This window comes from Glossina fuscipes, unplaced genomic scaffold, assembly GCF_014805625.2.
Source record: "Glossina fuscipes isolate IAEA_lab_2018 unplaced genomic scaffold, Yale_Gfus_2 28, whole genome shotgun sequence".
NCBI classification, from domain to species: Eukaryota; Metazoa; Arthropoda; class Insecta; order Diptera; family Glossinidae; genus Glossina; species Glossina fuscipes.
In genome coordinates, this window is record NW_023998423.1 from 2,830,187 (window position 1) to 2,902,275 (window position 72,089).

The window sequence follows — 72,089 nt, forward strand, 5'->3', positions numbered from 1 at the left end:
CCGATGGCATATTAAAAATTGTATTTATTTTAATTATTTCTTTAGTTTCTACTCTAAAGAGAGGGAAGAATAAATTTAGTCTGATGTACACACACATACATGCACATCTATATACATCTTGGCTTTTATCGTATTCGTTGTGAACCTTTAAAACGAAGAAAGAATATAAATATATAAATAAATAAATAAATAAATAAATAAACCAAAACTTGGAATGAAATGAATTTTCTGAATTTATTCTATTGCTGCCGTGATTGTTTGTGTGCTTTGTAGCATATCACTGCCGTTGTGTTTTGGTTTATAAGTTTGTGAATCGTCTGCTTGTTAGAATATTGTCACACCATCCTTGAGGTTCTTGCAACACCTTTTGATGGCTTTGTTATATATGTACGTTATTGTCATTAGTTATTGCACTGAAAGAATATGAACGTTTTCGAATACATGCATGCATGCATTATACGAGTTAAATAAAAACTCACCGCAATAACCAATAAACCATGTAGAAAGAAATAATAATGAATGCATAAAGCCATAGACGTATAAATGGTTTACACTTCTTCACCGTTAGAGTAAATATGAATTTTTATCTAAAGATTTCAAAACATAAGTAAATCAAAGCAAGTCACAGCCTGCCATTCGCCCTGTAGTTATTTAATACGAGACGTTATAGGGAAATTGATCGGAAATGTGGTCCAATAACAACCGTTTTCAATAGGGTTCATCTTTGGCTCGAAACACTTGGGTGCACCAAATTTCGTCCAAACACACGAGGCGGACTGGCGGACGAACAAGCCTTGATCAATTAATAATAATTTCTTTTTCTTAAGGAAGCAGCTAAGTAGTCTTCTAACCAAACTAATAATTAATTTAGTGGACAAAGCCATTAAAGCAAAAGTTAAAATTATGTCTATTGTTTTCCATTTTTGCTGTCTATTCATACCCAAAGAATTTTCATGCTTTTAAGACTGTTTTTCTTATACAATTCAATTTTCTCAGTCATTTATTCATACCTGAACGTTGTCATACCCTGCACCATTTTTACATTGCAAAATTGAAATGAAATATTTACGCCTTTTTGGTCAATTGTATTTTTACACTCTGCCTCATTTGCAGTATATTAAGTTTGCGAGGGTCTATGCAAAACGTAGCAGAATTTGGGATAAGCCCATCGATTATTCACGATCACTTGCTGAAACGATCTAAGTCTGGCTGTCCCTCTGTCCGTTTTGTTTTCTTGTATTCAACTTGCAGATCGCAACGACATATTTCGGCCCAAGGCCGAACTCTATTGAACATGGTTCGGATCGAACCAGCTTTTCGACCTCATCCCAGAAAACATCTTACTCGGAGAAGGCGCCACGTGAATAAATCCGTTAAACGAGGGAGCGCAGGTTAAAAATTGTTTTTCACACTTTTTTTTTCAAGTATTTTAATAAATCCCTTTTTTCGATTATTTCTGCGTGAAAGTCGTGTGCTATTTATGTGTTCATGACTTTATTCTTACCTATGTATAATATGTGCTGTCTTTTGCATATAGGTACTAACATATACTTATCCATTTATTGTCGTATGCATGAATTGCTTTATAAATTAGCTTTGATTTCAAATTAACAATTTTCATTTTGATTTATCAAAGTTTATATATAAACGGATGCGTTAACATCATACATGCAAAGATCTAAAAGTGTATGTTTGCAGGTGTTCAGGTCAAAAGAAATTTTATGTGCATGCAAGCATATTGGTGACAGCCATAACATGGCAATAATAGTGATAACACAAAAGCAACTGGAACCATATACAACGACGATAGCAACGACAACGACACCAACACGAATAATAGTAAATTTAAAATTATATTTTTTTGTATACACTTTCATTACTTTGTATATGGCTGTGTGTTGTTTGTGTGTGTGTATGGATTTATTTGTTGCAGCCATTTAAGATGACTAAATTATTTTTATTTGTATATTTAAAGAGTGAGCGATAGAGACATGCTTTCCGGTCTTTGACGTCATTATTATCTCGAAAGAAGATGAACATTAACACTCGCCAGGAATTTCGCAGCCTGTCATTGAACTAAGCCAGCTGAACCAAATTAGATATTTATTCTTTAGGAATAACTCTCCCAAGTTTTCTTAGCGATGTACTTTAAGACCTTTCCAACTTTGAATTCTTCATTGGGCAAAACTTTTCTAAAATTAAAAAATTGATCAAATATGATGATGATAATGATAATCATGTCCAAAGAAGTAAAGAAAAGAAAATGTAAGAAGCTCGTGAAAAAACGGACTAATGTCAATTTAGCCGCGAAAGCCTACATTGATGGCCGACTTTCCATGTACGAGTGCATGCTAAAGGACAAGTGCACACGCGTGGATCGACTAGGTTTATTTTCCGTAATTTTTTTGGACACAACCCAATGATGGTCGCCCACGTTTATAACTCGTTGCTTCTTCTGCAATCAAAATCAAGACAGTGGTCGTAGTCATAATTTTGTCGAATGCCATTTTGGGAGGAGCGGTTTGCGGCGATGGTCGTACTTCGAGTCGACGGTAAGATCGACTTGCGGCGGCGGCTGTCCAAGAAGTCGCCTTTGTGAATCTACAATAGTTGAACGATTACAACATTCCCTGGGCTGACGATCCAATTAGTTATTGCATTTCACACTCTACTTATGTATATTTTCTTGTTTTTATTTATCGAACAGTAATCGTCATCATCATCTTAATGATCTTTGCAAAGTTCTATACCAAGGTGCAAATGGGCTGACTGTAAGTCCCTTGATTTATGACATAAGAAATTGCTTATTGTGCTTAGGTATACTAAGGTATAAGTTATTGCAGGCTAGATGTTATGATTGCTCATAATTAGGTGAACGGGTCATAATTGCTTGTGACGCGATTTCGAGTAAATATGAGACATTATTCATAAAATTTGGGCGATATCTTCATTTTTGGGACCGGGACACTACAGAGTTGGGCATACGGACAGATGAAAAGTCGAACAAGTTGACATGTTCAGGTACATTTTGAATTTGAAACTGGCCAAGAATTCATAAACTCCGTGGGGTTTTTGAAACTTGTCTCTGCGCTTTGATACGCTATAAAATTGGGTAGGCGTGGCCGATTTTCCCCATTTTTGCACAGGTGCTACAGCATTACCAACATTTATCTGCTTGAGTTTACCAGTAATGAGTAAAAAAGCATTTTTTTTCCTTTTGAAAACAGAGGAGACAGTTTACGTGATGCTGTGAGCGCCTCCTTCGACCGACCCGGCCCATTTGCAATACCAATCTGCGTGCAAGAGCGTGCAATGCTTCTGCCAAATTGAAGGCGATAGCTTCATTTTTAGGGCCAGGAAAATATTTACAACAGACATTACACAGACGGACATGCTTAAATCGATTTAGAATTTGATAATGAATGATCAAGAATATATATACTGCAAACGTTTGCAAACGTTTTGGCAAAATAAGTACACCAAAGGATGATGGGCATGAAAAAAAATGCAAAACTGATAAAAATTCAAAAACGCAGTTAATATAGTTTAGTATAATGGGCAGTGGATTTAAAACGATTTATTACTTTCGCATCATTTTACTTTAAATATAATCTTTTTCGTTACTTTTTCCTTACATATAATTAAAAGTGATTTTATTAAAATTTTTCTTAACGAACGTAAAAACTTTCTGGTTACGATAGTTAAGTAAAATTTTTATATAGAATGTCCACAAAAATAAAACTTGATACTACTTTTAACCATAAGAATAGTAAGTAAAATAAGTTTAATAATAAAAAATCTTTACTAATCGGTAAATTTTTGGATATGTGAAGTAATTCAAAAGTCCTCCCAATAGGGTCAAAACAGTTCCAATACCAGTTTCAATGCGGGAATATAAGACTGCCGAAGATGAACCTTTACCCACATTGCATTTGGATGATTCGCAGCAGGAAGTACAAGCATATAGTTTCGTACGTTCTCCAATAACTATGCAACCGGATTCACAGGTGCCCGTACATCGACGCTCTAAAGACCACATTTTCGGTGCACTTGTCTGATTCTCTGTGCTAGTGGTGTAGGAAAATCGCTTTACCTATTAGAAATTGTTAGAGCAAAATATGTGTAAGTGTCCTTTGGCGATGTAAAAGAAAGTTGGCTAACCATGCATATAAAGTCATCGCCGGTGCACTTCTTCAATAATCCCGACACATTCAATTTTAATATATCCACACATAAATCACCCTGATCCATGGTGTTGCAATCGTAACACCACAAATCGTTGATACGTTCTTGGGCAGCTAGAGTACGGTGTATGGCATTGGTTAGAGATTGGCCAGCAGCTTATCAATCAAACAAATCTGTTAATAATCTTTCACGATTTCTTCATGGTATGTGTCACTTACTGTTTAATTTTATTAAAGCCACAACTATTGCAAGAATACTTAAGATGAACATATTTATCATTTTCTTTAAATTTTTTGTTTTCCCTTCGTAAATGATTTCTCTGCTATATTCTAAAGTTCACTGGCTAAAGTGTTTATTTACATTATGGTTAAAAAAAAAAGAAGGCAAATTGTCAATTTTTCCGCTTTTGCGCACGAGCGTCGTACGAGTTGCCAAATGTGAAATTTATCAAAAAATATATATTTCTTGTAAGCTATAAAAAAAAAAAAATTATCTTCAGCAAAAAAATAGAATCCACCCCCCCGTGTTTTAGTACAGTCGTAGATACTGCAAAGCTTGACGACTTTGCACGGGATAGAGATCGCCGACGTTATACATAAGATCAATAATATGGGTGGGCCTTAGCGTACGCCAGGGCGTAAATTGCATATTTTCTAGACTACAGTGTGGATCATGTTCCATTTCCAAGGGCAATGGCAATTCGTTGAATAGTAGACGTCCATCCACACTGCTTTGCATTGTGCATGGCAAGCCAACTTGATCGGCCAATGCCTTGAAAAGTATTGCCCGTTCAAACTGGCAACCGCTACGAAGACGTCCTAACGGTAAAAAAGTCGTATGCGTTTCTCGAGCCAAATCTTTCAAATGCGCTTTGACAATGTGATCGGAACACTCTTTATCACTGTTTAAATCGAATGTTTTCAAACCATTACCCAAGACTTGTGACACTAATTGCGCAATAAGTTTTGCTCGCTTTGCGACATTTTCGAAATCGATACAACGCTTCATTTTAGCAGGATTCACAGCCAAGCCTTGCTTCTCAAAAATAGCATTAATCTCTTCCAGATATTCCGGTAAAAAGGTGTCCATTGGACGACGACAATATGAACCAGTACCTTTCAATATTTCGGCAGGAGTTAAGGACTGCCGTGGTATCTGAATTAAAAAGCTTGGATCGTCCTCAGGCCGATTAAAATTGACTACTAATATCGGTGCTAAGGGAGAGACTTCATCTTTTAACATATTTTGTAAGTCACGGAAATCGTCAAATTTCCTTTTTGATACAAAAAAATCATGTCCAGCCGTTGTGTCAGTAAATCCTAAATGATGGCGTATACAAAATTTCAGAGTCGGGTCTTTAGATAATATGCTTTCTATGGCCGTGTTCCAAGTCGGTACGCTGTGCGAATGCTTTTGGTGCATAACAAGGCTTTAAAAATGGGAGAAAATCTAATAAGGATATAATCAATCCACGAACCTGACGCGAAAAAACTTACGTTTCCAACACACCATTTTCTATATAATCGGAAACAAATTCCGGAAAACGTGAGGTCTGCATAATAAAATTCGTAACAGAAGTTTTAACCAAAGTGGTCGAGCACTTTAAACCTCGCTTAACGGAAGCCGAAATATAATTATGTAATAAAATCTCACGCGATACATCTTCATCCACCAAGCAACACAAAGTACGAAAGATACTGCTCACCAAGATCAAAGTATTGAACGAATTCTAGAAAGAAACTAAAATTATTGAAAACATATCCAAAGTATCCGATGTTATTAATGACCCGAGCAGAACCCACCATTAGCAGATTGGCGATATTCGTGGTTAAGGACTCGCAAGCACATAATTCTTCACGGTAGTCCGCATTTTGGGCCAGACTTTCAATTATGCATAACAGGGACAAATAGTAATCTATTGATTGCCACTCCGAGGGCTGTCCGAAAATGGTAGCCATTATATCAGGTACTCGTAATTCCATTAGACGCGAAGCGGTTTTGTGATAAGCTATTGTCAAAAGCTGACCCAAGAACTCGGCTGCTTGTTCCCGAGCCTTTATCTTTATTGTAACAGAATCTGTCAAAATTTCTGGAAATATCTAAAAATGAAAGAACCTTGATTTTGTGAGATGTACTCAATATACGCACTCAAAAGTTTTTCTAATAAATTCTCGTCATAAGCTTCCAATATCCTTTTAAGTGCACCAGAAGACTTGATTAAACGGTTTAAACCCAATAAGATGTGAGGCCCAACTAAATCTTCGTATATTAAACAAATCAAGAATTTGTCGGTAGCTTCAGCCTGCACTAAGCGTTCTAGAAATTTCGGATATTTAGCTGCTTCAGCTATTATCATTAATGAGTAACATTTGTATTTCGCTAACATATGTTGGTTCAGATGCACAAGAAAGCTATCAAATAAATTCAGTTCGAAGAACAAAAGAGCCATATTCTCGTTACGTATCGCGGCTGCCAAGACATCAATCAGTTTTTCAAAATGAGTCAGCATTAAGTCTTCACAATACATTTTAGTTAATTGTTGCAATGCGTGAATAATACGATCATTGGAAGCAAAAGGATTCGTCTCACTTGTATCAGTGATCAGTAATTCAATAACATTTAACGCTGCTATACGTATTTCAATGAAGTCATTGGTTAAGTCACAAAGCAACCTATTTATGGGAAATGATGGTTTCGCGAAGAAACCTTTCAAGTCGTTCAGACCTAAAATCCACAATAGTTTCTCCAATATTTGAAACGAATGTAATCCCGTATCTGGATTATTGGTATTGGAAACTACGTCGAAAAATTTATCAATAAATACTTCTGTTAATAGAAGCTTCGCCCCCTGCGGATCATCTATGCAACTGTTGAACATCACGCTAAGGTATTCTAAGCAGATATCGTCATCTTCACAGCCATAAAATTTTAAACACAATTCGATAATTTCCAAATTCTCGGAGCTTTCCAGTTCCTGCAATGTGTTCGAGCTTTCGATAATTGCAGTCGCCACATATAAAGCCAGACGCTTGATTGTGGTGCTCGTCGAATCGCGATAAAACTCCTTAAGCTTCAGTGCATTTAAAACATTCTTTTCTTTCAACGATTCAATATTCGTCTCATTTTTGCGCACGAACTCCGTTAGATGTTTTAAAACCATTGCCAGAACAATGTCCTCGTCCGAATTGAATAGAAGGACAAGAGTTTCAATAGTTCCCAGACTAATGGTAAGGCCGTGAAAACTAGCCTCTCTCGACTTTCGACGATCTTTATAAGTGTGAACGGAGCGTAATATTTGCCCCGACTTTGACATATTTATTTCTCGTTCGAAGATTTTTATTATTTTTTTTGCTTAAGGTGATGAAAATTTATTAAAAATACTATTGCTTTAAGCGTAATGAAATTCGTTTTCATCTCTTTGATTAAAAATGCAAGGCTTCGAAAAAATGTAAATAGAAAGTATTCAACCGAAACAAGAAAGTAGATTCAATCTAGGAACTAAAAATTATGTAAAGGAAAAAGTTTGTGGCGTTTTCCCATTAACCAATTAGTAGTCATTGACGAGTACCCTCGCCAGGCGTATAACGCAGGGACCGTTCGCTACGTAAATTGGCGTTTTAATGAAAGGTAAAGTATTTTGTTAACTTCAAGATGTTGGGAATATTTCGATATATTGGGTAGAGCATGACGGCAAAGCGCAACGAAGCTTCGCACCTACTACTTCGAAAACCAACAGCTTGCTTCTTTTAATTGTTATTTCAACACATTCTACCAAGAAACTGATTCGCGTTAAAAGTTTCGCTCTGGATATATACAATACCCAGAATGGCTTGGGATAGTTCCACCTTTTTATTTCCGTCCATCTTCTTTTTTGTTTTCTTAATTACTTGCCTTACTTACAGGCCACAATTTTTAAGACATCACGATGAAATTTGGTGCACCAGTACCAGGCCCGGCTCCTTGTATTTGCTACTATATTAATTCACGCTATTAGAAAACGGACATTTCCTGGTTAAAGTTGAATGTGACCGACCCAGCATGTGAGAAATTGAAGGTAGAATGCCCCGGGGAAGTGTTTAAAGTTCACTGATCTCTATAATTTTCACATCAGATATCGAAGTAGCTGACAATGTTTTAATTTTTCTATCGTTCAAATTTATCTAAAAAAAGTGTTGCTTTGCGTGAACAAATGAAATGTCCAAATATATGGCGACAAAAGTTTCGCATATTACGTTCAAATAAGAGTGCCTGTGATGAAAGAATTTTTTTTTTTTCGAGTCGCAATAACGTCTTGACTGACAACTATCTATCTTGGCTTGCACATTGGCAAAAGATTAACAAGGAACGATCTTGCGAAAGGTAAGCGCCAATAACTTGACGTGAAAAACCAGAAGACTTTGTTGACTAATGCTCTCACCTTTAATTTAAATAGTAAAGGCATTTTATACAAGAGTATCTTTCAGCACAATTGCAGGGAACAATCAGTTTAAAATTTAAAGAGTTGAAAAGTATCAACCTACAAGTCTTTGCCTTATTGTTAATGCCGTGGTATAAATATTTAATTGTAAATAGATTGCAAATAAAGACATTTCCCAGAAAAAAAAAATTTTATTTAAACATCATACCTGCATATCTCTATTGCTTTTCTCACCTTTTCGTAAGATTTGCTTATTATACTTTTGGATAGATTGTTAATTAAATATATAAATTGAATATGTATTAAAAAAAAAATATTTAAAAAAAACTTTTTCTATTTTGATCGATAATCTTATGCCATTTTTCCGCTAAAATTTTTATTTTCTCTGTTAAAGTCAGTGTTGCAGCTTTAAAGGAATGCTGCCTTGAAAGTGAAGTGAAGTAAGAAGTACAGCGGATAAACTAAAAATTTCAGAGCAAATTTACGGACCTAGATAAAGTTCCGGCGTAGTAATCGTGATTTTAACCGACCATAAAGAGAAAGAAAAAGCAGAAGACAGATGAATAGACAGAGCCCCCGAAGCAAATTAATTCGGAATTATGCGCCTTGATACGTGTACGAAAGACAAATCCAATATGAATCAGTCTTTGGGTGCTTAATACAGGCAAACGTTTTGTTTAAAACAGAAGACATTTTTTCATTAAAACAAAAGATTATTAATATTTATGCATATAAATCCCGTTTTGATAATTTTCCAAAGTCTTAAACATAAATAAAAGTAAAACTACGATAAACACTTGAAAACTTATTTCTCACACGAAATTTATAGGCAACGGAAAGAATTCCAATTTTTTTTATATGAGTCTCAAAAGCTGCTACAAAAATCCCAGTTTTCGTAGCAATTAACTTTCATATACAATTCACACACAACTCGTTAAGATCCCTATGCAACCGTTTGAAATTTAAATGCAGCCACATATTGAAAGCAAAAGCTTAAGCGCAAGAGAAAATAGTTACTCGCATTAGATAGACATTTTATATATATAAGCCTGATTTCTTTTATACATACATATATTATATATGCACGTATATGTATTAAAAGATGACATACACAGCTTTTATCCACTCACAAACAAAAAATTGCTCTTTTTCCGTTTTTGAAGACAAAATTTCTTAACGTATGCCAACTACGAGATGTCAATTTTTTAGCACTTGCGCATACAAGCCTGTCTCGTAGGTTGCCAAATATAAAAATTTTTGATAAACGTGTATTTTTTATAAAATGTGACAATTTAGCAAACAAAAAAAATTATGTCGAATCCACGCGCTCGCCTTCAATATAATTTCAAATACTGCAAAGCTTGACGACTTTGCACGGGATACATATCGCCTACGTTGTACATAAGATCAATAACGTGAGTGGGTCTTAGCATACTCCAGGGCATAAATTGCAAAGTTTCTAGGCTGCACTGATGATCGCCTTCAGTTTCTAAAGGCAACGGCAACTCGTTGAAAAGCATGCGTCCATCCACGCTGCGTTGCAAAGTGCAGGGTAAGCCCAACTGATCGGCTAATACCTTGAAAAGTAAGGCTCTTTCAAATTGACAACCGCTGCGTAAGCGTCCTAATGGTAAAATTGTGGTATGAGCTTCCCGGGCTAAGGCTCTCAAATGACAATTGACTACGTGATGGGAACACTCCTCATGAGTATTTAAATCGAGTATTTTTAAATCATTGCCCAAGTTACGTGCCACTAATTCTGCAATAATTTTTGCTCGCTTCGCTAAGCTGTCAAAATCAATGCAGCGTTTCATCTTAGATGGATTCGCAGCTAAACCGTACAGTTCGAAAGTATCGTTAATTTCTTTTAGATATTGCGGTAAGAAAGGATCCGCTGGACGACGACAATAGCAGATCGAGCCTGTCGCTATCTCCTCAGGAAGTAGCGATTGACGTGGTATCGTAACTACAAAATCCGGATCATCTTCACATCGGTTAAAATTGACGACCAATATCGGCACTAATGGGGAGACCTCATCTTTTAATATTGCTTTTAACTCACGGAAATCATCAAATTTCTTTTTAGACACATAAAAATCATGTCCTACCGTCACATCGGTAAATCCTAAGTGATGGCGTATGCAAAATTTCAGAGTCGGGTCCTTAAATAAAACACTCTCTATGGCTGTATTCCAAGTGGGTACACAGAAAGAGTGCTTCTGATGCATAACAAGACTTGCGGGAGGAAACTTGATGAAAAGAAAATGAATCTGTAAATGTTAGTAATAAACTTACGTCTCCAATACTCCATTTTCTATGTAAGCGCAAATAAATTCGTAGAAACGTGTGGTTTGAATAATAAAATTTGTCACAGAAGTTTTAACCAAATTGGCCAAGGATTTTAGACCTCGGTTAATGGAAGCCGTTATGCCATTAGCTAATAAAGCTTTGCGTGCTGGCGCCTCGTCCACCAAACAACACAAAGTACGAAAGATAGTGCTCACCAATATCGAAGTATTAAAAGAATTCTAAAAAAAAGTGGTTAAATTCCAATAATAAATCCTAGTTTGGGGGCTTACTTTTAAGAGCTTAGCTATGCTTATGGTTAACGGTTCGCAATCGCATAGTTGTTCACGATAGTCCGTATTCCTCGCCAAGCTTTCAATTATCGCTAATAACGACGCATAGAAATCTATCGACTGCCATTCTGACGGCTGACCGAAAATATAAGCCATTATATCCGGTAGACGCAGATCCATGACTTTCGAAGCGGTTTTGTGATATGCTACTGTTAAAAGTTGGCCTAAGAACTCAGCTGCTTGTTCACGAGCTTTTAGCTTTATCGAAACAGAGTCGGGCAAAATTCCTGCAAACACGCACATGTTGAAGAGTATTTGCTTGTTCCCGAAGCCATACTTACTTAAGAGCTTTTCTATTAAACCTTCATCGTATACTTCTAATATCCTTTTGATTGCATCAGCCGATTTTATTAAGCGATTTAAGCCCAATAAGATATGAGTCCCAGCTAAGTCCACATATATCAAGCAAATGAGGAGTTTTTCAGTTGCTTGATATTGCACTAAACGTTCTAGATACCTCGGATATTTGGCTGCTTCAGCTATGACCATTAATGAATAGCATTTGTTTTTCGCGTTTTCGTCCTCATTTAGATGAGCGAGAAAGCGATCAAATAAATTCAATTCGAAAAACAAAATAGCCATGTGCTCGTTACGTATGGCGGCCGCCAAGACATCAATCAGTTTTTCTAACTGATTCGGCATTAGATTTTCACAGTACATTTTAGTTAACTGGCCCAGGGCAAGATTAGTAGGGTTGTCTAAAGAGAAAGGACTTTTCTCGCTTGTATCATTGATTAATAGCTCAATAACGCATAAGGCTGCTATGCGTATCTCGAGGAATTCGCAGGTCAAATCGCAAAGCAATCGATTAATGGGGAACGATGGTTTCGCAAAAAGCTCTTTCAGCTCATTCTGACCTAGAGTGCATAAAAATTTCTCGAGTATCTGGAATGAGTGTAATTCCGTGTCTGGATTATTGGTATTAGAAACTACTTCGAAAAATTTATCAATAAATTCTTCATCTTTTAATAGAACGTTCGCTCCCTGAGTATCATCTACGCAATTATTTATAATCACTGTAAGATATTCTAAGCAGATGTCATCCTTCTCATAATCGTAAAACGTTAAACACATTTCAATTATTTCCAAATTCTCGGCGCTTCCTAATTCTTGCAGTTTACTCGCGCTTTCAATGATGGCGGTAGCCAAACACAATGTCAATCGCTTGATCATCGTGTTTTCCAAATGACGATAAAACTCTTTACGCTTTAATGCATTTAAGACATTTTTTTCCCTCAGTGTATCAACATTACTATCACTTCTACGTACGAATTCTGTTAAATGTCTTAAAACGCTTGTTACCACATTCTCCTCTTCCGAATCGAATAAGAGCAGAAGGCTCTCGATTGTTTCGAGATTAACTGAAAGGCTTTGAAACTTTGAATCTTTCGCCGAAGTTTTTCGGCGATCTTTGGTGCGTGGCACTTTTGCTGTATTTGACGTTGACATATTTGTCCCTTTTTCAAAGTATTTTCAAAGATATTAAATTTTTTTAATATTTAAATTGGAAAAATATATTTAAGGTACTGCAACTTCATTCGTACTGAAATTTTTTATTTTACTTTTTTGTGGTTTTTTTTTTTTTTTTTTGATTGTCGAGGCAAGGATTTAAAAAACTTTAAATTGAAAATATTTCAAGCAAATAGGAAAGTAGATTCCGTTGGGATTTGGGGAATCCACTCATCTTATTAGTTCGTTTATGAGCGAAAAACAGTTCTTTTGTAATTTTCAAGCTTAGCTAACAAAAATTGTAAACAATCTCTTCTGAGACGAATGACTTCGTACTTGTTGTTATACGTGAAGTTTTGCAATTAACGGCGGAGGAGCTCATTTGATTAGTTTAAGCTGTTTATATGGCTTTTGATACGAATTTGTGAATTTTGCTGGTGAATACCGTCCGGCGATGATCGATTATGCCCCACCTTACAAGATACCCTCTATTCGTTTAATTATGTGCGTAAAAACAGGCCTGGGTACTTTAAGACTTCCAATATTCGCCTGATTTACCTTCGTCTGAGTATCTTTCCAAAATACAAACTTTCCTTGAGGGGAACGTTTCATTAGAATATGGAACAGGTCCAAGAAGCAATTACGAGGGCCGTTGACTCTAAAAAGTCCCACAAAATTTACGCTAACGTGGACTATATCGCGTGTATTGTTGCGGAAGAAAAACATTGCGCAACTAATTTTGTAGAGAATAATTGTTTCGATAATCCGGGGGAAAGGGTGTGCTTTTAATACCCTCCACCGTTTGTGATACAGAGTATATAGAGTTAGTACGGACGTACGTAGAAGTAGATGGACTTGCGATAGGCCCACCTTTTGTTTTGCCGATTGATTCAGAATCATATTCTGTATCGATCTAATCCTGTCTGTCCCTCCGATGTCTGTACATATAAATTTGTGTTCAAGCTGTAAGTCGCAATTTTTCAGACATTTTGATCAAATTTGGTACACTGACGTGCTATTACCCTAGGGTAATCGGTATTGAATATCGTTTGGAACGGTTCACTATTTCGATTACTCCCTATATAACGGATGCTAGTGCTTTAAAATTTTGGTCTTAGAATTTATTTCGCAGGCTAAAAGATTAATAAAAATAATTTTTATTATGCAAATATATAATAAGTAGAGAGAGAGAGAGAGAGAGAGAGAGAGAGAGAGAGAGAGATAGAGAAAGAAAGAGAGAGTGTATATGAGATCCTTTACATTTGTCTTCAGGCTAAGAAGACCTATCTAGATAGCGTTTTTATTGTATACGTAAGAGGAATCAAAAATTCGTATTAACCTGATCATTTCCTCTATTTTGTTGATTTCTCTATTTTCTTGAAGCATCTTTTTAACCTCAATTCTTGTTCTGTTAATTTCAACGTTTTGGTATATATACGCGTTTCTTTGTTTGTAAACAAAATCATTTTCTCTAAGTTGATCACCTTCACCTCCAAATGATCTTCTCTTTAAGAAATTTGGAAAAAGAAATATCGGCGCATGCTTTGGAAGAAATTACAAAAAGCAAAAATAAAACAAACTAAAGACAACTTTCTGTTCGAAATTTTTGTCTCAAAAAGCTTTGAAAAGCTGAATGAATAGCCACCGATGTGGTCTCACCTTTTCAAAGATCAGTTGCCAGCGGACCTCTGCACGGAGTAGGACAAAAAAGAACAAAAAAAAACAGACCGAAAATAATAAGTAACGCGAGGCACAAGATAAAAGGAAAGAAGAAAAGTGAACGAAAGAAACGAAATTCAAGCAGTCCGCGGAAATTCATTAATAGAGATTTTCCAAGTTCTATAAATAAAAGAATATATATATATATATATATTTATATATATACATATCTACATACATATATATATATACATACATATATATATATATATATATATATATATACACATACATACAACACCAGTAACAACAGCAAGGAAGCAGCTACACAGTGCTCTAAAGCAAGTGAAAAATCGAAAATTTTATTTTAACATAATTTTAAAAAACATTTAAATTAAAAAAAAAAAGGAATTATAATAAATTCAACCTTAACGAAAAAAGTGAACGATTTAAAAATACATTTAAAAAAAAAAAAAAAAAAATTTAAAAAAAAAAAAAAAAATAAAAAAAATATTATGATATAATTTTTTTTTTTACGGTTGTGCTGGCTACAGCCAAAGACGAAAAACAGAAAAAAATTTCAGTGAAATTCTTTTCTCACATAAAACGATTTTCATACGTTCTTCTCTATCGCTTCGTATCTTTCTTTAATTTTCTTCTTTTTTAATTTGTTTCTTTTTTTTTTTTGTCTCTAATTTTAGTTTCTTTTCTTTCGGATTTTATTTCTAATATTTTATTTTTCGCCACTTTGCGTTCCCACAATATTCGCAAACAGTGTGCGTGTGCGTGTCTGCGGCTCTTTTAAATCGAATAATTTTCATTAAATACATCTGCCTATGTATGTACGCGCGAGCTAAATAGTAAAGAAAATTGAATTGAATGTGTTTTTGTATTCAAAAATGCATTATTCGCGTTTAAAATTTTTAACTTTCCTCGTTTCGACGTTCTTTGTGCTATCGAGTTATCCCGACACAGTCGAGTGCGCTAATAAGAAAGGTTCACAAAATAATGCAGCCAGCGCACCGCCTCCACCGCCACTTGAGCCAGAAGCCGTTATCGAAGAAGTTAATGCTAAGCAATTGGAAAAGCTTTTAAACGATAAGGATTATGTTGCGGTGTTTTGGTGTAAGTTTCAATAGATAAGATAATCTTTCTCAATCTACAACAATCCAAGATCTGAGTGCAGTTAAGAAGATTGCAAAAATGAAAATACAAAAAAAAAAAAAAAGCCTCAATGATAAGGTAAAGGCGTAAAATATAATTTATGGGATATTTGTTGAACGGGAATGGAAAAAACGAAAAGATAAGAAAACTGAAAGAAACACAGATTTCTTATATATTTACACATTCGTAGCGGAAGTTTCTTGCCATTCCTTCTTTTCGCTAGTTAGTGAGCTTTGTCGTGAATATTTTCTTTGATTTTTTCATTTTTTTTTTTTTTTTTTAATGCTGGCGTTGTTTTTCTTTTAATATCAAATGCAGTTGTTGAGAAAATATGTGGTTGACATATTCATGTAAACATTGTACGCTAAGACGCATGTATGTGTGTCAATGTACGTACAAGTAAGAAAGTCTGGGAACTGTAAATGATTACTAAGGGTAATGAGCGGTAATGCCGCATACTTAAGAATGAATGGTGTTGAACGTTACTCATAAATTGAGATTAGAAATGATTTTGTCACTATTATTATCGTCGATAGGCATCTCTCGTCAAATATCAAAATAGTCAGCGCGAATTATTGGGTTCTTTTATCCACTATCAACACTTGAATGATGAGCGTATAGTAGATTTTTTCTTCCTTAGCAACATAGACTTCAAGAAGTAAACTTTTCTGTTGAGCAGAGCAGAGCTCAATTCTGGTCGATCTGTCAATCCGTATGCCTGTTGGCTCGTTGCCCCATTCGATCCTTACTTGCTACTTGTGTATTCTGTTTTCCTTCCGAGCCGGGGCAATCGCGCCCGTACATTAAACCACATTTCCCCACATTTCGGGAGTTTATTCATTAGTTCTTAAGTCATTCTGTCGCCCCATGCATGTATGCTACGCCATGCGTTTGCCAATGCACCCATTTGCCTACCTTCCCCTCTGTCTGTCCGTCCATACGCCACCTGCCTTCTACCACTTGCCTCTTGTCCATTTGCTCGGCATCCGTTGTTGAAACAACCCCAACTATAAAAATTAAGATAGAATGCTAAAATTTAGCAAAAAAGTCTTTATCTGATGGCCGTAGCTCGAAATTAAAATACGCGGCATTTGCTATTCATAGTGCTACGAAAAACCCAAGTTCAGTTCCAATTCCTAATGGATTTTCCAAATAATAAATTTCCTAGACAGGGAAAACCCAAGTGCACATTCGTGGCGCGTTTTGCAGCTGCCGACCGAAGAAAACGTTTAGTAAAAAAATAGGTTATCGGATTAAAAATGACGCCATGAACTTAGGTAATAGTAATATGCTTGTAAAAATGTATATAAATAGACTATTTGCGAAAGGCAGGCTCAGTCGGACAGGAACATTTGAGTCGAAAACGAATATTAGAGATGAGAAGTCGAGTGTATTGCCCAAGTAAAATATAAATAGTCCTACCCTTAAACAAATTGATTGTAAATAAAGAATCTTGAAGTGTATTTCTCCTAGAAAACAACACATATAGGCGACATCCTCTGACTAGCTGATCAAAGGAAGAAAATGTGCGAAGAATGGGAAAATTTCGTCTATTGTGTTCTTCTATCGAAAAGAAATTTCGTCCTGAAGTCAAGTCAAGTATAAGTGATCTGAAATTTATCAGAATGCCTTATGCAGATCTTATAATAGGACATAAGAAGTTCTAGCAATTAGTAGCATTGATGTGCTTGTGAATAGGGATTTGGAAGAGGCGTTTAAACCATACTAAAGCAACGCTCTCGGATCAAAACCCGTTAACCATGCCATTCTGTACCTAGGACTATTGTGAAGCACAGAAATCGCGGGTAGTAGCTTAAGATTCTGAATTGTTTTAGTAATGTCTTGATTTGTTTCGTAATATTTTTTTCAAGAATCTACAAACCAACGCAGATGTCAACAGAAAATTTGATAAAAGCCAACTCCATATCCCATCTTTTTCTTGTTCTTCTTCTAAGAATCAAGCGAATCAAGGGAAGATGATTTGCCTTGCTAAGTAGGAGAGGTTTAATTCTATTTTTTAGAGCACAAAATTTGTTGCTTAAGTGGCCTCATATATGACTGACATATCCAAGGTGACCAGAATTTTTGAAGACAAAAATGCACAACACAATAGTTTTATTCGCAGAACAGTCGTCATGTGTCTGTTATGAAAATGTGTGTGTGCTATGCTTACATCCATGGCATTATTATATGACATTCCTAGAAAATGAGCATATTATTAATAAGCGCTAATAACGGAGTCAGCTCAGCCATTTCTACCGTTTTTTTTTTTTGGGAGTTTCATTCGTTCGTTTCGCGCAGTCGGAATTATGATCTCAAAATTGTGACTCACACAATTTGTCTTTAGCAGTTCGCCCTAGCTTTTATTATCAATTTCATCAGGTTCGCCTTGAATGTCAACAATATTAGAACCGTGACCTTTGCCAAGAATTGATAATTTACGTCTTTTTCTCAAATCTGTTCGTACCCTATTGTGGGTATCATGAGCTAGTGGGCCAACTAGTGAACTCCAGTCGGGTGTAATAAGGAAGTTGGCCTGTCGCTAATGTTCCTTACCTAAAAAGTGTTTACTTTCCTCCTTCGAAAATTAGTTTGTGAACGAAAATGGCTTTGAAAAGACGTCACCTAATTAGGCGGAGGTATGGTCAGTTTAAACAAAACCTGATATCCTTTCTAACATCATTGTTTGCTTGACAAGTTCGAACGTCTCTGGTAGATGCGAACTCTTCGGTATAAGACCACCAAACCAAATGAAGCCGGAGCAAGCAATTTGCAGAATTTCATTTGCTTTCCAGGTGGTATATGCATATCAAAGGCCTATTGTTTATCGCAAAAGTCACCAGCATGAACTTTTAAAATATGATAAACTCTCTCAACTATCCATTCAAAAAATAAGCAAATTATATTTATTATCATTATGTGCGTAACCTGGACCGCTACCTATAAGATCTATTGTGTACAATATATTATATTGTATTACTCCTTATGATAAGTAGTCCCGTGGGAAAGCGTTAGCGTAACAAAGTTCTCCTTCGAATAAGTCTATCCATCTGTATCTTTGTTTCTTCTTCTTCTTCTCTGTTTAAAATCTGATGGATGGATGGACTAAAGGTTTAATCTACAACTTCAAAAATCATAACCTCAAAAATTACATTTATTAATAAGTTCCCAAAATAGAGTGTAATTAAAATCAAAAGTTTCTCTGTAAATATGCATAGGAAGTAAAATTATTGCTTCCAATATTTGAATACATATTTCATTAAAAATTATTCCAATAGGTATTTCCATAGTTACGCGCGAACTTTTCAAATCATTTTTATCATTATTTTTATAATTATTCTTGCCACATTTTATGAAGCCTTACACCCCTTTTTGTTTCGCCAGTATAAAGTAACGTAGCTAAATCGTATCAAAACATTTAAGAATATTATAGTCGGGCAAGGTCGACCGTTAGACATCCTAGACCACCACTCACTCCTTTTGGTATCACTCCTCCGAAAATGACAAATTGTTTGTTTGTTGTATTGGATGGCTACAGCATCACATAACGTGCTCCAAATTAAGCAAACTTAATTTGCCTCCTAAAGAGGCATCTTTCCATGATAACCGTTATAGATGTTATAGGATCTAAATGTATAGGATCTAAAATATAGGCCTTCGTAATCCAAATTCTGTACAGTCATGTTTCTGCTAACTTGCTACTTACTATACATCAATATTCATAAATAATTTAAAAGTTGAATTAATTATGAAACATTTTGTATGCACTGGGGTCCAAGAGAAAGGCCCATGCGGTTCACATTTGACCCACTTAATTTTTATGTCAAATTACTATCATGAGCAAACCTACGTCATAAAACATTATCAATTGGGCCTTTTCGGCATATGAGGTCTTACGTTTCCTAAGAATCCCGGTAAGATTGATTTGTTTATCAATTTACTATTGTGAAGTAATTTTTACCATAAAGTGCTGAAAATTACACCTTTTTACCAAATCAATATTCCGTTTTCGTAGGAACGTTTACATGAGAGGGTTTTAAAACAAATTACCTCAGCCGAACCGAAACTTTCATACCTATTTCGAACGTGGAAATTGCTATTTTTCTTTATACAACGACTTTTGAAAATAAGAAAAAGTGAACTGATCCGGGCCGTATGTCCTTGTGTGCCAAATTTTTTATCAAAATATTTCAAAAATACATGAAGAGACATCAGACGGACGGACGTACAGGATTAGAATGTGGCACACTAAAGGGTGGATATGTCTTAAGCCCTTCTGCGTGTTGCACACGTCCGCGCAAACTCCTGCACCACAAGCGGTGTAACTTATAATGATGACTTTTAGATATGCACAGTAACCTGTATGTCCGCAATCACTAACTTCCAAGACTAATTGAACTGAAAATGAAAAATTCAATTTGGCTGAACAGCTTAATATTTCGAAAAGATGAAAAAGAAACATTAAATAAATTTTAGAATTCCTTAATGAGCCATTATGTGGTAAATATATCCACTGTAGTCAAGTTGCAATTTGCGTGATGGTCTGCTAATGGTTTCTTTTAATTCTTCCCTTTGATTTTTTAACCGAGGTGGTGAGGCGGAAAACCGATTTAGGCAAGAATAAAATTTTAGACAACATGCCGCAGTCCTTTCAAGTCATATTCGTGACATCATTTCATTTTTGTGGAGACGATTACGATTATTGATCTCTTTTGCCGCTTCTGGTCTATTATGCATGCAAATTGAATGAATTCTTGAGAAATCATTCAATGAATCTGGTTAATGCTATAATAAAATTTCTTTAATTTTGTTAATTTTTTTTCATGCCTATGTACTTATTCTGCATTTTTCACTTTATTATTTAATTTTATTGCATTTTAAAAACAAAAAAAAAAAAACAAAAATAATAAAAAGAATTTGATGTATGAGTCGAAAATTAATTTTAATTACAAAACTGCTCGAAATACTTGTTGATTTAATTCATAAAAACTTAGGAGCAACTATGTAAGGTTAGGTATATATATATATATATGTGTAATACAACATACAAATACACACCCGCACACACATGCATAACAGGATTGATATATTTGTATATGCAAACATATATGTGCATATATTTCTACGGTACGTGCACCCAAGCATATGTTACCACCTTATTATATTCCAACACAAGTAAACGAGCATTTTGTAAACTTAATGTAAATATAGACGTACGTACAACAATGTTTGTTATATACAGATAGATAGATGGGTACGTGTGCGAGAGATAGACTTTATATCTCTTTCATATTTTTTATATAAAATGTTATCATTTTTGCTTTTAATTTCATTTATTTTTCAATTAAATATGCATTTAATAGCTTTTAGGGAAATGTTGCTCACTACGCCTGTTGCGGTGTCTATGCACATATAGTATACGACATATACGGGCTGCTAAGGAAATACCGTTTGTTTTATATGCATGACGAACGTATATGAAATGTTTGTCAATATGTGAATTTCATAAAAAAAATCACATTTTAATAGGAATTAATTTTATAATTTTAATTAAATTAAACGAAATTGGATAAATCTAGGACTGTAAGTTGGTGTAAGTATGAGCATTTAAATCGGAATCGACAGATTACATATGCACAATTAATTGATTATTTTTATTCTCGGAGCGTAGTGGGATCTATCGCGATTGCTTTATAATCATATAAAAGAAATCAAATGGCCTTCATAGCCTTCAGCAGCATTTCAAAATCTGCAAAGCTTATGTGCTCTTCATCAGCGAAAATATCTTATAAGCTCCTCTTCTGTCAGATCCTAGAAGATGCTAATCACGACGTTGGAATGTCGTGAGCGAAACTCTACATAATGTGGCATAACACCTAGAGATTTTTAATAACATGAAATAGCCACAGAATTTTCGGTTACCTTCGGGAATTAATTATGTTCGATTCTGAAAATTCCGTTAAGACAAATATTTACTCGTGAATTTTGATAGACTTGCGAAAATTCCGAAAATTCCTATAAAAATAAAAAATTTTAATTCTCTGTAAATAGTGGATTTGCTCTTAAAAGTTTTTTAAATTAAACTCATAGGAGTATGTTCTAGATCTACCTTGGAGCTTTAATTTTCTTGATAAACTTAAGATTTGATATTACTGTTAATCTCTTGAGTTTGGCGCCTGTTCTCATATTTAATATCGTAGGATGTCAAAATTTCTGAAATTTAACACCGCTTTCTCTGGACACTACGTCATTACTTGTAGAAAAAACTAGCGAAAACATGGCGCGCAGCTTACCAATAAGCATCCTACAACACCTACCACCTATTCATATAGCGACTATTCAAAATTAGACTTCATATGGGAAGTGATTGAAAGAGTAAAAAGAACCGAACCATTTTCAATAGCGGGTCAAAACACGTTGGTGTATCAAATATCATCAAAGTATCTCAAAAATTACGATCTTTAGTTTGAACACTCGAAAACAAGATAGACGGAGGGACAGAAGGAGAGACAAGGTTATATCGATTCAAAAAGTGATTTTGAATGGATGCGAATGAATGAATGAATGAATGAAAGATGGGTCTATCACTCCTTCTGGGTTTTGCATACATCAGCACAGTTTCGATATATTCTTGCACCACAAATGACGTAGGGTACAAAAGGGTTTCGGTTTTGCTGGAAATACCCAAAGCCCAACGATTTTCGATGTACACATTATAAACACCACGTTGCGTCTGGCGAAACAGATAATTGAAATTTTCATTTTATTAATTGGAGCATTCGCCCCGTGGACATTCTGCTCATAATTAGGATATTTCAATTACAGGTGTTTTACTAATCCTCTAACCGAAATGATTAAATTGATTTAAAATTACGGCAACAGCAAATAAAACAAATGAAAATATTAGATTCGCGCCAGGCCGACTATTTAGTACCCCACACAAACACAATTCTTATGTTTGCCATGAAACACAAAAATTATACCGTTTTTATATGAGCTTACTATTGTCGAACTATGTATTAAAAACTAATACTTGCAAATAAAGGCCATGGCATGATTTTTTTTCCTCGCAAGGTCAAGATACACTTTCAATATTTCAATTTTTTTATGGTGGTTGAGCCGTTAGCTCTTCCAGACCGTGTTCTTTTTTTGCTGTGATTACTGATTTGAAGTGTTTTACTTGAAGTGGTACACTTTGCTTTGGAAACAAGTAACAGTTACATCGAACGAACACAGTTTCGACTAGTGCAGTCCTGCTAAGGGGTCTTCCATAATCACATAGTTCGTACACAACGAGTGCTTTTGCCTCAATAAATCATCCGGAATGCTATTACTAGACTTAAAACATTTCTCAAGCCCGTCAGTCAAGTCTGTGTGTGTCATAAAAGAATTGTTATAATTAAAACCAAATATTTGCCTTACACAGGTGTGTATTCTAATGAATTCTGATGAATGAAGGAAAAATTGCTGACACGAAAACCAAAGCACAAAGAGTTTCTGTTTTTACAAATTAACACTCAAAACAAATAAATCTTTTAATTGTTCCGACCTGACGAAAACGGCTTAGGGTTAAAACTCGTTTACTAGGAAGGAATGTTAGATTGGTTGCTTCGCCAGGGTTTAGGAGTGATATTAATACTGGCAAAAGTACTACAACGCACTTGTTCTGGTACATACAATAACAATAATGTTTGCTATTCGCCTCCTCTAATTTAAGGTTCGTGTCATACTCTAACAAAATAATTGTAGAGATAACACACGCCCTGTAAAGAGCTTACATTTTTATTTTTCTAACGATGAGAACATCTTAGCAAAAGTTCAAGCTAAAAACTGAAACTTCGCGACCGCGTTTACAAAGAAACAATTTATCCAAAAACCCGCCCACTGCAGCAGCAAAGTATAGATTAACGGAACAGATGTTTCTTACAGTCTAGAAAAAAAGCTTAGTAAAGTAACCTTTAAAGTATTATTTCGACATGGTTGCAATTAACCAAGCGAAAATGTTCTTTCAACCGTCACCGAAATGAGGGAACATGTTTATAATGAATCTATCTTAATCTTTGTAATATAAGAGAAAACGCGTGATCCGCTTATAAACGCACTGCAATAGACAAAGCATTGGTATCCATAAACAACGAGCGATGTTCATCTAAAACGTAGTGCCGACGCTTCTCGACACATGTTTGAATGCAAATAAAAAAAAAACACCCGTTCACCCAGAAGGCCCGATCGCTCCTCATGAAATATATGCTACTCTAACGTAATGACGCGAATACTAAAGATTCTCCCTAGAATTGAGAAAAACCTTTTCGTGATTCTATTTTAAAATTCTTCTATAAGACAAATAAACTTTCAAGTAATTTATAAAAATCTATTTATTATTTTTTCATTTTTTTTTAAATTTACTCAAATTTTATTAATTTTATGTTGTCTTTTTGCTTTGCTACAGATGCTCGCAGCTGCGTTACTTGTGATAAAGTGTTGGCCGAACTCGAAAAAATCGACGATGACACCGATTCGTTCGGTGTGGATTTTGTTAAAATCAACGATAAACGTCTAGCCAAGCAATACGGAATTAAAAATTTCCCAGCCTTAACGTATTTCAGGTAATTTTTCTCAGAGTAGTTTGCTAACCAACTCACTATATATGTGGGGAGGGGGGAAAAAAAAAACCAAAATAAGAAGAACTAAAAAAAGCAAACTTACCGTCAACTCTCTTCTTCTTGCCGCTAACAGAGAGAAAGAGCCCATTATTTACGATGGCGATCTTATGGACGAAGAAGGCGTTTTAGATTTTTTAACCTCACTAGAGGCTATGGATCTGCCCGATCGCATTGAAGAAGTCAATGCGAAAATCTTATTGAAAATCATCGAAGACACCGATTTCGTGGCCGTCTTGTTCTGTAAGTAAGAAATAATTTAAAAACGAGACTTGAATACTTTTCACTTTCTATTTTTAATTAAAAAAACTTATGTAAAAATATAGATTTATATAATAATATTTTTTGTAATTTTGTTTAAAGTGTATGTATATAATTTTAAAGCAGTTGCAGTTTGTTTTCTTTTTTTTTTTTTTTATTTGTTTTTTTTTTTTTTTCTTACGAAAGCCTTTTTTAGAATATGTGTTTTTAGTTTTTTTAGCAATAGAGCAAAAAGTGACTAAAAATGCTTAGAATAGCAATTTTCTGTTAGAGAGAAAATCTTGTGGCTAACCTCAGAAAGCATAAAACCAAAAAAAAAAAAAAAAAAGAAAAAAAAAAATTACCGAGTTTTCTTTTCCAAGTGAAAATGAATGGAAGTTAAAAATTTTGTATAAAACGAAAAAGAAAAGAAAACCAAAACCACAATGTGTGAATGTGTGTGAAGAATATTATTGTTGTCGTTTGTTTAAAGATTGAATTAATGATTCAAAGAAACTTCTATCTCGAATCGATCGCAGGTCCTGATCATGCCACGTGTCCACCTAGGGTAATGGGTAAGTTTACAGCACAAATAAGTGTTTGTGAAAACCCCCATCCTTTCAACAAAAATCCGGCACTGTTACCATCTCTCTGAACAATCGTAATCCCTTTTTAACCAAAAAATGACTTATTCTATAGCACTCGTAGAAAAAAAAGTGCCTCCTCTGCCCCTAATAGTTTATTATTGTATTACTAAACTCTTGATATTTCATTGTATGCATGCTTTTCTCTTTCTATCAAGTACTCTCTCCCCTTCTTTGTTTTCTCTCTCACCCTTTACCCCTATAATTTATTGCTTTGAAATTTGTTTACCCTTTAAAGCCAATACCCCAGAAACATTAACGACCATATTTACAACCACCGTACGTGCGGTACTCAGTATAGAACACAAAAAGTATAAATTGAAAGACCGCAGCGAATTGAAATTGAAATTAAAAAAATTATAAAAAACAAAAAAAAATAAAAAAAATAAATAAACACAAAAGAAAAACAAAACAGAAATGAAATATTTTTAGCAGTCTTTCAACGACAACAAATAGCATACAAATGAAGATCGTAAACATGCCAATCTCTTACAAACGCGTATATAATATATACCTTCTAATATATACATATATTTATTTAGTCGATCAGTTAATATATGTATATAAGAATGCATTTATTTTAAAGTGTTTACTTGAGCAGAAACAAAAAAAAAAAATATCTAATTTTCGACATTTATGCATACATATGCGATTGTACATCTCCCATTAAATATATTGAAGCGTCTGGGCTACAGGCCAGATTCATCATTTATAGAAGAGAATATGTGCAAAAATACCTACTCATATATATGTGTGTACTCATATGCACATGTAAATCTCATTATAAGAAAAAAATTCACATTTGTTCTTACTCGCCACATAACGCCATCCTATCCGCATAAGGAAGATGCAGAAGAGATACAACAGCTTTGCGTATAATAATAAATTTATCAAATAGTGTGACAAGTTTTTATAAAATTAAATTAATTGTAATTTAAATTCTCTTCTGCAAGACCTTCCATTTGTTTCTTCGTTTAAATGACAGGCACGTTTTCTGTTTTTTTTATTTATTTTTTTTTTTTTATCTAAATTGTAATAAGACGCGCAGCCTTTCAACTGTTTGTTTTTCCAGTCGCAATCGGCATAAATTAAATGTATCGGTATGATGAAGCATTGTCAGATGGGCTAAAGTCTTCATATTTTTTCAATCAACAGGTCAGGCTGAAGCTTGAACTTCCTTTTGCCCAAAGAATTTTTCGCAAGATCAGAGTGAATGGACTTTTTTAATCAAAATCTTTTCTTTCAAACGCTATTTATCCAAGACAGTTTACAGAATTACACCCTTTGTTGAGTTGGGAAATTTTCCAATTTCAACTTTTTCCCCCATTTACCAAGCAAACCGATTCCGCATAACCTAACCGAACTATATAGAAACAAGAACTTATATCATACGCATTCCATTTATGTGTAATTTGTATGAATGTATGTATCGATTAAAATGACGTTTCCTTTCCAACCGTAACTCTAAGATCATTAATTAAGGAAACTGCAGCCAGAAGGCGAGCGGCAGCCATGAGTTAAACATTCATCACTTGCCAACGCTTAGGCATTTGAATAAGTTTAGCTCTAACGAAATGCTCGACAACTGAGTTGACATGGGCGACCGAAACGAGAAAGACAGCTCTTTTAAAACCGTTCCTATTACACCGAGACGAATGTGTTTTTGCACGCGTAAAAGTGCCAGATGTTCTTTCTTTAGTCTTAGGAGGGACATAGTTGATTTGAATTAGAATCCCAAACTCATCGAACACATGTTCATCTGGCGGGATCTCCTACAGTGAGTGTAGAATTACCAAACACGTTTGTAGGTGGTCGCTGGGAAGTGTTCGAGATCAGTGCATCAAATTCAATCCAAACTTTTAAAAAATTATTCCCTGCAAGTTGAATGCAAGGAAACAAGACAAGATCAAATTTCCAATCGATCGTTATAACAAAACCAATTACAGCCTGCCTTGTTATGCCATACATCACTTATTATTATGTCGACCGATTGAGTATCATTTTCTAAGCTTGCCTGTCCGTCTGATGTCTGCTCATCTACTCCACACGTCAAAATATTTGAGATATTATGATGAAGTTCGGCCCGCTGATTTACTTTGGCCAAAGGGCGAACGCTATTGAAAATAAAAACCGTAAAGGCTTAAAGTAATCTTTTCTATCAATAACTCTGAACATATTTGCTACTTCGATCTCTAAAGCCTAAATTGTTTTCATTAAGCTGGGTCGAATTTGAAAGTGACGTTTGAGTTCGCAAGCTATTGGAAAAATTCGTAGCCTACGACATTCATCAAAACTCCTCAATACTAGAACTATCGGCGTTGTATCTGTTTCTATCAAAAGGGATCATTTTGAACGGCTTTCTTTCGTGAAATCGCTAAAGTCGTAAAAATGGAGATAAGGAGCTAAAGTTTGGCACAAACATTTCCCGATCGATTAGAAATCCGCAGCTCAAAAATGATTAGAGATTAATGTGCACGCCCGCAATGGAGGAGAAACTGAACTAACCTCGATAAAGCACGGCAAAATTGCTACCATAATGTTCGCAAGAAACACCTGCTTGATCGATCGGTTTCTCAATGTGGCGACTTCACAAAAAACGGGGTTCAAAATTATCCCTTTTTATAAAAATAGGTCTATGTTAGCGATGCTTTCAAAATTAGAACAAGTCGACATATGAAGGACTTGTCATATCAGTAATAGTAAACAAAAAATATTGCAACATTGTCTGTCGTATGATCATTTCGCTGAAAATCGAAAATTCAAGAGCATCAAAATGACATAGTCGGTAGTTCTAGGATTAAAATTAGTCTAGCGAATTGTATATGGCTTCCGAATGACCTGATATTCTGTTGCGTTTTCTCTTCAGGTGAAAATCGCTTTATCTCGTCTAAGAAGGGATAAGAATGCACTTTACATTTCTCCCAAAAATGAAAAAAATGGACTAAAATCGCGGACAAGCGGACACTCATAGCTCAGGGAGTGGGAATATCGAGCTAACAAATGTTTGCATTAAAAAAGCTGTGACTACCATAAAGGCACGCGTTAAGGGACGTAAATGCTAATTGCAGTTAGTTAGTCAATCATTGCAATCACTTTTTCGATTCTCCGAAGCAATTTGCTTTTGGTTTTCGATGAAGTCTTTGCGCTGTTAACTTTCCTGTAACAAACTTGGAAATAAATGACTTTACGTATAGTCGAACGAACGGATGGACAAATGCAAATTTTGTACAAGAATAAGAGAAAGTAAATACACTCTGTGTCACCAATGGTGAATAGAGAGTGTAAATATACATTTTTTCTTTATTAATTAATTAATAAGTATTTAAAATGATTTTGATTTACACTCACACGAACCTATATATATAGCTATTTAATATGACTATGCTTCGGCTCAGTTATTTCGTTGCATATATTATTTGTTGCTGCTGCCACCTACAATTGTTGTTAAAAATAGACCTTACAAGACTGTATTGTACGACATGTTTATATGTATGTTCACTCCGTCTTATTTTCTGTGCGCATTTGTGTGATTAAAGAAAGAAAAGCAAGAAATTTCAAGCAGATCATTTCATTTCTGATCAGTTCACAAAAATTGTGTGTTGGTGTGAATTTAAAAAATAAAAAATAAATAAAAGATTAAAAATACCAACACATACAAAAAAAAACAAACAAAAAAAAAACGATTTGCGGTGTTTTTAAAATATTTCACAAAATATAATAAAAATGTAAAAAAAAAAAAATAAATAAATTTTATTTAAGGCAAAACAAAAAAATATATCTCTTTTGCCCCAAGGGTCCGTCGACTTTTTAGTAAAGAATTCGATTTTATTTACCACGCCACCTTAATCGTTGCGTGTTCAAACCCCTGTAATTATGTTAAACGGAAGTTGTGTGTGTGTGTGTGTGTGCGAATGTGTTTATGTTTCCGTAGAGCAAGTGATGAGAAAGAAGGAAAAAATTAATAGTAACGTCTGTGATGAAAGCAATAATTAGCTCATTGTTCTGTTACCGACGCATACTTAGACAAGAGGTTTTTTAGTAAACCTGTTGACACAATACATAAAAAGAAATTTATTGCATTAACGTCTGACACTGACACTCATTTTTGTATATTTTAGCGTTTTTAATACATAGGTAGATACATATATATATTTTTTGTTTATATCAGCACTCGTGTTGTTAGGCATAAAAGTGACACATTTCCTTCAAATGTTACAGTTGATGTTATTTTCAAATAAATTGTCTTCAAGGCTTGATAATAAATTTTTGCCCGTAACAAAGCTTTAAATATTTAAATAAAAATATAGTAGATTACGAAACGCTCTCTCTCTCTCTCTCGATGAATTCCTTTTATATCAATCATATTTTCGAAATGAATTTCGAAAAAATATCGTATCGCCGTATATAAATCATTTATATTCCTTTTTTTAGATCTTTTCGCATAGCCCTATTACTCTTAACGGAAGAAAAAAAAATTAATTAAGAATATTGAAAAAATGATACTTATTCAATTTTCAAATTCCATCTTCTATCGAAAGTAATCTCCTTTGATACGAAACTTTGGGCAAAGCACTTCGAAGGAGCTTAGGACACATTCTTCTGGACATTGCATTGTTCTACGTCTGTGATTTAGCCTTTACCTTATTTGTTATTGAGACGTGTGCAAAAACAATCTCTTCTTCTCGAATACAAAATTCACAAAATTAAAACGAAGGCTTGCACTAGAAACTTGAACGACTGATATTTATTTTCACTTTTCCAAGATAGATTGTAATTAATAATATATCTTATAGGATGTCTATACTTCCTTGTCGCGACATTGACCAAGTTTTTGAAACGGTTAAGAGATAAGTTATTTTTTCATATAGAAATTATATTCTGCTCAATGGACAATTTTACTGTAAAAAAGCAAATAAGAAGATTATAGAGTCCGAGTAGTCTGATCCCAACCATTTTAAATGGCATCCGTCTTTGGGCCAAAACATGTCGGTGCACAAAATTTCCTCAAAATATCTGAAAACAATTACGACCTGAAGATTGAACAAGAGAAAACAAGGTAGACAGAGAGACGAGCTTAGATCGATACAGGAATTAATTCTAAATCGATCGGTATAATAAAAGGTGGGTCTATCCAAAGTCCTTCTGCTTGTTAGATACTTGATATACCCTTGTACCACAAATGATGTAAGGCACAGAGAAACAGTGCGAAGCACGCTTTTGCGAACGGTTTTTTATTCCTTGGTTTTGGTATCAACACTTTGGGTTAAGTGATATAACCAATCCAAGCAGGCTATGGAAACAATTTTATGCACATCGCTCAGAAATATTTATAACTCAGCAAGTACGTTTACAGTTAGTGTTCTTACAACACACTTGAAAATGAAAGTTGAAGCTTTATATAATATGTTCAGATATTAACTGCAATAGACACTTGCAGGCACACCTACAACAAGTGTAATTGAAAACCTGAGCATCGCAATGTTTTAAAGGAAAAAAGCCTCTTTGGCTTCGGATAAAAGTTCTTGAAACTTTTCCGCAGGGAATAATTCACTCATCAGTATGGTTTCAAAAAGTTCTTGTGTTAACTTTTTTTTCTAATTATTTTCCAACGGTGATAGCGGTATATATGTATACATACATATGTTGTATATTGCTGCTTTTCTTCTCCCCTTTGCTTAGGAGGTGTACGAGTAAATTTATTGCGTTGAAACTTGTGTCTTCATAAGACGTGTTCAGACGCGTTCAATTTTCGACAAATGTCACGTAGCGATAACTTAGATGTTAATCGCTGAACGATCTAAGTTTCAGTTGTTTACAAGGCGTCATCCAATATATATCAAAGGATAAAGAGAAGAAAATCATTTATAGAACTGCATGTTCTGTATGCAGCTCAAGCTGCAGCGATGGCTGAAATAGCTTGGAATGAAACGTAGTAAGCTACGAAACCGTTAGAAAGTGGCTTGCAAGATTTCAGGCAAAAAACTTTTGTCTTCAGCAAAAGCAAGCAAGGCAATAATTGTCAGCCTAGTCTGGGAAGCTTTACTGCATCCCTCATATTTCTCAGACGTGATCCCTTCCGGTTGCCACTTATTCAGAGCGATACAGACATATTTCGAAAGTCAGTGATTAAGAAAAGTTGAAAACGCCCAAAAATAGGTCAATAGCTATCCGATAAGTGGAGAGGGACCATAGTGAATGATGGTGCATATTTCGATTATTAAGTTTTGTAACAAGTATATTTTACATAAACCTGAATTTTTTCAAAAAACGGAACGAATTTGCTCGTACACTAACCTTCTATTCTATATGCAGCAGCAAAGCAGAATCACTTAACCTAAAAATCAACAATTACTCTATTGAATAGTCATGACACTTTATCTTAAATAAACAAATATATACACATACATATATATATAGAGGGGGGAAATATATATATATATGGAGAGAAAGAGGGAGACAGAGAGAATGAAAGAAATGAGCTTTCTTAGCTGACTATTGTTAAACACACAATGTTGGATGGGTAGCATCTGTTTATGCTCAATAGACTACATTTTAGGTTAAGTCCTTCTGCTCCTTTGCTATTCTATCTCCACTAAGAACTTTAACAATGAAAAACGAACCAAAATCTTCCCTATTACCAATTGCAAAAGACTTCTCGTCTTCTATAGTATAATCAACTACACTCGCAATGAGAATTATCGCCTCTCATATCAAAAGCCTAAACCTAGTCGCTTTTTATGTCTTTCATTGTTAGATCTCTCGCTGAAGAACGGCATTTTGCTATTCCGCTTAAAGGATATGTAGGAAATACGTACCGGGGGCACCACCACCCTTGCACACATATTTCAGAATGAAAGATTGAGCCATAGGCGCAAAGTGAAAGCCTTTAACCATAACAAATGTCCGACGTCGACATATCCGCCCGTCTGTCCTTCTGTCATCTCCTTTTAAGAACATGTACGAACGGAATCATATCGACTTGCTGCAGTATGTATTCTTGCTTAAAGACCTTGACAGCTCCCTTCATCTCCCCAGAGTTAACTTAACGGCTGCCGTAAAAACGTAACTTACAATCTGCAGGATTTATGTGTCGATCAAATTAGTGCTCCTTTATACGCGCAATTTGCCGATGTTGTTTTTGGATGAGATTAATTAATAAATTTGGATCCAAATTTGTCTACTATTGGTTGCGAAGTGGACACTGAAATGCTCCGTCCAGTTTAGGACAGAATTTTGGCTTAGTATAAGATGTTATAATATTTTCATTATTTGAATTATATTCTTATGCGTACATAAGTCGGTTATACACGCTATATCAGCTTCACTTGTTACCCTAAATTAAATAGCATTTGGTGCAGCTGCTTATATGCTACGAAGGCGTTGTAAGTTTTGCTTTGAAAATTCTATATATGCTCTTAGATGATCATTGGTTGAAGTGTTTGGAGCCAAATAAACAAAAACGTAAATCATTTGAAAGTTTAATGCAAAATTGGACGTTATCGGTTCAAAAATAAGCCCGCAATAAGGAAGAAACATTAATTTTTGCCATAAAAAGACACTAATGTGAGCATCTTATTATCTTGTTATTTGCAAGAACTTTTGCAAATATCCATAATTAAAAGACCTCTTCACTATCTTCGTATGTATGCAAATATAACTTTTTACCTTCCAATAATAAGCTTACTTCAAATCCGCATTTGAATGAAATATCTATGATTAGTCAGTCTTCTTGATTGCCATAGATTTCGAGTCAATTATTTCTACTTGAAAAAAGTTTTCATTATTTTCAATTTAATTTTATACTTTTCTCAATTTTCTTTTCTTTTTTTTTTTTATGTATATATATTAATTTGAAGGTTATTCTTATCATTACTGGTTGACTTTGCATCGCTGCTTTTTATTGTTTTTTTTTTTTTTTTTTTTTTTTATTTTTTTTTATTTCTTAGATGAGAAAAAGTTTTGTCTTTTAAAATTATTTATTATGACAAACATTATGAAAATTTAAGATTTTCAAATTTTACTGTCACAAATACAGACATATGAAAATATATATAACATATGTACAGATATTAAAGAAAGATTTTCTTTAACTTATGGCCATTAGCCAAAAACACTTGAGATCAACAAACGCGATAGAAGAACAATAAGTAAAAAAGAAAATAAAAAAAAAAATGATATGAAGAAACAATTGTAATGCGTGCTTGCCCGCATATGTAGATCAATATGTCATTTTTGCTCTGTGAACCGTTTACACGCACCGCAATAAAACTCAACAAACTCGGAGACGAAAGAAAGTGTTTTTGAGAAGTGTTGAAAGAACTCGAAAAAGAAAGAAGAAAATTACGAAGGCAAAGAAAAATATTTCATAAAACTAAATGTTACGAAAAATGAAGGAAAACAAGATTAACAAGAAACATCTGTTTTATCTAGACAGTTTAGCAGATGCCCAAAAACATTCTGTTCTTCATTTCACTTCAGTGTGATGGGATGTCGAGCAACTTAGAAATCTCCTCAAATCTTTTAAAAACCTTTTTTTCTCTCTCTCAACATCTTGCGGCTCTTTGAAAAGAAAAAAGCTTACATCTGCAGCTTTTTGGGACATTACAACAGAACGCTTCAACGAAACGCGGCGGTAGCTACATCAGTAAGATTTGATGACCACGAGAGTGTTCATACGATCTGAGGTTATCTCTCGTTGTTTGCCGATAATGCAAGATCTCTGGATTTGAGTTCTTCCTCGAACATATTTATAGGCCTCTTAAGCATGACAGTGAGTGTAAATGTGTATACAAAAACCCACAATATATCAGTATAAGAGTGGGTGACTGTTCAGAAAGTGATCAAAGCGATAGTAGTTCAAATATATGACAAAATCTGTAATGGACTCTGGAAAGGGGATCTATACTTGGCTTCAACATCTACCTAATTATGTTCAATTTTCTGTTATCTACTCTCGTTTTCGAGCTGCGTTTAAAATTTGACCTTCATTTTATTTTTCATGGTCGATTGTGCTGCATTCTTAAAATTCAATTAATTTAATTCATTTAATACCGACACTTATCTCTATAATATGTTGTGTGTTGACGGCGCATTCAAATATTGTTGTATTTTATTTACTTCAATTTAAGAGTTACCACTCCTACAATACTTGTTATGCTAATTTAGGTTAGAACTTGGGATGGATCCCATGAGTTGTATTTGAGTAGTTTGTTCACCTGTCCGTCTAATGTTTGTCCATGAAATTTTCGATTTCAGATGGACCGAGAACAAATATTGTTGAAAATTTATGGTATACATCGCTCCCTGTAAAAAGCCCTATTTTAAGAAAACTATCTAGATGAAAATAATTTGTTATACTTAAGCTTCTGCGGATGCGGTGCAATTTCCAGAAGGGCGTGAGATACACCCATAAAATTCGAACACCTTGGTTCTAGCACTTGCTTCTGTCTGAGGACTTTCATGAAAAGTAAGGCTTTACATGAAGGAAAGTCCTCATGTTGAGCAATTAATGTGAGGAGAAGATATTTGCTGGAAAAAAAGGAACAACACTAAATTCAACTTTTAGACCCTCCCTCAAAAATAATGTTTACAATTCTTAATTTTATGAAATTTTTTAATTTCGGATTACGGTCGGCAGAGTGGCGTAAGGTGTATAAAGGATCGACCTTGCCCTTGCCCAATCACAGCGTTCTAAATTGTTTTAAAGCGAATGAAATGAAAATAAATTATACAGGATTACATCACATTCACTATTGAAAAAAGCAGGAGAGAAGGAAGATAATGTTCTTTCTATTCTCGCCAGCAATTCGATTTAAAAAAAAAAAAAACCAAATGCAAAACCAAATGACAATTCTCATACATGACAGACAAATTGTCTGTCCAAAAAAAAAAAATTTTATCAGACTGTCTATTCTTCGATGGCTACTAATCTTTAACATTGCTATGTACATTTAACGATTGCTTACGATGGCTCACATTAATAACTCCACATAATCCAAGGATTGCTTTTATGAGCTTAACTAACACACAAAGTTTTCAACGTTTTCTTGATACCTTTTCTTTATTTTGTTTATTTAATTTCTCGTAAACGCATGCTGCTTGCTTTAGTTCAGTGGTAGAGGAAATTTTCTTAACTTCCTAGTAGAGAAAAAAATGTTTTAAAATTCCTTACAATTTACCCTACACAAGAAGCGAATTCCGTTTAATGAAATTTCAATCCTCAACATAAAACAACACACTTTGCTCGACGCTTAAGAGTTGAGTTAAAAATACAGCCAAGAAATTCTTTAATTTTGTTTTCATCACATTGTTTTTCTTCGTCAAAATCGCAGATAAACCGCAATGTCGTAAATGTGCTAAAGCTTTACAAGAATTGGAGAATATCGACGATGAGGCCGATCAGTTGGGTATTGGTTTTGTGAAAATACATGATGAAGCTTTAGCGGAGGAATATAATTTGGGTGGCTTGCCGGCCTTGGTTTACTATCGTCATCAGACACCCATTATATATGAAGGTATATGCACATAAAAAACCCATCAGATTCTTCAAATCAAAACTCACGTCTAAACTTCCGGACTTTTTCCCTTATTATTATTAAATGCAGGTGAACTGCAACGTGAAGAGGATGTCTTGGAATGGTTAGTTCAGAATAAATCCACCGGCGATGAAGATGACGTTATAGAAGATGTTACCCCAAAGACTTTAGCCACTTTAATCAGTAACATCGATAATTTGGTGGTATTATTTTGTACGTCAAATGAAAATCACTTTTTGTTCGCAAAATTAAAACAAAAAAAAACCAAAAAAATGATCGATTTTGATTATCTTAGATGATCACGGCAATGATGATTCAATGACCGTATTAGAAGAGCTAGAGCAAATTGATGACGACTGCGATAAGCATGGCATACAGTTTGTAAAAATTGACGATGCCAAGACCGCAGAAGAATTTGGTATAGATACGGTATTTAAATGTCTCAAAAGCAGAGAAGCCAAAAATGCCCAATAACATTATCTTGCCTTATACACAGATTCCGGCCATAGTTTATTTCGAAAAACAAATACCCAATATATACGATGGCGATCTTATGGATGAAGAACAAATTTTGCAATGGCTTATTTCGCAATTGGAGCACGATGAAATTGAAGATGTTACCGATGAAATGCTCGATAAAATGGTTAAAGAAGGCCGCGTCCTGGCCGTTCTATTCTGTAATAACTTTGATATGAAATTATTGCTTTAAGCGAACGTTCAAACACTTTCTCTCTCTTTGTTACCCGCTTCTCTGTTCTACTTTCATTTTAACCTGCAGATGATAATAATGATGAGAAATCGGAAAGAGTCTTAGAGGAATTGGAAAATATAGACGATGAATGTGACCAATTGGGTGTAACGTTTGTCAAAATTGACAATCCCGAGGAGGCCTTGGAATATGGCATCACTAAAGTTCCTAAACTCATTTACTTTGAAAAAGGCATTCCAACCATTTATGAAGGCAACCTAGAGGATGAAGAGAAATTGCTTAAATGGCTTGAAGAACAAACCAATTCCGATCAAATTGAAGATATAACCGACGAAATGTTAGATTTGATTATCGAAAAAATGCCACACGTAGCGGTTCTATTTTGTAAGTCATTTTCTTTGTTTTTTTTTTTTTTTTTTTCTTTACGCGTGGAAGAATTCTCCATTGACTTTAAACTTGAATTAGTTAGGAATAGGGGATAAGTTCCTCCTACGTTAGTTAGAAAAACTTGCGATTGCTAAGCGCTTAATAATAAACTTTTATTAGAAAATGAATGTTAACTTCTAACATAATCAGCAATTGAAAAAATGCCGCAGGTAGTTTTATATCTTGAAGCATTGGTACATAAGAATACAAGACCATATTAAGCTTGTACGAATTTATATAACATTCGCAAAGACTTGACTTGTATTACGTAGATCCAGTCGGAATCACTTTCTGTATCGATCTAAACCTGCCTGCGTGTCTGTCCGTCAGTCCGGTAGCAAATTTGCGAGATATTTTGATAAAATATCATGCAGTGTCCTGCTTGGACGAAGTTATTCCAAATAGCACCTTCCACATGCAAAGTCGTTACATGAATATATAGCCGACTCTTTCACTATAACGGTCAGTGCAAAATCACTTTTCTGTCTGTCCGCCTGACCACGTTATTTTCTTGTATTCATTCTACAGCTCGCCATTTCTCATGTCTTTGGTGAAGCTTGACACTCCAATATGCGCTGGCCCAAAGGCAAACGCTATTTAACAACTTTTTCGGCCACTTCTCATATAACAACTTATTTTGAAAATCGTTATATAAACAGTCGTACTAAAGAAAGCGGTGAAGAGTTTTTAATGGCGAGTCGTGTCCCACCACGGTGTTTCTAAGCTAGTGGGAAATCCTTGTTGTAATTACATTGTATATAGAAAAAGCCTTCAACTAGTAATGTCTTAAACAAGAAAGCTTGCTTGCGCTAAGCTAAGCGCTTTACTAGAAAATGATCATTAATTTCTAACTTGGTCAAGTGATTAATTTTCAGGCAACTTTTAACATTTCTAACCATTTTCTCTCTAAGCTCAATTATTTACAAATAATTTTACATTAATTTTCAGACTCTAAGAAATGGTTAACATAAAATATATATGAAATTCTAAGAGGATATCAGATTTGTTTATGATGAGGTACAAAAAAAGTGTATATTTGAAAATTTAAATTTGAAGACCTCTAGTAAAGACATTCTTGCGTTTTTAGTGTTAAGGACAAGCATAACTCATTGCGTGTCTTAAAGAACCTTTTGGGGTTCTCTCAGGAGCAACCATTTATTTACTTAATCTTATAAAGTCCTATCTATGCACACTTCTTTGAAAAAATAAAAGCTTCCAGAACTTGTACTTGGAGTTTTATTAAATTTTCTTGATTTTTAAAACATACGTCGTCTTGTTCTCTTTGTAATCTTTGTAATGTACAGATGATAAAGATCAAAAAAAATCTCAAAAGATTTTATCCGAATTGGAAAATATTGATGACGAATGTGATGCAAATGATATCGCATTTGTGAAGATCGATGACGATACCGAAGCGAAAGAATGGGGTATTGATGATATACCCGCGATGGTCTTATTTGAGCGTGGCATACCACATGTTTACGATGGCGATTTAATGAAAGAGGATGAATTGCTTGGTTGGCTAGTTCATCAGAAACGTTACTCGGAGATACCCGAAGTAACTGATGAAATGAAAGACAAACTAGTAGAGAATACCGAACACTTGGCCATAATTTTCTGTAAGTATTAAAATGCTCTTAATATCCATTTATTGAGTGTGCATTTAACATGTTCATCTTCAGATGATAAAGATGATAAGCAGGACATACGTATATTGAATGAGTTGGAGAATATCGACGATGAGTTAGAGAAGGAAGGCATTGTTATAGTACGAATCGATAATGCAGCCGAGGCCAGAGAATATGGTTTAGATCATTTGCCATCTTTAATTTACTATGAAAACAAAATTCCAGCTCTGTACGAAGGCGATCTAATGAATGAAGACGAAGTCTTAGAATGGCTTATATTGCAAAAGAAAACAGCCACCATTGAAGAAGTAACCGATGAAATTTTAACAAATTTGATTAATGACCATGAATATGTGGTAGTTTTCTTCACTGGAGCATGTGAACCTGGAGAAAAATGTGATCGCACTTTAGTAGCTTTGGAGACCATAGACGATGAATTAGATGAAACTGGCATTATATTTGTGACCACCGAAGATACTGCCGTAGCCAAGAAATACAATATAAAAACATATCCTCAGTTAGTGTTCTTTAGAAATCGGGATCCCTTAATATTTACTGGTGACTTGGAAGATGAAGATGAAGTTTTGGCTTGGATTACCGATGAAGAGACTTTAGAAATCCCGGGACGCATAGAAGAGGTCAATGCAAAAATGTTGGATAAAATTTTGGCCGAAAACGAGCATGTCGTAGTATTCTTTTGTAAGTATAGCTAGCGTTAAGCGTTAATGTTTTTTCAAAACTAAAGCCGTGGATTCTTTAAATTCTTCTTTATAGACAGCGAAGGCGATAAGAAATCGCAAAAAATTTTAAATGAATTGGAAAATATTGACGATGAATGCGAAGAAAAGAATATAGATTTTATTAAGACATCTGATGATGATATTGAAAAGGAATATGATTTACCCGGACTGCCGGCTCTGGCTTTTTATCGCCATAAGTTTCGAACGATATATCATGGTAAACACTCTTTTAGCGTTGAGAAGCCGTCCACAATATATTTTATTCTGTTTCCTTTTCTTTATCATTTAGGTGACCTTATGAAGGAAGACGAAATTCTAGAATGGGTTATAGAGCTTTATGAATCGACGGCCGATGTTATCGAGTCGGTAGATCGTAAAACTTTACAAGTTCTCATTAACGATGTCGAACATTTGGCCGTATTCTTCTGTAAGAACTAAAAACATTGTAGTGGGTCACGATCCACCATTAAATACCCTTCATCACCCTACAGTCATTCATATAACGATTTTTCAAAAAAAGCCGTTATATGGGAAGAGATCAAAAAAGTTGTCCGATCCGAACAATTATCAATAGCGTTTACCACGTTGAATTTCAATAATATATCTCAAAAATTACGACCTTTATGTTGAACACGAGGAAACAAGACAGACAGACGGGCAGACAATCTTAGAAATAGTTGCTCAATCGATCTGTATAATAAAGGATGGATCAATAGCAAGTGGTTCTGGGTATCACATACATTCGCACAAAACTTAATATACCATTGTATAACAAGTGATGTAGGGTATGAAAGTCGACGCAGATATTACATGATTTTTTGATAGTTTATTCTCCCACCTCTTTTACGTACCAGACGATAACAAATGTGATTCATGTTCTGCCATATTGGAGGAATTGGAAAATATTGACGATGACACCGATAAACATGGAATACAATTTGTTAAATCGAATGACGTGAAATTGGCCCATGAAATTGGAATTTTTGCTTTTCCCGCTTTGGTTTACTATGAGACAGGCGTACCGATCATGTATGATGGTAAGTATCCACATATATCTCGCTCTCGCTGTGTGCCTTTTCTTCTTATTTGACTTTTTATTAATTGTAGGTAATCTCAAAAATGAAAATCGTGTACTGCAGTGGTTGATCAATCAAAAGAGTAAGCGTTTATTGTTCCAATATCGTCTTTCCCTTTTTTTCTGTTACCTTTTCTTCCATTCTTATCACTCACAACATATATATATCATATGTTTAACATGAATATATTCTTTTTATGTGCTTTAATACAACGATCTCTCATGTGTTAAGGTGCCTATCCTGCCTATCATTTCCTGGACTTTATACCTATCTGTGTAATTAATGTTATTAATATATAAACAACAAATTTTTATTTACAGTAGATTTTCTCAAATCCTAATGATTATGGTCTCAAATGTCAGCATTTCTCACAATTTAGTATAGTTTTCTCAAATTCTCTCCCGAACATTCCGTTCACACTCTGTAAGCCATATGAATGAAATTCTGTTAAAATTCTCCCCCTTTCTTTTGCTTTAGAAATAATTGACAATTGTATTGGCAATCCTACGTTTTATGATACCTTTCGAATATAATATTCCAACTTTTTTTTTCTTATCCGAGAAAAATTTTGGAACATGGAGAAAAAAGATTTGGATATAAAGTCATATACTTTGAAGAAATTTTTAGAAAGAAATTTAAAAAAAAAGTATACATAATTTTTTCTAAGAGGGACTTAAGCTCGTGCTCTTAATAATACAATAGAGACTTCAAAAGTCACAAGGCAATTTTTCTTTCTAGTTTTCGTGGTTTAGCAATCTTAGTTTGGACTTTATTTTAAGTACACACCAAACCGAGTTCATCTGTGACAAGAAGATACACTAGTGACCGGTCACAATGCCAGAATACGACTGCTAATCTAAACTTCTTACATTTTTTGTTTCACAAATTATTACTTACAACTATGCGACTGATAATGCGTATCAAATATACGAATGCATATAATGAACATCAAAATATCTTGCATAAGAATTAGGAAGGCGAAATTATGGAAATAGACCAAGAGTGGGTATAACTAATTTCCTTTGCACACATTACACCAAAAAAGGGCTTAAAATTGCTTTCTTTAAAAAAAGACTGAAATGCTTTTTGTAGATCTCATAAAACATAAGCACTGTTGATTAGAAAAACCCTCCAAATCAATTTGGCTATATTAGGTCGTCTGTCCGCGGAAAATATTGATCGTATAAGATATTCGCCCTATATATTTTTAATGCTTCGTATACGCGTAACACGGTGAACATCAAAGTGAAATATGCAGGGTATGGTAAAAAGGGATGGCACCCCAGGAAGTTGTGCGTCCGATCGGTAAGTGTTATGCTTTTACCGATCGACCATTAACTATAGTTTCGTTTACACACCAAGCGCAATTGAATTACTATTCGAAGATTGAACCTGGGTATGCCACGCTTCTCATGTACTTGGCTATACGAATGTGTATGTTCGACTGTATATGCTTAAACGCTCTCAACCTATTTAACCACGTTCGTTCGTCTGTTTAATGTCCAAATTGCTACGATTTTAAAAATTGAAATAAAAACCTGCACCTTGAGATTACTCGAGGGCCATAATGATATCTTGGAGATTTTTCTTTATAATTTTTTTTTTTTTCATTTTAAATTTCAAATCCTATACGTTAATCGAAGAGTCGTTTTGTGGAGTCAGCTCATCACCTCAAACTATCTTTAATGACCGCAGCATTATCTCCACTCTCCACCGATTTGTTTCAAATGCTTCCTTAGAATATTTTCTAACAAAATACATAGGATTTTTCTAACTTATTCATTTTTCTTAACGAATTTTACCCGATTGTTTCTCTGCTTAAATGCAATATTTTCAAAATTTTCCACCTGTATCACTAGATAATGGTTTCGTAAAGCCATATGCTAAATTTGAAATGGACAGCTTGAGAATCAATCTACGCTACAGGTACGGCCAAAAATGTATTATGATAAAAATGTTTACGAGAACTGCCGCTGTGCGATTTTTGCTAAAAAACGAAAAAAAAAGATAAAGAAAAAATATTTGCGTCAGGCTCACCAATGTGGAATCGACAAGTGCGTTGTTTGTGAAAATAGTGACGCAACATAGACTCACGCTAATCAAAGTATACTGCAAAAAAATCTACGTTATTTTCAGGTATGCCAACCTTTTTCAGGCATACCACCTTTCTTACAATATAAATGTACATGATTTTAGCAGGGTTACCGTCACTCTTCAAACTATTAGTAATCCCCACAAATAGTGTTTTAAAAGAACATTTATTCGGAGGAGAGCAAATAAGGATGTTTAAGAAATGCTGTTCAGTGCATTGACTTAACTTTCGTAAATACATTCGAGAAAATGACAGATATTTTCATGCTGCACAGAATGGCATTACTTCGTAAGTTCATGATCTTGAAATTGCGCCGTTTGCTTCCGGAAAACAGGTTTTTCAATTAAGTGATGGATGGATTGATATTTTAATGTATGGCACTTTCGCAGTGTCTCTTGAAATTTTCATTTCCCAATGTCGTTTGAGGGGAAAAGTAATGAGATCGTTTAAACAGCGAAAGCATAAACAGGTTTTTCGAACCAATTTAAATACAATGTTAAATTATAAACTTGTATCCAGATCTTTATTTTTTTGTTAAAAAAAAAAAAAAGAGTTAAAAAAAGGTTCTTCTCAACCCTATAAAAAAATTTGTTTTTAAATAAACTTTATAGGATTTTTGGAAATGCATGATAACAGCACAATAAACTGCATTTTGAAGCGTTTTCCTTCCCCAAATCCACACTAGGTGTTGTTTTAATTTATCTTAAAATTAATAATCAAAAGCCAAAAAAAATTGTTTTTTTCAAATACTTTTTTTTTTGTTAATTTAAACAATTAAGTTATTAAAAAGAAAAACATAGCTGACACAATGTTTATTTATTTAATTTACATTTTCTTTTTTTTTTTTTTCTTTGTTTTTAAATATTTCATATATATTATAAAAAAATTTAAATAAAATTAAAAATTAATATGAAAATTAACTAAACTTTTGCTTAATTAAAATGTAAACAAATTAATTAATAAATTTACTTAATAAATACATATATTTTCTTTTTTAACATGAATTCTGAAAAACACAAAAAAAAGAACATTAAAACCAATTTATAATAAATTTGTTCCAAATCCTTAGGTATTAAAAGAAATTATTATTTATTGTTATTTTTTTTAAATATATAAAAATTTAGCGTTTAGCGAAAGCATCAAAAACATTTTGTCAGTTATCTTAGTTTGTATTTTTGTTTTTTTTTTTAATTTTTTAAATACGAAAAATAATAAAATAAAATAAAAAATTTGCCAATAATTTCAAAGCACGCTTCATTTCTTGATTTTTTTCTTATGTAAAAAAAAAAAAAAATAATCAAATCTATAAATATTGCAAATTATTTACCTAAAAAAAAAAAAGACCAAACCAAAGAAGGAACTTGAAATACTAACTGTGTTTACTTTTGATTCTAAATGAGAAAATAATACAAAATTTATTTATTGTTTGTTTAGTAAAGAAACTAAGTAACGTGTGTGATTTTTTATATATTAGTTTTTTTTTTTTTTTTTTCTTTTACATTCTTTTTTCTCTCCTTGGCCTTCGTTTGTTGTTGTAATTTAATATATATATATTTTTTTTAAATTGAAAAATGAATGCGAATTTCTTCTTTTTTTTACGTTCCATAACGTTACGTTTGTTCAAATAAATCTGACAAAATGTTTTTGTTTGTTTGCCACACAGATGACGATTGTTTCTATGTGGGCTTGGGTCATGATGGCCGTGCCGCTAAACGTGAATACAAACCATTCCAATGCTGTCCAACAAAATTGGAAAAATCAACAAAAGTTCCTAAACTGACTGCTCAGAAGATAGGCTTTAGTGATAACGATGACGATCATCACGCGAAAAAAAGTGCCGGTGGAAATTTTAAATTTAATTCTCCTGAAACTAGAACCTCGACACCACCCCATCACACTGCAACGAAGAAACCCATCGTTCATAAACCGAATCTGTCTAAGCACCGTAAACCTACCGTAAAAAAGGATAGTGATGAAGATGATGATAAGGACGATGATGATGATGATGATGATGATGACGATGATGATGATGATGATGACAAGAGTATGGATAAAAGTAGTGAAAACGATGACGACGAAGTACCTTTAGTTAAAGTTTCTTATGCTAAACGTAAAGTGCCAGTAAAAAAATCTACCAAACAAGAGGACTTTAAACCTAATATGAAAGCTAAAAGTTCACTACCAGCCTCTCCAACCGCGACGGCAACGACGAAGAAAGCTCAAATCAAGGAAAAGAAAGATGACAAATTCAATATTAAAAGCGGTACGTTCGACTTCACCAAATATATTGTTTGGTAAAGGAAAAAATTGAGTTCGCGTCGCCAGGCAATAAATTTTTCTACAGGACTACAAGTTTGCTTGAGTGTTTGCAAAGATTCCTTAAGCATTAAAAGGCATCTTAATCAGATAAGCTTTTGCTTAAGAAATTTTTTTTTTATATATTCTAGAAAACTTATAGTTCTATGCTTTTTCGCTATTCTTCTTCGTCTTTACTATCAAAATATTCTTCCAAAATAACCTAACACCACTAAATACTTTGCCAAAAAGTCTCCCATCTTTTAAATTACACTCTACAAGACCACGGCTACTGTTTGTTGCTATCTTCACCTCGCAAACTCTTTGCCTTTTAACTTATCGCGTCTGTAACCCTCATTCATCCAAAGCTTCCTGCATTCACAGATACTGCCTGCAAGACCGTGCTTACCGTGTTTTATTTTCTTTAGCCTGCTGACTTTTCGAGGCTCTCTTCCTCGCTGTCTCTTCCTTGCTTTCTTTCTTTCTCTGTCAAGTTAAGTTCCGTTTTCTGAGCCTCTCTTCTGTTTAAAGAAAGCTCGTTTTTGTAGCCACCACGCGTTGTTTATAAAATTTTAAAAATGCTTGTTACGCCTTTGAAAACCAGTAAAGAAAAAATAACTTGTCGGTGGACTAAGTTTCATCAAAGTAATTCGAAAATTGCCATCTGCATGTCGGACACAAAAAAATAAGGCGGACACACACCCGGACGGGTCGATAAACGGCCGAAAACATGAACGAACAGACAAACGTACGGGAAACCAAACTTTGAGGCAGTATAATAAAAAGTGAGTCTATATCAAGCCCTGTGTGTTGCACACATCTGTAAAAACTTAATACAACCTTGCACCATAAGTAGTGTAGGGTACAAGAACGGAGTATGCAAACGTAAGAAGTTTTTAAATCATTCAGTTATCCGCTGTCTGCTGCCCACTCTTTTAAAAATAACTTAAGAAGCGGAATAAATAAAGTTATCTCCACTCTCTCCCTCTATCTCTCTCTCTCTCTCTCTCTCTCTCTCTCTCTCTCTCTCTATCTCTCTTCTCACTCTAACAAGCTATGGAAACCCGTGGTGGATATTAAAAGATTCGGCCTGTGTTGAATAATATTTTTTCTCCTCTTTCAAAAGCACATCCGGCTTGTATGAACTTTACTCTAAACATATTATTTTTAAAATTATTTATATTTTGTCAAATTCAAATTCTGAATTCATATTTCAGCTTTAACTACAATTGGCTAGAATTGGAATAAAACTTTCAAATTTCAAAACGCAAGATATTCTAAGGTTGTGTCTTTAACTAAATACATAAGAAATAAACAAAAAAATTAATTGTAATGAAAATTTGCGGTCCCTTTAATTACTTTATTTTTCATTTACTTACTAATATAAAAATGTTCTTGAAAACCGATCCTTTAAAACTTCGAACGCCGCGCACATATAAGCATTTTTTTCCTATAATAAATCTTTCACTCTAATAATACATTATGAGCGAAATTCAAACCAGTCTATAACTGATTGAATAGCAAAATATTTACATTAACATCCAGTCCGAAGCACCTCCTCATCCAACTTACGATAAACTCCAATTTTCAATAACAAATGGATATCAATCTCGTTGGTCTAATTCTAAGGCTTTTTATTTTTGAAATTTTTAAAAAAGAATTTTTCTTGAATTAAAAGTTCAACCAGTTAAACGACTTGTGGTTTTTATAGAAATTTTATGCGATTTTTCTAGAATTTTTAAAATATTTTTATAAACATAAAAAACGAATTAACTGTAAACAATTATTTAATACTGAATATAAATAATTAAAATCTTTTCATGAAATTTTTATTAAACTTACAATTTTTTCTTTTTTTTTTTATTAACAAATCTACTATAGTTTTAAGATAAAAAGAAAAAACAAATCAATTAAAAAATATATTTGTTAAACTCTTTCTTATATAAAAAAAAAGAAAAAATGTTGTTAAATTTTTTTATCAAAAAAAATACATAAGTGTTTCCGTACAATATTCTACATAATACCATACTAATACTACACTACTAAATAAAGCTACTCTTACTTAACGCAAGATGCTGCACCTATTCGTCCGTCCATCCGCCTTTCCTCATCTGTTGTCAAAATAACAGTAAAACAGTTGCGAAAATTGTGTTAGAACACTGCAACTCGGCCAGCATCTTACTTAATAGGCTCGCTCGACATATTCAGTGGAATCGCACCCACATGTTCGTCATTCTCCTGTGCATGATTACGTATGTAAGATTTGTTAAATTGAGTGTGCGATTACTTAGTTGAATTTAGAAACAAATTATACCAAGCAGCAAAAATACAAAACTGTTAACTCTTAAAGTATAGAGCACAGATAAAGGGCCTTCGAGTTACACTTCAATACGGAGATCATTTTCTTACCTTTGTTTTTGTAAATAACGATTACTTGAAACCAAACAAAGGAGTAGTGAATGTGCTAAGTTACATAAGAACGTATGTAATCGATCTGAGATCGTTTAAAATTATATTTCAATGATTTAAAGATGAACTAACATGAAAGTGTTCCTAAACGTTTAGCGTTGTAATAAAAATTAAAACCAACTTTTATTAAAGTGATTATGAAACCAAATCGCTCTCTTTCTCTCCCTCTCTCTCTCATTTTAAACATATAAAAGTATGTGAAAACGTTTTAAATTGTTAAAGTGAAACATAAAATGTTAAAAATAGTTTTTCTAAAACGAATAACATATTTTATCATTATTACGTAATAATGAGGGCAATAACACTAAATAGAGGACTTATAATAATATCCCGTTTATAATAAAACAAAAAAGACTAAATATTGTTGCGATAATTAAAAAAAATGTTGCTAATCTATTTTTAATGACTTAAGTGAAAAATGCAGAAAGTTAAAGATACACAAATGTTTATATGATATCTCTGCACAATTAAAGAATTGTAAAAGTGAAACGAGTTTTTCATTCATTGTAAATCCTGCAAAGATATTGTGCTTTAATGACGAACTTGAAAACGCATTACATAACTAAGAAATTTGAACTAAACGCATGCATAGCTGTTTAGAAAACATTTCATTAAAAAAAAAAAAAGTTCACTTGGGATTGGTTGCCTATTACCAACTGTCAGTATATCATGGTTATTTATTCTAAAGTCAGTCCTATTCATCTGAATCTCTTTTGAATTTTCTTGCACGATTTTCATTCACTTTTACACGATCAACGTAAAATCTAATTAGGGTAAATAAAAACCTCTTTTTAAGTGATTTCGTTTTTATCTACGCAGGGTTATAATATATAAATTTCTTTCGCACAAATTTCATTCACTTTTAAACGATCATACTACGGTCTAATTTATGCATATAAAACGAATTCTTGGACTTATTTTTAGCTAAGTTCCATTTTATTTACCCTGGACAATTGAGTATAAATTATTCTTTTTGCACGATTTTCATTCACTTTTACACGATCAAGCTAAAATCTCGTGTATGCGAGTAAAACAGATTCTATAATATTGCGGTCTCATATAAATTTTTAAATTTTCAATATGTTGAATTTTATATCTTGACTGCACATCAACTGCTACTGCTTTGCTCTATCTTACATGTAGTTTTAAAAAGCATCTGCATTGTACCAACAGAGATATGAGTGTAAGCGATAATAAATTTGCCAGAGAATATTCGTATAGACATATAACAAAAGTACAAGGCCAACAAAACTATTGTTTCGATAAATAAGCTTTTGAAGATTTTTGTTCATTTATATGACATATGATTGACTTGAAAGATAATAAGTTGTATTATTGAGGGAATTTGTTCATTATTTCATATATAATTGGTTATTCATTGAAATTGTTTTTTTCTTATAAAATTTAATTAAAATAAAAACTATAACGTTTGCAATAACTCAGGTTGCCCAGTTTTGCTTCTCAACTGTAAAAACTATTTATTTATTTATTTTTTTTCTTTAAATTAAGTAAAAATCGTTTTTGAAGGATAATTAACTGTAAAAAAACCCTTAAATGTAATATATGCAAATTAAAATGAAACCAACTCTTTAAACATATTAGAAATATTTACATAAATGATAATAAAAATTTGAATAAAAGTTAATTATTACAATTGCAAATATTTTATGAAAATTTCATTCAAAACATAAGCTCGTAGCAAAGCAAATTTTTGGTTTTCATAAAAAAAAGAAAAGAAAGAAAAACAAACTTTTCTTCTCGTACCTGAACTTTTCCCTCCTTGCTCTCTTCACTCTTCCAAATGTTTATCTATTTCTAAAACACCCATTTTACAGCTCTTTTGATTGTTTAGCTCTACTGCAGTATTACTAAAGGTATGAAAAAATTAGAATCAATTCATTTAATTACAAGAAAACTTGAAAATAAATTATAATTTTTAATATAAAAAAATGTTTTTTTTTATTTTCATTTCTATTTTTCTGAAATATTTTCACATACCTAAATAAGGCAACATTGGGGACAGTGGAGCGGTTTTTAAATGGATACTTGAGCAGAAGGCGGACGAGAGCATACAATTGATAGATCGTGAGACCTTAAATGATTATATAAATACTAAAGACTTTTTGGCTGTAATATTTTGTAAGTATAAGAACTTGAGAAAAAAACCCAAAATAGTGCAAAGTGTATTAAAAAGGACACTTATTAATTTTATTAATAATTAATAATAATAATAATAATAATAATAATAATAATAAATAACTAAAATAAAGCTCTTCTTTAGAGTCTCAAGAACCTACCAAGTACGAAAAAGAAGGCTCAAACAATTTAAACTAAAGACAAACTAAAAAAAAAAAAAAAAAAAAGAACAAAGGAAGAAAACAAATCTAAAACTGTAACTGCTTTTAAAAATCAAAGTAGTCGGTTAAAATTAACGGTTACTACTTTTATTAAAAAAACTTAAAAAAATTAATTATAATTTACTTTTATTTAAAACGACATTAACACATTTTTGAACTAGAAATGAAAGAAAAGCATTTTTTTTTAATTTTAAACTCTTCTATGCCTGTTCTCAACTTTTCCTTAGATAAAGAAGACGATCCCGATGCTCCTCGGGTTTTACGGCATATCGAATTGATTGACGACGAGGCATCGGAGTACGGTATATACATTGTTAAAATGCATGATAAATTAATGGCGAAAAAGTACGGCTACCGTAATCCCCCGGGCATAACCTATTTTCGTAAGGGCAAATACATTAACTATGACGGCGATATAGACGACGAGGAAGAAGTTTTAGATTGGCTTACCAGTCCGGCCAATATGGAAATGACCGATCATATTGAACAAGTGAACCGTAAAATGTTTGAAAAGATACGAAAAACATCCGACTATTTAGCGGTTATATTCTGTAGGTATTCACGAGGATTTCATTTTTTATTTCAAATTTAAATATTAATGAATAATTTTTTTTTCTTCCCCTCTCTGCTTGTTTTAGATAGCGACGATTGCAAGCAATGTCCTCGCGTCTTGGCCGAAGTTGAACATATCGATGATGAAGCCGATAAAGCGGGAATAGATTTCGTTAAAATTGATGACAAACAAATGGCCAAAGAGTTTGGCGTTTTCGCTTTACCGGCCATAGTATTCTTTAAACCAAGCTCCAAGGAGCCAGTTATTTACGCCGGTAAACCGTTTTGATAGCCAACGTTTATTAGGATTGTTATGTTAATATGATTTTCTTCTTCTGGTAGGAGATCTTTATGAAGAAGAACAAATCCTCACTTGGTTATTAACGCAAAAGGATCCAAGTGGAGATGTTATTGAAGATCTTGAGGGCGATAAATTAGTTAATTTAATTGAAGAATCTGGTTCCATTGCTGTCTATTTTTGTAAGTTTTATCATTACATGTCGTACATGTGTACATGTATGTCGCTGTATATTTTAATGGGTTGCATGCACGTCTATGTGTATGTGTGTAAGAATTTTAAAATTAAAAATATTTCAAGTACAAATGTAAAAGCTTGTACTGAAACTGTAATCGTTTTGGTGACACATGACACCATGGGAAATGTTCAAGATTTTTTTGCCAAAGAAGAACAAATTCATGTCCTTACCATCTACACAAAATCATCGGGCATGAAAACTTTGCTTTAAGCTAATTACGCAAATAAAGATATAAAAATAAAAAATATTTATGCAAGAACCTATAAAGAGAAAAGGGGCTCAAAATATCACAGATTTTATTCACTGTTAATAATCAAATTAGAAGAGTTCAAAAGTCAAGATAGAGTATCTTTGATATCCTCATCTCAAAGTTTTGATAGGGCGTACTTCCGTTCCCGGCAATTTGTAACTTAGGTGCTGCCAACTTACATGTCTCATAATTTATAGTAGCCCATCCTTCGTAGGTACCCTTCAGCGTGATAACTTGTATTGTTGCGTAAAACTCAATGATAATATTTTCGGAGGGAGAAGTCACCGTTTTATTTAGCAAGCGTTACTACTTTTTACGTTTTCCGCTAGAAAACAGCGGCCACTTCTTCTGAAGTCTTAAGACGTAAAACTCAACAAGTGGGGACACATGTATTAGTCTGGGCACAATCTCTACCCCTTTCTATTTTTTCCATAGTTCTTTGCGAGCATTACTGTGGCGCACGCGTACAGAAAACATTCCCGGAGTGAGCGAGTCGTCTTGATAGATCCTCTTATTATACACCTTTTGATTGATTTCAGAGCGAAAATAAGAAAATTTCACCGAACGTACTTTAATGGATTTCCAAACGGTCGCCACAAACACGCGTAAAATTTTCAGCTATTAGTTAGGCTTGTCTGACGCAAGAAATTCCTTTTGAAAAATTCTTCCAATGTTAGCAAATATTGATTAAATGTTATCTATATCAACCTAAAGTGTCCTATTTGTTGTTGTAATTCTTTATGTGTGTTTTGTATCATCATCTAACCTCCTTTCCTCTTTACACAGTGTCGATAAAAAAATGTTTACGTCAATATATATCAGATTATTGAGGGTAATATTAAGAAAAAAAACCACAAGAAAAGAATTCCATTCGGCTTTGGTCGAATTAATTACCGCTTACCATTAAACTGAGTACGTTATTTAAAGACAAACAGACCGCACATCCATCCACTCGATTTATTAACGGCAGATTGTATCCCTCACATCGTAATATCGTATGTATTGTACTGTACTGTACTGTATTGTACTGTACAAACGAGGACCCGCTGAGTTTACGGTATCGGCTAACCGGCCCGGCTCAACGGACGTTAGCGTTTGAGAAAGATTTAAGATTATATTTTTGAAGCATTTAAACTAAAAGCTCTCTGAAGAACGGCTGCGGGCAGTCTGATGGAGAATTTTTTAATTGTTTCTTAATGCGTCCAATAACATACGGGTTATACCACCGTCTTGGTTGTTGCGACTCGGCTATGAGGCATTCCTGCATACGTTGCATATTTAGGCGTTAGAAAGAAATGAGGGGAGAGAGAGAGAGAAAGATAGATAATGGCTATGCCCTTACCGACTGAACCATACTGAAGTTTGAACCACGGACTCGGTAGTCGCGGCTTGGCTCTGAGGCATCCCTGAAAAAAAGTGTAATCTAAAATTTGTTCTCCTAAAAATTGATTTAAGAACGCGATCGTGATTTAAGTGAGAGGGCAAACAGATCGACATGTGTAAATTTGTTACTCTTATTATTTTGATGGCGAACGTATACGCAATTTTTGAAGCACATCTTTATGTGTTACGAGCATTTTAAAAATCTACCGGGTAATGTAATTGATGTGAAAAAAGGAAAAAACATTCGTTTTTAATAAAAGTTTTTTTCAAAAGCATTTTCCCAAGTTGTGTGTTACACTTTTGCGCAAAAAGTTTACAGTTTCATGAATTCAACAAATATGCGAACAAAAAAAGCATCTTCTACTTTGTTTATCAAGGCGTAATAGATAACCGGAAAAAAATACAAAGTGACTAACCCAATATTTGTCTTATAAAGGCTGAGTATATAAGTTAAATTTTCTGTATTTTTCTAATCCTTTAAATTCATAATACTTGTGGAAAAAAAAAAAAAATATATATATATATATGTACATGTATATATATATATAAAATAAAAATATTAAAAATCCACACGAACTGCACTTAAAAATTGATACCCTTCACAATGCTCTCGACAAACAACACAATAGGGAATAAAACACAATGCGATATATGCAATTCAAAGGCAGCACGTAAAGCACGCTTGAAAAAAGAGAAAGAACAACAACAGCAGCAGCAGCAAGATAGCGGTGGTGGTTCTAGTGCCGGTGCGGCAGCAGCTTTGGGTGGCGAAGGCGAAGCAAGCGAAGGTGGTACCGAAACGCCGACGGATAGCAAGCATGAAGACGGTAGTGATGATGATGATGTTGAAAAGTCCTTCAAATTCCCCCTTATGCATATACAATGTGTTCCCGTTTATGACATGTATTGTTCTGATTGATTTATAGAATGGAGAATGTATTGCGTAGATTGTTTCCACAAATCCATCTCCTCTATGAATTGAATGAATGCATCATTTGTAAACCATTGTGTAAATACGTTTTGTTCTCGTTCCCCTTTCTCTTCTTGCACTTACATAAAAGCCCCTATTACACGATTTACCATCTTTTCTCCCTCTTTTAAAACTCTACACCACATTGACCACCAATTGACAAAAATTAAATTTTTTTTTTTTTTTCTTAATGCTGTTGCAATGCTGTTGTTTATATTTAATGCTCTTTTAAGCCTGAATTTTTATTAATTTTTAATTTTTTTGTTTTTTTCAATCATTATTTAATTTTTATAAAAACTTTTTTCCTAAATGATATAATTTGTGCAAAAAAAAAAAAAAAAACAAGATGTCGATGGCTGTGAACAGTGTACTAAAGTCTTGGAGGAATTGGAAAATATTGACGACGATTGTGATAAGCATGGCATAACCTTTGTTAAGACTAAAGATTTTTCGGTAGCCGATAGTTATGGCGTTCATGATTATCCCGCTCTCGTCTATTTCGAAGGTGGTATACCGAATGTATTTGAAGGTAATAACAATGCATTAATTGTTTACTTAAAATTTTTTTAAAATAAAAGTCAAATTAATTGATTATCACCAGGCGAACTTAATGAAGAGGAGGAAGTTTTACAATGGCTGATTACTCAAAAAACTGAAGATCGTATTGAGTTAATTACGCGACAAATGCTGGAAACTATGGTAGAGGAAACTCAATACTTAGCTGTATATTTTTGTAAGTACAATCGAAATTATTTCAATTCGTTGAATTTGCCATAAATTTCACTTATACACTTTACCAAATGCTATTTGTTGATTGTCATAAAAATTAGTACCACCCGATCGTTTGGGAAAACCGCCTGCTTATTGTCGCAGTTTTTGTTCTCCCTTATCCCTTCAAGAAGCCAACACTGTCACCAACACCTCAACAAGCACTACTTCCAAAACCATCATCAATACTTCTCATAAACCTAAAAATTTCCTTAAAAGTTACATAACACGTAAAAGAAAACGCATCGAAAGTCAAGGTATTCCATATTCCATACGCGTTTCTCTCAATTCAAGTAATTACTAAACATCTTCTCCGGCTAATTTTGGAAACTTTACTAAAAATAGCAAAACGCTTTTGCCTTTCTTTCTACAAATATTATAACCAAACTAAACGCCGTTTGAAAACTTGAGGGGAATCAGTCCCCTGTCAAAATTTACTTCAAAAGTGGTAAAAGAAGCTCCCTTTCAACATTAATGCTAGCAAAAGCAAGATCGACATAAAGTGACCGAAAATTGTTAATTCCTGTTTGAATAGGTTTAAGTTTAAAAACAGATATATAACTACAACGGATCTTGATTTTGCAGAGAGAAAGGAGTCCACTTTTAATGTAGACAAACTCCGCTTAAATCTCTTTCTTAAATCGCTGAAGTCAGAGTCGCTGTTATTTATACTAACATTTTTGACACTTTTGAAGCAAAATTTTGTTTTCCTTCTCTTGCCTTCATTCAACTGTTCTATTCAAAATATACTCTTAATGCATCGAGCATCCCACACTCACATTGTCCTGGTTCATTGTGTCCTAATAGGGTATCGACTTACGTCTTAGAAAGCATTATCCATAATTCAAAACAAGGACCATATACCGTACCTTTGTTCGACTCGTGCTAATGAATATGGTCACACACTGATGCCTAGAACCCAAGACCTCTAGACAGTTGAATAGTATCTTACCTGGGCAATTCGTTCTGCCTGCTTGCCTTGCGTTTGAATATTTAAATGAGTATTTTAATCATTTTTAAGTCTGGACATGTAATTTGACAGGGCCTGATAAAGAGATGAATACATCAGACCCTTCCTCCAAAGAACTATCTTCCTTTTCAAACCGGCTTACCAGTAGTGGGATTTAATGCACCTTACCGGCTGAAAGGCGATGCTTTAAATTTGATGTAATTATTTGTTATCATAGAAGACATATGCAGCCAATTTTTTGGGAGGTCTTTTGGTCAAAGTACGTGCATCTGGCATTGGTAGGCTACAAGGCGCGATATTTCAATCCGTTAGTTGATTCCGGCTTTATTAGAAGAAACAGAGTGAAGACGCTATCGAAGAGTAAAATGTACATGGATTGTCCACTATAAACAAATTATGGGTTTTTCTAAAACATAACAAGGACTACTGTGGAAGAATTGGTGTTATTTGCGGTGTATCTCACCAAATATCATTTGATTTGAAAACTTTTCTTATATAACAATAGAATTTAGTTTGGGTCGAATACCTTAATTTTTGAATGCTTTTCATCTCTATTTTTATCTCATTTTCATCTCCGTCCTTATCTTTATCTCTACCTCTACCTCTTTATCTATCTCCACCTATAACTCTAGCCCTACTTCGATGCTTTTGGTTATCTTTATCTCTACCTCTACCTCTATCTTCGTTTTTGTCTCTTTACCTCTCTCTGCATCTATCGCTATCTTTATCTGCCTCTACTTCTATTTACGCCTTTATTTCTATGCTTTTCTTTCTCTCTACTCTAACTCTATGTCTTTTTCTAACTTTCTCTTCCCCTTTTTTCCCGTATGTCCCTTTCCGGCCATCCTCTATATTTTTCTTCCACTCATCTTATTCGTATTTATTCATCTTTCCGGGCACGTCATTTCTCTTCCCATCTCTGCCTATCTATGTATCCTTCGGCGTTTTTATTTCATTCTCTTCTCTTAGTCTGCTATCTTTCTAACATACAGTTCTACTTTTCATAACACTCATCTTACGATACTGCTGTGCGTTGCTGTTACTATTTCTTGACTAACTTTAACACACTTAACTTACTTGAGCAAGTAAGAAAATTATATTCGGCTGAGACCGAATCTTTTGTACCCACCATTCTTTACTTAAAAGCAAAAGACAAAACAAAAATAATAATATAGTCGGTACAACATGCGTGGAAATTGATATTGTTGGTGAATAATGGGCAGAAACCAAATTTTTTCTTTGTTTTTGCTCTTGAAAACAAAGATGTTTCCAATTTATCTAGCACTGTAGGCGTGTCTTTTGACCGATTTGGCTCGTTTTCGATATCAGCCTATGTGCAGAGACTTGTTGTAGTTTTGTAAACTTAACCCGATGCGATAATTTTTTGGTCAAGACGCCACAGACATGTTATAGACTTGACTGCACCGAATCAGAATTTAATACTAATAGAAGATACTTTAGCGGGTTTCTGAAGTTTAATTCCGACTGTTGCAAAGGTCCTAACAAAACGGATATATTTCCGTCCTTATGGGGTGGGTATAAAACATCCCTGCTCCTCGTTTTAAAACTGCATATTTCCCTTATCATAAAAATTAACTCATTTCAGATAAAATCAATTGCAATATATGTGATCAGATCTTGGAGGGTCTCGAATTAATAGATGATGAATGCGATGTCTTCGGTATACATATGGTGAAAATACAAGATCCTCAGTTAGCAAAACGTTACTCAATTAAAACATTCCCTGCTTTGGTATATTTTCGGTAAAAATTTTCAAATCATAGTCGATTAAAAAAATTAAAATTGTCCTTAAATCTATTCGACAGCAACGGTAATCCTTTATTGTTTGAAGGTGACTTGCAAAACGAACAATCTGTCCTAGAATGGTTGATCGATGACGACAATCGTGAATTGGCCGACGAAATTGAAGAAGTCAACGAGCGCATGCTAGAACGATTAATGTCCGAGTCCACCTTATTAGTAGTGTTCTTTTGTGAGTAAATTTGTTGCGCAAAAAAGATCAAATGAAACTTCAATTTCATCCATTTCAACAGATGACGAGGATTGTGCAGAGTGCGAAGAAATTCTAGAAGAATTAGAAGAAATTGACGGAGAGGCCGATATGTTTGGCATAGATTTTGTGAAAATTGCCAGCGTAGACGCTGCCAAAAAATATGATGTTGTTAATATTCCTTCTTTAGTTTACTTTAGGTAAAAATTAGAAATTTCGCTTTCAAAGTTACATTTAAAATTTATGAGCATTTAATTAGAAAACAAGTTCCGGTATTATACGATGGTGATCTACATCAACACGATAAGATTATTACTTGGTTGACCTCGCAGGATGTATTCGAAATTAAAAATGAAATTGAGGAAGTCAATCGTAAAATGTTGGATAAACTGCTAGAGGAAAATGAATTTTTGACCGTATTTTTCTGTACGTATTTTCTCAACGATAGGTGCGTGCGGTGAGCGGAGGATACAAATGATGAATTTTTTTTTTTTCAATTTTGCAGACGAGCATAATCAACAGGAAAGCGTGACAGCCTTAGAGAAACTTGAAAATATTGACAGTGAAACGGATAACTTGGATATAACTTTTGTAAAGATGGCCGATTCGAGATACGCGAAAAAATGGGGCGTCACAAAACTGCCAGCCATGGTCTACTTTAGGCGTCGTTTTCCCAGCATTTATAGAGGTTACACTGAATCTTATAAAGTTTTACATATCATTTATCTGCATAGTTTTATACCCTACAACACATGTGATAAAAGGCTATATTAAATGTGTGTGGGAGATATACTAAAGCTTGTGCTTCTGGGCTTATCTGTCTGTCCGTCCGTCCCTTGTTTTATTTCCATTGTTCAACCTACAAGCCGCAATTTATGAGATATTTTGATGAAATTTGGTCCACTGGCATGTTTTGGCCCAAGGATGAATGCTATTGAAAATTGCACTGATCGGATTACTTCTTCGACCACTTCCCATAGAACGGTACATTTATACGAATAATTGTATTAAACGAAGTGATGTAGGGTATTTACTGCTTGGCCGTGGCCCACTACAATGCTTTTGCTCGTTTATCGATTACTATCTCTTATTTTTCATTTCTTTCATTTTTTCAATTTCATAATATTTTATTTCATTTTTTTCTTTTTTCTCATAATAACTGTGCTTGCTTGCAGGTGATTTACTTTCGGAGGAAGAGGTTTTGGAATGGTTGCGTAAAAATCGTTTCCGCCAACCGGAATTGAATATATTCATGTATGCCTTGATTGCCTTGGCTGTGGCTTTTATACTTTACACCGCCTTTTTGCTGCAATGTTTCAAGACAACACCACCGCCGCCACCACAACATCCCAAACAATCATGATAGGATTTCTGATGAATTGTAAAAGTATTCAGACAAGCAAACATTAATGAACTGATTTGTAATGAATATTTAATATCGAATTTACATCGTTCCACACAAGACAATAAAGTTTTCTTAGTATAAACGGCAAACTAGGTGAACAAAATCAACGTGAAACTAAAAGAATGTAATCAATTAATCAAGAAACAAAAAACAAACACAAATACACATACACATACACACATTTCGATACAAATAAATTTAAAGAAGAAATATTTATAAGATACTATATAAAAATATTTTCGTTTATTGGTTAACTTAATCGGTATGTGACAGCGAGTTTACTGCGAAATATTTTTTTACCGAGTGTCTTAACTATTTTAGATCTCTGGCTGGAATTGGACTGTTTGTTAAACCTGCGGGCATATACATGCTCACGCACACCTACATCGTTTTGATCTCCCTTTTGTAGCAAAGATAAGATAATGTCAGCACTCGTCGCTATCTTATCAATTCCTCTGAACTAACGTTACAAGTCATTCAGTATTGATTGCCCCTTGCTTCGAAGTAAAAGTTCAAAAAAAAAAAATATGCAGCAAATAAGCAAATTAAAAATATTAATAATTTTACTAATAACAAGTGAAGTTTCTTTAGAACTCCTACAGCTCAATGAAGTTGAACGTTTCTGTTATCCGGAATTTCATCAAAATACAAGGAGATCTTGTGAATGCATTGAGGAAAACGATCCACCCTGGGGTCTACGTGCCGTTAACATTGATTGCAGCTTTAAAAATTTCTTAACATCTGACTTAACGGAGGTATTGCCTCTCTTCAGCGATACTCTACATCTTAATTGGAATGCTCTAGAAACGATTCCTCAACTAAGCAGCGATAGTTTACGTTTACTAAATTTAATGCACAATAACATCTCCTTAGTCACCGCCAATAATTTTGCAAAGGTTAAAAATCTAAAGGAACTGTACCTTAGCTGGAATAGTATACAGATCATCGAACCGAATGCCTTTGGGGAATTGAACAGTTTGCAAACTCTTGATTTATCCCATAATAATTTGCATATTTTGGAATTTAATATATTCTCACCTCTTAAGGTCTTGGACTCGTTATATCTTTCCTGGAATCGTAATCTGAACAATACTGAAGGCATACAAAATATCGATTTTTATACTCTATTTGGCATCAATGACAATTTAAGGGTTTTACGATTGCAATCGTGTTCTCTAAATAACACCGTATTCCCAGAAAGAGTGGCTCTACAAGAACTTGATTTAAGATGTAATGCTCTAAAAAGGATACCGGAATCTTTACCCGACACCTTAGAAAAGCTAGATATTGGTGATAATCTGCTTGAAACTCTACAAGATATCGATACTAAGCATTTAACACATGTACGAGAATTCTATATGGATGATATGTCCTATCTTACAACAATCGAAGAAAAGGCTTTATTTCCCCTTAAATCTGTCGAAAAGATAAGTTTCCAAAATAATCGCCGTTTGAAGTCCATACATGAGCTGGCTTTTGGTGCGAACGCAACACATTCGCCCAGCCTACATTCGATTATATTTCGTGGCTCTGCTTTGCATAGTTTCAACATCACTCTTGCGAGAATTTTTCACCAACTCAACGTATTGGATCTTAATGGGGTGCCGTTACGGTGCGATTGCCAGCTAGCTTGGCTAAAAGATTTAACTATCGAAACAAATGGTCGTTGCATTCAACCGCCACGTTTACGTGGCTTAAGTTTAAGAAATATACGCTCTAAAGATTTTAGTTGCGAAACCTGGCCTCGTTGGTTGACGAGCATCATAATCTTTAGTCTCATTGTAGTCTGCTCGTTGGCAATATATCTAATAGTTATCGGTTTACGACCTTTCGGCGCTGTCGTAATGCGAAGAAAAATTGGTGTTAACAGTCCTTACGCTCGCGTTACCATTGAACCAAATCGTCAAGAGAGCTACTAAGCAGTTTCATCGATTAATATAAATATTTACCAAATAAGTTAAGAAATATTGTTATAAGTAATTGTATACAAAAAGTAAATTATTCTTCGAAGAACATTTTAAGAATAATTTACTGTAAATAAATATTTTTGATAAATGTACAGAAAATACTTTGAAAGAAAGAGGACTGACAGAAATGTCGATGAGGCAACATTTTAGTATGAAATCACGGAACGATTCTCTGAGAAATTTCTAATGTCTATAATTCGCGATCTGTGGTCGAGGTGTAGTCAAAATATTCCATTTGCAATGAGCCAGCAGTGCCAGGCACCGAGTTATATTATTACTTCTCCGACCACCCAATACAAACCTTGAATCGCCATATCAGCTGATTGGTTAGTAAAGAATAGCAATACTAAATAAAAATAGTGTCGTTTTTCCGTCGTTGAAAAGGCTTAGGCAGAGAAACGGTCGTTGACTGAAAGCAATGTCAATAAGAAGGGGTGATCCCTAATGAATACGCGGACGCAGGGAGGATAACACACTCCCATTCATTCGTCATAATTGCATCAGTTGTTGTTCGTGATCGTCCTTAGTATCGTTAGTGCCGTTTGCTTGGAAGTACTCATAACGCATTAGTCCGTCCTGTCACCCCACTAGGAATTCTATGTATATTCCGTACTATCGTTGATATTTATTTTGGATTTATTATTTGCCGATTATCGGCACGCATACATTGTTCATCGCTTATTTCGACTCAACAGCGGAGTCCTTCAAATAAAAGCGAGTTCGTTTAATACACTGCTCAACCATTGCAAGTCTTAAAAGAAGATTATATTTATTGCACTTCAGTAGGGTAACCTGCACAGCTATGCAAACCTTAAAAGCACTACATTCCCCGAGAATCACTGTCAGAGTCACTGTTTAAAAAATAACTTTCTCAAGAGGAGGAAATGGCTGAATAGTAGTTGTTTTCGTTTTTCTTATGCCGTTTTCTTATGCCTTTCGTTTTCCTTCTTTTCTTTAATTTTTTTAGATTACAACCACTTCGGCTGGCAAGAATATCGAATTTAAGAAACTAAGGAACCAAAATTTGTTCCAAAACTACCTTGCGCTTTTTTGTCAAATTTTGGTCAATTCATTGCACCAGTAAAACAAATAAGCAAGCGGTGCGTTTGCGAACAGACTAATGCAGAAAGTATACGAAAACATTTGAAGTTGTTTGCTAAAGTTCAATTAAAAGATGTGTGTGCGTTGTTAACCTGTCCGGCAAATTGCATCAATTAATTCAATTAATTTAATTACAACAATATTTGAATACAAAACAATCCGGTTGATTTCACTTACATACAAAGATTGGTATTCATGACTAGAAATTTAAGACAATGAACGACGATTAAAATAAAAGGAATAAAACAGTTAAGTGAATATTGATTACAAAGAAAATCTCATTCCTCTTTTTATCAAAATTCAATGACCTTTTCTTTCATAATTCATAATTCATAATTCATAGATTAATTTCATTAAATCAAATATTAGCTTGGGGAAATAATGCGATTTTATTGACTTTAATCGCATAGCGATGAATCCTACAGTTTCTACTATATTGGGAGGACATCCATTTATACCACCAATGAGCTGAAATGTGTGCGTGTGTGTATAAAGAGAAAAAAGTAGACTATTTGAAGGACTTCGACCAATTGCTTGACACCAATTGCTTATCCAAATGCAAGTAGAAGCCACTAACTGGACGAAGGAAGAGCACTTAACCGATTACAAGTGCGTACGAATCGCTTTATTAGAGTTGTATTTTTGATTGATTTTATGCAGAGAATATGAGCGTTTACGCATGATATTTAATTCGTAAGGCTACATTTCTACATTTATGGGCTGGTGTGTCAAACAATAAAATTACTTGATCTAAATTACGTCTAAAGTTCATTCATGACAAATTATTATTAAACCGAACATTTACTTATACTATTTTCATCCAGTAATGTACTGTCAGGTAGCAATACTACTTATGTTTCAATTCGATGCAGACAGCCAACATGTGGTACATAATTGAGCGGATCATAAAAGCAATTAAATAGTAATCGATAAAAGTGCTGAATGTCGTTCGCTCTCGTATATACGCAATAGAACGTCATTTTGCCACTAGATGGTACTCGGTGTCATATATCAGGCAGCACTAATCAGATTGAGTCGCGATAACAAGTTTTTGAAAAATAAGTCTACATTTTTAGAATTAAACTAGTGTGAAATTAGTGTGAAAGAGGAAGAAGCGCTGTCTGATTTTCGGAAAAAAATTTATGGTGCCTACGGTTAATCGTGTATCCGATAATTAGGATATGATAGAACAACACCAGCATAAGCTTCTAAACGTGTTTGATAGGCCTCCGCAGCGTATTTCTTGAAATCAAACAACAAAAGTAGTGAAAGTCGAAAAAACAATTTTGAGCGTTACATGGGAGCGTTTAACGCAAGACCATCATCGTATAGAGAGAAAGGTCGCAATCATCGAATTTAACTATTGCGTGCATATTTACTTCGCACTATTTTATCATTTTCAACGTTAGATGTCGTAGATCAAAATTCATGCAGACATTTATTATATATGTTACCATTAATATCGAAAACCTAGCAAGAATTATGAATATTAAGTGCCCGCTAGCTACTATTATCAAATCGGTACTGTAGTCGCGAACCACTATATAATTTGAATAGACCACGTAGGGAATGAAGCAACTCATAATTTGTGCGATATTGGGAATGCGTGATCGGGTGCGACAGACGAATTAGAATGAAGCGAAGTCACGGAGCCTTCTTGTATTTTGGTAATGTCCGTTAAACGAGCTTACAAGGACCCTATTACGAAAATGAAAACAAAATGTCCTATATCGATTATACATTTAAAACTGAGCAGTGTGGCGCAAGCGAAGCCTCAACTTTCGATGCCGAAGAATGTTTTGTTCCTTGCAATGGGAAACGCAAAGTTGGGCCTTTCGGTGCCGAAAAATTCGTTTGCTTCCTCTACGAGAAAACATTTCTTCAGACACCCCTAGGCATTTAGTTTCGTTTAATAAAATAAAAACGTTCTCTGTACGCAAACATACGTAACGACTCTGTTCTGCAAACGATAAACTTTGTTTATGTGAAAATAAATTTTTTTATAAAATTTAGTACAAAGCAATCACAAAGAGTTTCCATATAAGTAATGTACAGTAGTTGAACAGAGCTCGCAGAATATAACAGTTTGCATGCATGCATAATTTTTGAGCTGACTAGAAAATGAAGAGGGTACAAGTAAGAAATTTATATTCACCTAACCTCGAATATATGATACCTTTCTCTTCGAACGAGTGTCGTAAAATTGTAAAAAGTAAAAGCTTAACCGTATTTCCATCAGTTAGGAATTTTGGAACCTTTTCATTCATAAAGTCTATTTTCTAAAGCCGGGAAGCCAGTTTCAATTATGATATTGCTGATGGGCGTCGTGCAAGAAGCACCGCTACTTGCTCTAAGGGCTTAAGGATGTTGATACTGGATTTGCAACTATCGCCATAAACTATCATACCACAGCCGATCTTACTTGTACATATAAGCGTGTATATATTTGTATGTAATTCTCTCATTTAAACGAATTTGTTATTTGTTATTACGACTTTCAATATTTTTTGAATTTTTTAATACATTTTTCTGATGAATTTTTTTCTGCGATGTTTCTATGAATTTTTTCGTTCTCACTCATCACAGGCACGCATTGTAACTTCGCGTTATACTTTCCAAAATTCGCGTTATACTTTACGCAAATAATTATATGCGTATAAGAGTGTGTGTGGAACTAGATTTTATCATTAGATTAATTATTATACTCACTGAAGGATGAGGGCCAAAGTCATTTTGTCAAAACGGTTGCAGCGCCCAGAAGGAAGCTTCGATACCGTACCCAGTACATATATCATACTATAGCTATCAACTTTAAATTTGCCAGAAACAGTAGAAGTGCTTGGGAGATGCAATAATAACTGCAGAAAAATGGAAAAAATGGAAACCCCTACACAGCATTGTAGCGTGTAAGGTGTAGTCTTTTTTAATACGCATATAACGTGCAAAACAAATTTCAAAAACCTCATAAAGTATATAAAATCTTCGCCAGGTTCAAACTTGGAATGCATGCCCGGCTGTTCATCGGCCTATCTATTTATCTATCTATCTATCTATGCTGTTTGTGAAATTGAAGCGACGCAAACTTTTGAAAAAGACGCGCCCACGCGACAAAAACTTTTATTTTGAAAATAAAAAAAAATGAGGCGAGCCCACTCCATATTATAGAGAATGAAAATTTAGTTCTTTTACTTTTGTTGCCCTTTTTAGTATAGCGGTGATGGGTATAAGAGATTCCGTCGCGACCAAATTTAATCTTCTTATTTTTTTTTTTTGGATCGATAGGCATAAAGCAAATTAGGAAATTAAGACCATTACTGTTGATTCGACTCCCAACTAATTAACTAACGAACCTTTGACTTTCTATTCCTTTTGTAAATAATTTTTGATTTTTTTAGTGAAAAAGCATTATTTTCAAAACGTTTCAAATAAAATTTGCAGATAAATATATCTCTCTATTATGTAAATATATTACATAAGGATAATATGAAAAATATATGCTCTAAAAAATGTATCATTGAAAGCTTATTATGAAAAGGACGATGTAGCAGAGAAATAATGATAACTTTTGCAAAAGCGTAAAAACAAGCGAAGCGTAGAAAAATTCAAGGCCCTCTTTAAGCTTAAGCGCAGCGAAATTTATTATATTATCTGCTCTATTGTGGTGTTGCTATTAATTAAGACCGTGTTAATTAATGTGAACGCAAATCTTGTACTCTCAGCTAACCGCATATTTTCTATGCAATTAAAGTGTTCATCTTTTTACTTTTTTTTTTTTTTTTTTTTTTTTTTTGTTAAAATATTTCCTTGAACTTTAAATGAGAACTTTTTTTTCATTTTTTTGTTTTCGCACTTATTAAGCAAAAAGCAAAAAAAAAAATACAAGAAAAACACTAGAACTGAAACCAAACAAAAACACAAAAATACTTTAAGCAACTTTTGCTCAAAGAACCTTAACATGACTTTTCAATTACAGCATCAACAACAGCATAATAGTAAAGGCAGCAGCACATCGTTAACAACAACACAGTGAAAGCCTCAACATCGTCGTCGTCATCGTCATCGCCATCGCCATCGTCATCGTCATCGTCATCATCATCATCATCATCATCTTCATACATAAACATGAGTATAAAATTGATGCTTAAACCTGAAGCAAGAAATACACAACACAAATGCTCACATATTCCTATATACTACTCTTAGCTTTGTTCAAAAAACTTTTGCTTATATATACGCAAAACAAATCTTAAAGCAAAAGGATTTAAATGTTCCGAATGACTGAGTTTGATGAAAAGCAGTGTCATCGTCGTCAACAAGAAGAATAACAAACTTATAGAATCCTCGTTATCGTCAACAAAGCTAAAGAAGCGATTTTCATTTTATAAGCATTAAAATTCTTTCTACATACACGCTGACGGATATTTAAAAATACCAAAACAAAAAAAGTTTACTCTTAACAAACTGACGATATATGATTAAAAAGAGCGAAGTATATTCGCTTATGAGGAAAACTTTAAAAAAATTAAATAAGTTTAAAAACAAGAAGACGAACAAGACCGTCTGTCTGATAAATGTGTGTGCTTCTTATTTTCAAAAATTATTAAAATTTATACGCAAATAAGAAAATAGAAAAATGGGTAAAAAAAAAAAAAATTCATAATGATGTGAGAAAGTGTTTTTAATAAAATAATTAGTCTCTTAAGAGGCAAAAGAAAAAAAAAATATAATAAAAATAAATAAATAAATAACAACAAACAGCCAACACACAAAGACCAAGACCAAGCAACTAGCAACACTTTGCATCTATTGTGTAACTTTGGATAAACGGAAGGAAAGGAAGGAAAAGGTAAAATTTCAACATTTTCACGTGCTTTTCTCTCCATTGTGAGAATGTGTTAAGGTGAAAATCCATTAAAACAAAAAGCACTAACGCACATGCACACAAACATTGAAATGAATGCACACTCACATATGAGTCGAAAGATTACTACAGCATTGAGAGCGTTACACAAGAAACAAAGAGAGTTTGCGCAATTTATTGAGAACAAAAATTCTACAAACGTACACACACACACACACACACACACACATTCAGGCACAAATAACTCGACATTATTATGCTTCCGTCCTTCCTTATTATTTATATGAGCGCGCATGTATATGTGTGTGCATAAGTATGCACATAAGCTTGAGCAAGCAAGCAGTTGTTGGTGTGCCACTGGCCTAGTGCCTTGATTTCTTTTAAAATATACATTATATTATCGGTAGGTCGGTCCATGTAAAATTGTATAAATATTTTCAACAGCCAGCCATAAATGAAATTGAAACTCTTTCGCATTTATCTACATATGCGAAAATAATTGAGCATCGGCAGCAAAAGCATCCTAAAGCCGTTTCATTATTGCCTTCGCCGTTGCCGTTGCTGTTGCTATTGCTGTTGCTATTGCTGTTGCTACTGCTGCTACTGCTTCTGCTGCTGCTGCTGCTCCGAGTGTTGTGACTGGTGCTGTTAACATCATTCATTTGTTTGAATAGTTTTTGAAAAGTTATTTGTCACGCATTCTAACTTCAGTCATTCTATGACTGTTAAACAGTGTAAACGTGACAAGTAACAACAAAATGAGTAAATTAATGCTTTGTACATAAATGTGTTTATCAGTGCATAAGTTGTAATCACGATTAAATAATTACGAAATAAGAAAAAAAAAAATATCTCTAACATAATTTTTCAAAAACAAAAAAAAAATTAATAACAAAAAAAATATATTTATTCATGGTGTTTTTTTTTTTTTTTTTCATTTCATCTTGCAACAATGAAGTTATAATGATGGGGAATGATGTCATTATTTACTCTTGATAGCATCATAAAAAACTTCATTATAAATCTCGTAGACATACTTTCATGTTTTTGCGGGTATGCGTGCATGTGTATGCGCGCGTGTGTGTGTGTGTGTGTGTGTATGAATAAAGATGTGCCGTTTCGACCGCATATATTTATATATGTGTGTGCGTTCATGTGTCAGTATGCTTGAGAGTGATGTGTAAGAACGCTTGACCGCTACCACCATAATAAAAACCTTCAACTTTTTATTTTTTTTATTTTTTTTCATTCTTTTCTCTTTTCCTGTCATTTTTATGGTTTTGCGACCAACAGATGCCGAGTGTTTAACAAATTGAATACGTAGAGGAACTTAATACAACAATAATAGCGTCACACACAAATTGCTGAATAAAGGCCGACCATATATCTTACACAATATTCAACATGGATAAAGGAATTTACAACAGCCACAATAACAACAGCAATAACCGCAGCAGCAGCCATTACAATCAAAATAATAATATTTATATATTAAATTCAGATCAAACAGTAAGTCATGAATAAATATTTAAATGATTTTTAATTAAAATAAATAAAACTTTAATCGACTTGACATAGCTAACACTGTGTAACTAACTAACAGATTAGTTACCTAACTTGTCTACGTATCCGTGATAGATCCGCTTAAACAAGCCTTTCTTAGATAGCGTTTTCGATGAGTTTCATGCGGAGGTTAGGAAGCGATGAAAATGTTGCAAGGCAAAGATTATATTTGTGATGAACAACAAGATCAACATCAATCTGTCTTTCTGTTACTGTCCGCAAGCTGTCGTGAGAAGCACTGCCTTCATCTAAGTTATCAAAAGCGTGTATCCTGAATTCTTTTTCCTTATCACCTAAAAATTATTTATTATACTTTGCCAATTATGGGCGTGGCAGTTAATAGATGGCTACCTTTCTTGCAATCAATTCGTATTTATTTTTTAAAGCTATTCGGCTAATTTTTATAGAAATCATTTCAATACTCGACCGATTTATTTTCGCTTCCCGTCCGATTACTGAAATTAGGCTGCGCAGAGTGTTGATACCGTTCATATAAGTTTTCTGGACCTGTTGGCAGTAGGTCATCTCATTAACTCGGTAACGTTAAGCAAAAAGGTCACTTGCTTCAGTGCAGACCAAAGGAATAATGCCCATTTTTGTGTTAACAGATCGTTTGGCGGTTCCCTTTATCGAACTAACTTCGAACTATTTTAATCAAGAATATTACACTTTACGTGTTCTTATGCATTCTTGGATCTTGTAAGTGCAACGAAGTGGGCAATATATCCCAATTCCTCGATGGTAGGTATTTATATTTTAAAGGTTTCTACATTTTGAAGTTATATTGTGGTAACGATTCTTACACATGACTCAGGTGACATTTGACGATAGTACTTATGGAAAATAGCTGAAGACTTTAGCAGTAAATTTTGACCTTATGCGATATTAAATTTGGTAGTTTCCTTCGAGTGAACTTATGGTTTTTCGGTGTATTTAGCCTATAATCATTAATTTCTATGCATGCAGCCCTGAACATGAGAATAGCACATACATCATCAAGTGAATAAGCTCATAGCTAAATAGTACGATATTTATAACCAAATACAAAAAAAATCTACCTTCAAATATAGCTTGGAAATCACAAAAAAAACCACACTATGTTGTGGAGGCAGGGCTTTTGTTAATATAACGAGTTTTCAAAGTAAGCTTTTATATGGGAAATAGTCGAAAAAGTGGTGCGATTGCAACTATTTTCAATAGCATTCGCCGTTGGGCCAAAGCATGTCGGCCGACCAGATTTCGTCAAAGATCCCAACAATTGCGAGCTGGAGTTCGAACACAAGAAAACAAGATGGATAGACAGACAGACAGAAAATAAAAGGGTGGATCTCTATCAAGTGTCTTTCTATGTGTTGCATACATCCCAAAAAATATTTACATAGAATTGTGCCTCAACTAGCCGAAGATATAAAACATGAAAAATTGATTATTTTAAATAAAAAAATTTCATCTAGACATAGAAATAGCACCAAATTCACTACAAAATATTTGAAGAAGATATAGTTGGCAACTAAAGACTTTCCGATATGTTTCCTGTGGCACTGAACATCAAGAGAGAGTTTTGTTGATTTCCCTGAGCCGGTTAGTATTTTTCAAAACATTTTGCTCCCATTTCCATCGTTTCAAAGAAATTCCATAAGTTTGAGACTACGCCGTGATAGTTTCAAACCTTCAATATCATTTACAGTTCTTACCGGATGCTTTGGATTATTCTTCGTACTTAAAAATCGCCATTTACTGACATGGAGTGAAAATTTTTCTTTTTGATATGACCAATCACTTGGAGGATGTCCCCTATTTGTGTAACACGGTGATGTTCAGAAAGAAATGAGCAAAAAGATCAGGCAGTGAAGGCTGTGTTATGCCTTCAACGACAGAGCGCCTACTGTAACTACAGCGTTTTGGAAAGCATTCGTTTGCCTATCTGCTTCTAATCGTAGCCACATGCCAAAAAAACTCACTCCACTGCGTTGTACATATATGTTTTTGTGTTATTTTTATGACTAGTATCCAAAATATATTCTGCACGCATAACATGACAAAACGAGAAAACTCTAAAAGATAACGAGAAAATTTTTTTTAAAGTAATGAATGCAAATAAAAACGAATTTTTAATTAAATCTTTAAAAATGTTGAATTAAATTTGCGCTATTTACGTATCCACAACTGCATAATATATTATCATCATTTAATATATGATATTTATGCATACATAATACATACATCTATATATGAATGAAAATATTTTATCTATTTTTGCAGTAATATAGAAACGGGTTGATAGTTAAACCTACCCTACAAGTTGAATTAAGTCCTCATCCTGCTTAAAAGTAGCAAGAGAAGTAGAGCAATAAAGTGAATGAACATTTCGCCACCAAACAGAAAAAGCCTAGTTTAGATCAACGATTATTCTTAAGTTAATCTTCGGAAACTTTTTGGAAAAAATTTTAGAGCAAATTGAGTCGAGAAAATCAAAACAATTGCAGGCAATCCGTCTTGGTCCTGAAATATTAGCATACCAAAGAATTGCGAAAAAATCTGCCCTAACCCAACGGACGTCCACAAACTAGGTTTTCTTTTTTCAACACGACCAATCACCGACGGTATGTCCCGTATACGTGTAACACGGCGCTGTTAAGGAAGAAATTAAGCAAACGAAAAGATAGGAAATGGCCGCAATTTAGAGGATGTGTCTAGGATAAGTCTTAGGATAAAGTCTTGAAATATATGTCTACTGTATGTGCATAGGGTATTTGAGTGTAGTCTGCACACCGCTATATTGTTTCATTTGTTTAATTTCAAACTCCCTCTGCATTAGAAAGAAATAACTAAATAGCCTTCAAACGATCATTTAATCCACAAAAGTATAGCGTACTAATTGATTGATTTAATGAATTAATAAAAATTTGCTAATAAAAAAAAAAATAAAACTCTAATTATAAAACTTTCTAGTTATTACGAAGGAAAAAAGCGAAAAAGCAAGAAAAATTTCATTTATAATAAAAAAAGCGAAGAAAATAAAATCTCACTTGACCGCAAACAATGAATTTTGAAGTTTGCAACTATTTTCAACTTTCTGCTGAAGCAAATAAAAATATTTTACGGTTTTTTATATCAAAATTGCAAAAGCAATTTTTCCCTTCATTTCATAAGAGAAAAAAGAAAAAGTTTATAGAACAAATCAATAAATGTATAAATAAGCATTAAAATTATATTTTCTTAATAGCTAAAAGTAGGCAATATGTTTTTTTTAGCTTTCAAAAAATATTTTAAGCAATTGTGTGTCGAAAAATTTGGCCTCAGCTGAAATTAATTTCTTTCTACTTTTTCCAAACCAGTTCGACTCTTACGAGTGAATTACCTACGTTTCAGTCAGATATCATACACCATCTGGTGATTGGCTTTGCAGCAGTACGCTCAAGGCGAATATAATTTTCTTCCGAGATCTTTTTGAAAACCTGCTATGCAAAATAAAAGGCTAACCTGATGCTTCTACTGCGCCACTGGGAGCTAACACGTTGTTTTCTTTTGTTCCTGCTTCAGTTCACAAAGTTGTGCAGTAAAGCGCACAAATTAAAAGTGAAAGAAATAAGAAAAAAAACTATATTGGGCGGTCACCGAATGCTTTATGCCCATCAACGTTATCATAAAAAAACTAAGTAAAGAACAAGAAGTAAAGAAAAAGTAATGAAAAAAAAAATTAAATTTTGATATGCTGTAATATTGGGCAGATATGGTCAATTCTTGGCATTTTTACACCTACACTACAGCATCGCCCCTAGGATAGACGTTCAAATTTTTGCAGATTTATCTGCAGTAGTTTACGAGTGAAGGTCGAAACAAAAATTTTTTTCTTACTTTTGAAAAACAAAGGTGCTTTGAGTTTACATGGTACAATAGGCGTGTGCTTCGACTGATTTGGTCCATTTTTAATGCCAACCTACGTGCAAGAACTTCCAATGTTTCTGCCAAATTTGAATTCGATAGCTTCATTTTTGCGGCGAGTAGAATGTTTACAACAAACTTTATACAGACGGACAGACCAACAACCGGAGAGATAGGCTTTCTTAAGTCGATTTAGAATTTAATGCTGGCCAAGAATATATATAATTTGTGGGGTCTTTGAAGTTTCCTTCTGACCGTTGCAAACGTATTGACAAAATGAATATACTGCTCATCCTTCGGCCATGGGTCTAAAAAAAAAAGGACGGCTGGAAGAAATGAAATAATTGAGACGAATATTTCCCTCTACGCGAATCAGTGATTGTAGACTAGGAGATCAGTAATGTTTTCGAACGTTCGCTTGTAGCCCCCACAAATAAAGGATCCTATAAGATGATGAAATGTATCCTACAATTTTGAATCAAG

The 72,089-nt window shown here is 34.0% G+C and overlaps 6 protein-coding genes across 16 annotated transcripts in view; 3 read left to right on the forward strand and 3 right to left on the reverse strand.

Annotated features, from left to right (window-relative positions):
* Positions 1-3,671: 3,671 nt before the first annotated feature.
* LOC119636774 lies at positions 3,672-4,505 on the reverse strand. The gene is made up of 3 exons (XM_038032375.1): positions 4,404-4,505; positions 4,162-4,340; positions 3,672-4,093 (listed from the first exon to the last, which is right to left on the reverse strand). Exons 1-3 carry the CDS (start codon positions 4,462-4,464, stop codon positions 3,785-3,787), a joined length of 549 nt encoding a protein of 182 aa, XP_037888303.1. The 5' UTR covers positions 4,465-4,505; the 3' UTR covers positions 3,672-3,784.
* A 208-nt stretch (positions 4,506-4,713) lies between these two features.
* LOC119636280 lies at positions 4,714-7,498 on the reverse strand. The gene is made up of 4 exons (XM_038031582.1): positions 6,334-7,498; positions 5,988-6,274; positions 5,682-5,914; positions 4,714-5,614 (listed from the first exon to the last, which is right to left on the reverse strand). The coding sequence occupies exons 1-4, from the start codon at positions 7,496-7,498 to the stop codon at positions 4,714-4,716; spliced, it is 2,586 nt and encodes an 861-aa protein (XP_037887510.1).
* A 2,438-nt stretch (positions 7,499-9,936) lies between these two features.
* On the reverse strand, positions 9,937-12,690 carry LOC119636281. The gene is made up of 4 exons (XM_038031583.1): positions 11,523-12,690; positions 11,182-11,468; positions 10,898-11,130; positions 9,937-10,837 (listed from the first exon to the last, which is right to left on the reverse strand). The coding sequence occupies exons 1-4, from the start codon at positions 12,688-12,690 to the stop codon at positions 9,937-9,939; spliced, it is 2,589 nt and encodes an 862-aa protein (XP_037887511.1).
* Positions 12,691-15,050: 2,360 nt separating this feature from the next.
* On the forward strand, positions 15,051-58,216 carry LOC119636698. 9 transcript variants are annotated; one of them, XM_038032244.1, is made up of 28 exons: positions 15,051-15,474; positions 23,963-24,119; positions 24,250-24,416; positions 24,953-24,988; positions 35,389-35,571; positions 35,662-35,805; positions 35,888-36,021; positions 36,089-36,269; positions 36,371-36,685; positions 38,032-38,346; positions 38,410-39,054; positions 39,130-39,312; positions 39,385-39,522; positions 39,950-40,132; positions 49,035-49,166; positions 49,612-49,935; positions 50,023-50,211; positions 50,279-50,416; positions 52,735-52,932; positions 53,422-53,604; positions 53,677-53,808; positions 53,906-54,100; positions 56,420-56,576; positions 56,640-56,806; positions 56,868-57,024; positions 57,084-57,250; positions 57,330-57,512; positions 58,000-58,216. In XM_038032244.1, the coding sequence occupies exons 1-28, from the start codon at positions 15,249-15,251 to the stop codon at positions 58,185-58,187; spliced, it is 5,517 nt and encodes a 1,838-aa protein (XP_037888172.1). In that variant the 5' UTR covers positions 15,051-15,248; the 3' UTR covers positions 58,188-58,216. The 9 variants fall into 9 exon arrangements, with proteins under 9 accessions (XP_037888172.1, XP_037888176.1, XP_037888173.1 ...); XM_038032248.1 differs by lacking the exon at positions 52,735-52,932; XM_038032245.1 differs by lacking the exon at positions 24,953-24,988.
* A 403-nt stretch (positions 58,217-58,619) lies between these two features.
* LOC119636700 (leucine-rich repeat neuronal protein 1) lies at positions 58,620-60,159 on the forward strand. Its single transcript, XM_038032254.1, has one exon. The coding sequence runs from the start codon at positions 58,757-58,759 to the stop codon at positions 60,146-60,148; it is 1,392 nt and encodes a 463-aa protein (XP_037888182.1). The 5' UTR covers positions 58,620-58,756; the 3' UTR covers positions 60,149-60,159.
* A 6,601-nt stretch (positions 60,160-66,760) lies between these two features.
* Positions 66,761-72,089, forward strand: part of LOC119636701 (uncharacterized protein DDB_G0286591) — a 10,715-nt gene continuing 5,386 nt past the window's right edge. The window contains exons 1-2 of one of the 3 annotated variants that reach the window (XM_038032257.1): positions 66,761-66,800; positions 67,452-67,667. In XM_038032257.1, the coding sequence (XP_037888185.1) occupies positions 67,563-67,667 (105 nt within the window). In that variant the 5' untranslated portion in view covers positions 66,761-66,800; positions 67,452-67,562. The other 2 variants (XM_038032255.1, XM_038032258.1) reach the window with 2 other exon arrangements.

Coding starts and splice junctions, on each gene's coding strand:
- LOC119636280 (XM_038031582.1), bottom strand. CDS start 7,498: ATGTCAAAGTCGGGGCAAATATTACGCTCCGTTCACACTTATAAAGAT. Junction 5,915..5,987: donor ATATCGCCAATCTGCTAATG/GTGGGTTCTGCT, acceptor GTTTCTTTCTAG/AATTCGTTCAATACTTTGAT. Junction 5,615..5,681: donor GAAAATGGTGTGTTGGAAAC/GTAAGTTTTTTC, acceptor CCATTTTTAAAG/CCTTGTTATGCACCAAAAGC.
- LOC119636700 (XM_038032254.1), top strand. CDS start 58,757: ATGCAGCAAATAAGCAAATTAAAAATATTAATAATTTTACTAATAACA.
- LOC119636698 (XM_038032244.1), top strand. CDS start 15,249: ATGCATTATTCGCGTTTAAAATTTTTAACTTTCCTCGTTTCGACGTTC. Junction 39,523..39,949: donor ACATTTGGCCGTATTCTTCT/GTAAGAACTAAA, acceptor TTTACGTACCAG/ACGATAACAAATGTGATTCA. Junction 53,605..53,676: donor TATACCGAATGTATTTGAAG/GTAATAACAATG, acceptor GATTATCACCAG/GCGAACTTAATGAAGAGGAG.
- LOC119636774 (XM_038032375.1), bottom strand. CDS start 4,464: ATGATAAATATGTTCATCTTAAGTATTCTTGCAATAGTTGTGGCTTTA. Junction 4,341..4,403: donor GGCTTTAATAAAATTAAACA/GTAAGTGACACA, acceptor TTGATTGATAAG/CTGCTGGCCAATCTCTAACC. Junction 4,094..4,161: donor GCGATGACTTTATATGCATG/GTTAGCCAACTT, acceptor AATTTCTAATAG/GTAAAGCGATTTTCCTACAC.
- LOC119636281 (XM_038031583.1), bottom strand. CDS start 12,690: ATGTCAACGTCAAATACAGCAAAAGTGCCACGCACCAAAGATCGCCGA. Junction 11,131..11,181: donor GCATAGCTAAGCTCTTAAAA/GTAAGCCCCCAA, acceptor ACTTTTTTTTAG/AATTCTTTTAATACTTCGAT. Junction 10,838..10,897: donor GAAAATGGAGTATTGGAGAC/GTAAGTTTATTA, acceptor TCCTCCCGCAAG/TCTTGTTATGCATCAGAAGC.